This window comes from Acartia tonsa, chromosome 5, assembly GCF_053477335.1.
Source record: "Acartia tonsa isolate MP-2025a chromosome 5, ASM5347733v1, whole genome shotgun sequence".
NCBI classification, from domain to species: Eukaryota; Metazoa; Arthropoda; class Copepoda; order Calanoida; family Acartiidae; genus Acartia; species Acartia tonsa.
Window position 1 is genome coordinate 15059966 of NC_137264.1, and position 72089 is coordinate 15132054.

Here is a 72089-nt window from a genome sequence, read left to right on the forward strand (position 1 = left end):
ATAAATACACTTTATAAAAACATTTTCCTTCCTTAATACTTAATATACTTATATAATTCCGATTGAATATCAAAACCAACCATTTATTCTTAGATTAAAGCAATATAATACTTCGCGTGGGTCTTTTGTTGAGCCTCCACCAGCTCAACCAAATTCGTATTATACTTGTGGGAATAGAGGGATAAGCATTCTAAATAGACGAACCGACGATGAGAATGTCTATGTGTATTGCAGCAAAAATAGGTTTTTAGTAGTACTCATAGAAGAGCTGTCTCCATATCATAATTTTGGACAAACGCCCCATTCGCACTACCATAACTGCCAACCGTCGGTTTGCGGCTGGCAGGTACTGCTGCAACCGCCAAAATTTATGTTTTGAGATTTCTAATATAAAATTTACTTAAAGATAAACATATTTAGAAAAAAAATTGTTCTTTTAGCTTCAATAATAAGAAAATTACAGTCGTTTAAGATAAAAAAGCAGAGATTTTGTTGTAAAATATAAAATATTATATTGCCGGATATCCGGCCGGATAGTTTCAATATCCGGTATCCGGCCGGATATTGAAAATGGCCGGATATCCGGCCCAACCCTAGTACAGATGTTTAGTAAATCATATGTAACACAAAGACAAACATTGAATGTTTTCATTTGTAAAAATGGCTAATGAAACAAAAAAAAGAAATGTTTGAAAACCCCAAAATAAAAGGATTAATTATAGTAATTGTTTATAGTAATAGTTAAAACAATAAATGAACATTCTAAATTATTTTGTCTATTATTGAGAAGTAAAATAAGTACATAACAGATTTTTAGTAGACCAGCTACTCTATAATCATGCATGACTTTGTCCTTCTGTTATCATAAAAGTTAAAATAGAAATAAGAATAAGAAAATGAATTAAGATTGCTATTAAACGGCGGCAACGTGAAATAATAACGTCCCATCTTAAGGGATAAGACAATAGATGATAAATTCATATACATCCCCAATATTGTTACACTAAAGTGCCCTCCCCTTGAGTTAAGATACTACTAGCTTGAAACAAACAATCAAAAAGTTCCCAAAGATTTGGACAACAAATAAGATAACAATTTTGAGATTTAGTGTAATTTACAGTCCAATTGTCCCCTCCCTCCTTAATTATTTTCAATGTATAGAATATAATATAGCATGTTTTTTCTGTACACTACTTATAACAATGATTGTACTTGTGTGACATGAACATGAAACTTATTTTTAATGTCTCATTTGTTTACAGTTAACACTTATTTTTGTTTTTTATCCATTTTCAGTAGGGAGGGGTGGATGATATTTCTACGAAGATGATTGAAGTCCCTCCACAGATTATGACGTCATACGATAGAATAGCAAATAAGAGGCCAGTATATACTGTAATTGACCAATGGTAAAATTTATTATGGAGGGACTTTTCTCTCAAAATAATCATGTAATTAAATTAAACATAGCATGTAGTGTAAAATCCACATTTGGAAAAGTAACGCTTATTGAGATTTTGCTGATTTTTTTGCAACTTTATTGAGGGCTTTAGGGAAGGTTTACTTACTCCCGAGAAACTTAAATCAAAATATATAAACAAAAAAATATGATTCTCTATCTATTTATCTATCTATCTATCTATCTATCTATCTATCTATCTATCTATCTATCTATCTATCTATCTATCTATCTATCTATCTATCTATCTATCTATCTATCTATCTATCTAACTATCTAACAATATCTCATCAAATTAAATCTAATCATTTGTATTTCCTCCTTCCTTTTTAACACCTCAGTACCCTTTCTTAGAGAGAGGAAAACATATTATGAAAACTAAATGGGAGAACATCCAACCTTTTCTATAATCTTGATAGCTCTATTTTGTAAATTTTTGCATGTTAGAATCGTCCTAACGACTTTAAACTTTACTGAATGATTCTTGAAACAGTTAGGTACAATTAATTATGTGTGTCTATTTTAAACATGTTGATTTCTGTACTTTGAATGGAGTTCAGCATCTCTCTAATTAAGACTAGGAACGTCAGTAACGACATATTTCAATAAATTATTGGTTAGAATATAAAATAAAACAACATTTCAATAGAGACTTTTTAGTAAAAAAAGATTAGTATTTACATCTAATTGTTAAGATTTTAAAAATTTGAAACAAGCGACTTGGCTGTGTTAATATTTACGATGCTATTGGCTGATATTCAAAGATACAAAGGAAAGGTGGCACTGGGTCTATGGGATGGGAACATCCATTTATCTAACTCCTAGCCCCTCTATTGTTTTACTATGTCCTATCACTGCATTCCCTGAAATTGTTTAAGAAGAGGTTTGACACACATTCTTCAGGTTCACCTGAAATTACTTACTTCAATATCACTTTAAAATGTAAGCTTAAATAGATGAGCTGCTAGCTATCCTAGCTATCAAACAAGGATGACAACATCCAAAGGTAGGGGAGCACAAAAAAATTATGGATAAACCAACGGTCAATTAGAGTTAAAGAGCAGATGTTGATGTTGAGCAGCCTATTTTAAATAACAACTGAGAAAATCACATTTCCCCCATAGTGTTACGGACGGGTAGTCAAAGTGAATCATCGAGTAGCTTAGCTTATAAGAAATGGGCTGTTATAATTTTGTTACTGTAGGACCTTAAACCCAGTTTGAATTTAACACTTGAGGCGGGTTTTAGTGTGATTAATTCCTCACTGTCACATCATCTATAATACAAAGTAGAACGATGTCTGTCCCTCTATACCTCTGTCTGTCTGTCTGTCTGTTTGTCCTTCCATCCCTCTGTCCGTCTGTCTTTCTGTCTGTATGTTTGTATGTTTGAATGTTTGTATGAATGTATTTTTGTATGTTTGTCTTTTTGTAACTTTGTCTGTTTGTTTGTCTGTCTGTCTATCTGTCTATAATACCGGACAATTGAATGTTAAAAAATTTAGCATGGCTTCAAACCCGATTAAAAACCACTGGATTAAAACCTGTTTTGGGCCATACTGAAAAATCCTGTATTGCATCGTATCATAGACAATTTTCTGCGAATTATACACTAAAAAGCAAGTTTTGTGGGCTTCGAGTGGTAATCTTTTCATCTTACTATCCACGGAAAGCTGTCTATAATACCTCATGGTCAGACAGACATATCCTAATTCTAGAGAAGCTGCGCTACAAATAAGTGATGTAAGTTTTTTTGTTATGGACTTCAGAAATAGAGTTTGCTGTGAATTTAACACAAGATTTGAGGTAAACATTTACAATGGCAATTTCCCTCGTATTAAAAATGGACCACAACATATTTTTGTTGACATTTTACATTTGATTAGGTTAAGCTATGGATTTTATACTGATAGGGCCTTGTAGGGTTAGAACAAAGTTTTTGAACAGTCAAAATAAGTGGGGGTGGGGGGGATTTCTGTGTTCCACTTCTAGGTTATTGAGACCTTTTCAACTTATATAATATTCAGAAATGTAAGGAATATTGAAATACTATCATTAGAGAAAATCAATAGAGGGGGGAGGGGTTTGAATAACTGAATGTCCTCACCCCGTGGACCCTCTGCCGACTAAGACTTTCAATTAGGTCTTTGAAAATCAACCAATAGCGTAGGGAATTTAACTCGGCCAAGTTGCTACAAAAGAGCAGAAAAAGACGAAAAAGGTCCCCAACATTGACTCGAAATAATTGACATAAATCTTTTGAGTTACAGGTCAAATTTTGCATAATGACACTTTCTGATTTTATGTCTGCTACTTTTTAAAAGAAAGATAATGGCTCGGAAGGAAAGTGACATTGGACTGTGATTATTCCAGTACTTAAAGTTTTATAAATTTAAGAGCATAAAAACTTTTATTTAATTTTTGATTGGTTGGTTATAACTTGCATTGCTTGAACTTTTCAACCAATGCATTTATCTACATAATAGGTACATTAGTTAGGCATAACAGACGTGTAAATCAATTCCCTGCCCTTTGTCTTATCACCTAAAATCCCTGAGAAAGATAGAACGATGAAATATTTTTTTTATTACTGAAATGATTTTCATTATATTTAGAACTACTATTTTGAACAAATTTAACTTTATATTTAAAATAGTTACAAATGTGGTGTGATATGACTTCCGCGCCAAAGTGTCATGTTAGCATAGTGACAAAATAGCAAAAATAAATAATGGTGTATAGTTATATGCATGGAGGGAGGGGGCATTGGGCTATTAACCCTTAACAGTCGGGCCCCTTGCCGCACCTTAATCAGTCGGGGGGGGGGGGGGGGGGGGCGTTCAACGCCCCACCTTATTATCTCAGTTCCTATTAGAGATAGAGGGCTAAAATTTTTTGTGCAAGTCCCCTGTGGTATGGTAAATTTCCGACCTTAAGTAAGTCAAGGTCAATTTCCGCTTCCTTCACCCTTTTATTTAACAACCTTTGTTTTTAGGTCCTTTTTTACTTAAAAATGTCAAACGGCTGTAATTTTTTTATTTTTAAATCTAGAAGAAATTTTTTTTTGCAGAAAATGTTTATTTTTATTTAAATTTTATAATTGAAATATCAAAACAGCGGCCGCAGCTGTACTTGGCAGCTGCCAGCCGCCGCAGTCGGCGGTCGGCGGGAAAACGGCGGCAGATCTTTATGAAATTTTAATACATTATGTAGACATGTAAGAAAAGCTTAAGTTTAAAATTTGAAGTCTCTAAGTCAAAATTTGCGGCCACAGGAGCATTTTAAAGATTTCTGGAGACCTGGAGGATCAGGAACTGCAAAATCATACCTGGAACCTGAAATTGACTTGAACACCTGTTTTTGATATGAGGATGTACTACTAGAGGATATTTTAGTATTTTGGTAAGATAAAATGCTCTGTTTAAGTCAAAAACAAATTTTTGTTCTTTACCTGGATGACCCTGCCAGGTTTGCTGGCATCCTGTGCCCGCCAGGATGGAGATATTCAAAAAATTCCAACTCTCAGTTATGTGTCATACCCATACTTAAAAAGTCAAGCAGTTTGGGCTCTTTATCTTTCACACACAGAAAATGAGATAGAAAAAACCGGATGGGGGGGCGTTCAAAGCCCCCCCCCCCCCCCGACCGTTAAGGGTTAATTACATTGGTACTCATCAAAGTTTTATAACAACTTTTTTTATATATTGGCTCAGAATACAAAGTAGAATGATGTATGTCCCTCTGTCTGTCCGTCCATCCATCCGCTCGTCCGTCCGTACATCTGTCTGTCTGTTTGTATGTTTGTCTGTTTGTCACTTTCTCACTTTGTCTGTTCGTCTGTCTGTCTATCTGTCTGTCTGTCTGTCTATCTGTCTGTCTGTCTATCTGGCTGTCTGTCTGTGTTTCTGTGTGTCTGACTGTCTGTCTGTTCGTCTGTATGAAGCTTGTATAAATATAAAGCCTTAACAAGATTTGTCAAGAATAACAACACATTACACACAATAGCGAAGCTTATCATACTGTAAAATTGAATGTTAAAATAATTTAGCATGGCTTCAAAGATAAAACGATGAAATATTTTTTTGTACTGAAACCGTTTTCATTATATTTACAACTACTATTTTGAACAAATTTAACTTTATATTTAAAATAGTTACAAATGTGGTGTGATATGACTTCCGCCAAAGTGTCATGTTAGCATAGTGACAAAATAGCAAAAATATATAATGGTTATTAGTGATGTGTAGGGAGGGAGGGGGCATTGGGCTATTAATTACATTGGTACTCAAACATTGGCTCAGAAACTTTGAGTACTTTTACTGAAATTTGATTGTTTAGTTTAAAACTGGTAGTGTCCAATCGTTTGATGATTTGAATCTACAGATGGAGTAATCTTGTTTATTATCATTGAGGTTGTATATAAATTTTAAAGCGTCCATTGTCTATCTCTTAAGATCCCATGTTTGGTGAAAAGGTAAGTAATAATAAACAAAAGGAAAAAATAAGGATATCAGCATCCAAACGGACAAACGGCAGATGTTCAGTAATCATAAAAAAGTGAACGGTCCACAATAGTATAGTGAATAAAGTTTCTTCTACTAAGTAGGTCGAAGCCCAATCTGCACAACTTTTGTACCATTTTTGATTCCTGTGACGTCCTAAGTAGAAACTGAGAAAATCACGCTCTGACTAAAATGATCTAGACATACAGGCGGACATTTTAATTTATAGAATAGCTTTGTAAATAAAAAGACATTCGGCGTATATGATGTTTCCCCATACAAATGCAAATCAATAAAAAAATAGTTTTAAACTGCATAGTACGCAAATGTACACAATAAATGCATTTTTTAAACGTAAAGTCTTTTTGATTTTTTTTGTGTGTATACAGTCCTGTTAAGATTTAAGTAGTGTTTTTTTTTAAAGCGAAGATTTTCTATTCTCACTGTTTGTCAGTCAGTACTGCCCAACGTCTGTAACGGATAGCTCTTACAGGTTTTCGTTTGTACTACTGTTTCATACCTTAAATTTTATGAATGTTGTCATCTTTGTTTGAAATGTTAATTACGAATTAAATTATTTCTAAATTGTTTTACTTCTACAAATTTTGTAACAAATAAAGTATAAAGGGAAAGTGAATGAGTTTCCCTTAAAAATGTGAAAATGTGAACTTGTTACTAAAGCTGAAAAACAAATTCCAAAACTTTACATTTTTTAATATAACACGGGGCTTCTCTATATGCCGTTATCTGTGGCTCAACAGTAACACGTAGTGCATCCGCTCGTCGTCGGGGAGATGATAGATATGATCTCGGCCCGACACTGCGTCATAACCAAAGACGTTAACAATGGTTACTACTGCTTCTATATCAGGTGCGCGTCATAAATAGTTTGTAGGGGGGGGGGGGAAGGCTTGGCCCATTAACAGGTGCAACTCATTACCATGCACAGTTAGGACTTCTCAGACAAAAGTCTAAATTAAAGGGTTGGTTGTATTTCTCAACCTAATATCCTTGGGAGTTAGAGTATCGCATCCCATTACAAGCGGATGATGCTTTGAATTCTCTAGATAATCACTTAAAAATCGAATGAGAATCTCGCCCTTTCGGGGTAAGTTGTCTTATATGATGTTTACCAAAATATATTTCAAACTAAATGTTATGAAAATAGAAAAAGACTTCTTTACTTCAATAAATTCATCATAATTATTTAAAATTTTATAGTATCAAAACATATGTAGGACATAAAATGTTCAAATGTCTAAACAGTAAATGTATATTTTATTGCTATGTTATTTTTTGTTCTTGTTTTCAGTATATTTACAAATCTCAAATACACACACACCCATACACACATACACACACAAACACACACACACACACACATAAATAATAAGAGTGCCATTTATTTGAATTACTCTAATTTCAGTATTGTGATTCTTTATTTCAAAAAGGAAAACTGTTCTATTTTTAAAATTTTTAAACAACTACCTTGGCTAAACGCGTAGCGTATCCGCTCTTTGTCGAATTTCTTTCCAAAACCTTGTTGCAACTTAGGATATTAAAACGGTTCCTACTGCTGCTATTGTAGCCGACAGACCTATATTTAAGAATGGCTGCGCTCCTTCTAATATATATAATAACATTTTTCCAGTATTACTTCGAAGCCGATTAATATCCGCTGGATTTGACCCGGTTATTAGCCATACTGAAAAAACATGTATAGCATCGTATTACAGACAATTTTCCTCAAATATTAAAATAGAAATGATAAAATTAACACCAGTTTTATTAGGCCGGGCCTTCGATCTCTATAACAAATCTGGAATTAATCCTATAATTTTTCGTTTACTATCCGCGGAAACCTGTCTATAATACGATGCGATAAATAACTAATCTTTATCAATAGAAAGACATACAGACAGACAGCGTCAATTTACAAATAGTAACTAAGCACAAAAGGAAGTGCTTAAAGGTTGTAATCCTTAATTCTATCCTTTATTACATTAATCAAAATTCACTGTGAAGTCATGATATAAACTTTTAGATATACTTTATACAAATACTAGTTGCTTCTCCCTTAGCATCTAGGAAAAGGCGGGGAGGTCAGAAAAATAGCCTAAAGCCACCTAATGACATTTATAAAGCATTCCTAAAAAGTACAATCCATTTGGACCATTAAATTTTGAGATCTTTAGCATCAGAAAAAAATCTTCATTCTTTGATATAAAGTATTAAGCTTTTTTTGTATGTTTCGAACCGATATGGTCCTCTTTTACAGTGAAGTATCTTATAGGTCCTAAGATGGTTTTTAGCTATCTAATTCCTATAAGTAAGTCGTCTGGTTATGTTTTTAGGATATTTTTCTGTCCTTTCATGTCCCTTGTAATATAGAGCCTCTAGATCATAGGGGTTTTCAGCCGCAAGTACTTTATATAATAGGGCTAGCGGCTTCACACCTACAAATCTCTTGGGGCAGTTTCAAATTTAATTCTATAATGATAAAGTGTGATTTTGTTTAGGGAGGCCAGTTTTTTTTCCCAGAGACGTTTTCCCTTAAGAGCGTGTAGGTACCCTCCACCAAATCAGTTATAAAAATTCTCTGGACCTACAAGAAGCTTACGTGAAAATTTCTATAAAGTAAACTAATTGGTGGAAATATTTGGACACTGCGAGTTTGTGCAAACCAATCCAGATCTATTAAAAGTCCAAAAGTTTTCAGCCAACGAATGAGAAATCTTATTTGTAAAACAGTTGGTACCAGCCTAATTTACAATTAAATGTCCCCCCCCCCAGGAATATAAAGGGATAAGACAATGGCCGATAAATTGATGTACATCCCCAATGTTGATACACAAAATTACCCATTTTGTTGCGTAAAATTATTAGTTGAAACTTTAAAAACTTAACTTAATATACCAACCAATCAAAATTTAAATCAAAGTCCCCTAAGTTGTTATGTCAACGAATAAGAAAACGTTATAATTAAACTTTGGGGACTAGTGTAATAAACAGCCCATTGTCCCCATTGTCTCTGCCCCCCTCCACCCCTTATTCCCTGGAAACCAACATATTGGCTGTGTAGAGTAGCATCGCTTCTACTCTCTCGGCGGTGGTCATTTCACGTAATTATTTTACATGAATAGTATAATTTTGCAGGCAAAAATTAGAATAACATATGGGCTTAATGTGGATTACTTTCTTTATTTACAAGGATGGCAACAGTCATAACAGCAAAGCTGACTCTCTTCCTCATACCGCATATGGATCACTAAAGAACTAAAGAAGATTGAAGTATAATTTTAATGCTTATCTTAGGTCAGGTTAAGTAAAGTTTAAAAAAGAAACGTGAGGTAGGGCCCCACAGGGTTACAGCTCAATTTGGCTTGATGTATATATACATAGTATGAAAAATTAATATAAAATAGGTGTAAATGCTCAATCAGACGATCAGATAAGAAATATAAACAATTATAAAGATAATAATATTGAAGAAATTAAATAGTTTAAAATTGGCTAAAAAACTTTAGGATAAGTTTATTAACATATGTATCATCAAGACATCATTATAAAGATTACCATTCAAAAAAAAGGGAAAAAAAGGAGTCACGGTTAGACAAACGGAAAAAAGTAAATTCAAGAGTAGATATTTAGTGGCCATAAAAAAAGAGAAATTTGAAAACAAAGAATTATATACGTATAAGAATAAAAGATTGTAGTATAGAAAACCACGAAACCTTTATAAAATAAATTTACGTGACCTTTGCTTTATGACCGACAGACAAAGTAAGTTATGTACTGGATGCTCTTTAGAAAGTGAAAGTACAACAAAATTTCAGCAATCTATTCTAAATAGAAGCCTAGAAAATCGGAAATAAGAGAAAATTCTAAAATATGAACACAAAAATTTCTACTTTTAAGTCAACATCAAAATCAACAATATCTTGATTTCTGCAATATAATGTATTGTCTAAAGGGATAAGACATTGGCCGATAAATTGATGTACTTCCCCAATTATATTATAGAAAAGTACCTCTTCTGTAGATTACAATTTGTGGTTGAAACGTTTGGTCGCTGAACTTAATGACCCAACAAATGAAAATTCAATAATGTCTCCTCCCTCCACGATTCCGATTATCTATAATACAAAGTAGAACGATGTCTGTCTGTTTGTATGTCTGTTTGTTTGTCTGTCTGTTTGTTTGTTTGTTTGTAGCGAAGGATATCGCTAACCGCTGAACCGATCGGTTTATAACTATTTTCTTGGGGGGTGGGACACCCCAAACCCCCCAAAAAATGAAAAATACCCCCACAAAATTTTTTTTTCTTCTTTTAAAACTAAAATTAAAATAGTGGGATCGAGTACCCCCCTCCCCCCCAAAAAAAAATTCCCCCCCCAAAAAATGTTCTTTTAAATCTAAAAGACATAAAATCGGTTTGATTACACCTCTTGGGGCAAAGCCGCTAGTGACATATAAAATACTAGCGGTTGCGCCCCTAGCATCTGGGGGCTCTATATTCGAAGAGAGTTGGAAGGGTAGAAAATAGCCCAAAACCATTCACAGTCAGTCTTATTTATAAAAATGAAATAGCCTAAAGCCATCTCAGGATCTAAAAGAAGCTTCATTGTAAAGGAGAACTATATCGGTTCCGCATTCAGTAAGATCCTTTGCTACAGACCCAAAATGCTTACTACTTTATATAATACTAGCGGCTACGCCCCTAGAGGCCTCTAGTGGCACTTTAAATGTTTTTGTTTGTTAAAGTTAATTTTTTATGTACGATACCACCTTATTTGACGTTGAAGTCTCCCAGATTTTAAGAAAATTTTCAATTTTTTCGTCATTTCTTTTGAAAGGGTGGTAGTACCCTCCCCCAAAATAGTTAAAAACCTTCCCAGGACATATGAGAATCTACCCTGTTAAGGAGAACCCGATCGGTTCAGCGGTTAGCGAGATCCTTCGGTACACACAGACAGACACACAGACAGACAGACAGACAAACATCCTGTTACTTTAGTATAAGGATTGATAAAAAAGCACAGCTATGGCTAGGTATCAATCTTTCTATATAAATCTATATAATTAGATCTAGTTTAGAATTGATGGTGTGAATTTTTAGTGGTTATTTTGTGCGTCTTTGTGTGTGTGTTGGTGTTTGTGAGTGTGTGTGTGTGTTTGTGAAAATAAACCATATGTAATAGACAAATTACTCGGGATTTTATATATCATTAGACAATGGCCGATACATTGAAGTACATATCAAATGATGATATACAAAATTACTCCTTTTGTAGCGTAAAATTAGTTGTTGAAACGTCCTACCAATCAAAACAATCCTAATGCTAAACTATAAAAATAGAATTGCCTTAAACCATCCTGGAACCTTTTTAAAACATTCCTCAAAAGGAGAACTCAATCGGGTCAACAGTTACCGAAATTTTAAACTTCAGACAAATAAAAACATTACTCCTTTATATAACAGGATACCTGATTTTAGTTTACACGTGCCATAAGAAAAACGATTATGAGATACTCTAAAATCAACTCAATTGTCTAAATGAGTGAAAATTTTAGCGCCACAAGGCGTTTTCACGGAAGAAAAAATCTCGCGTCTTATATGTCGGTTAGGAAAATAGACATACAATATACACAACCTAAAATAACCTATCAAAAGATGCTGTGAAAATACGATAAAATGCCCCTTAAGAGGCGATGTCACGAAACCTACAATCCCCGGAACTTAATCAAACTTTCAAAATATCAGTAGATGACCTCTAAGAGACTTGGTGTCGCTTCAAGTCCTAGACCCCTCCACGCCCCTTGATTCACATGCCGCATCTTAATTGCAGTGTAAAGCTTCAATTCGCCCTATAGACAACCAACCCTTTTAATGCACGACCTTTGTCTTAGAAGTCCTAACTGTGCAGGGTATTAAGTTACCTGACAGCAATAGGAACAATTTTTAACGTTTTTAGTTTAGACGAGGTGTTAACCCAAGATACGAACTTATCATCTTCCTGGCGAGTAACTGTTATTCCTTACAAAAGAATTCTGCCATTGGTTGGCTTAAGATTATATTTATTGGGAGAAAAGGAACAGGAAAGTATAGTAATCTTTTCCATACTTTTACTCAGACAATTTCAAACACAATTAAGAAGAAGAGAGAATTATTTAATTTTTCTTTGTCCTATCACTTTAATGGATGTAGAATACGAGGATATATTGACAGGGCGAAATATTTTGTCAATTGGGGTGCTTATATGGACCTCATATTTTGGCCGTTTAGAGGAGATGGGATGGGGTAAAAGGGGTGAATGGGGGTCAGCTGGGAGTATAACTTTATTAGAGTAAATGAAATTCTAGTGTAACATCCATTTAGTTATATATCGATTATCAATTTAGAACTTACGTGTAGTATGTCTATTAGCTAATATATGTATGTATATATGCAAGAAAATAAAAAGTCTTATGGTCGTTACAACATATGCCACTAATTTGTCATAATTACTATACGGTTTAAAATTACAACAATTAGCTCAAAATAGTCTGCTTAGAAGAGCTTGTCTTAAAAGATTGACATAAAAACTGTTATACTTTTCCGAATTATATAAAAAAGATGTTTGTCTGTCTGTTTGTACCAAAAGATCTTGCTTACTGCACGCCTAGAACCTTATTAGTTCTACTACAGCTTCTCCAGGGAAGGTTTTAATCCATTTTAAAGGGGGGTAGATCAATTTTTCTCCCTTATTGGAAATGTACTTCTTTTTACTTAAAAATAAATCACGTTGTGGTGGTTTAAAGACAACCCAACCCTACCTCCATCATTTAAAAAATTGTCTTAGGGCTGAGTTTTTTAATATTGCCTATAGCGGATACGCCCCTATAGGCCTTTCGGTGCATTTGAAGAAGGAGAACATGAATAATATAACCCATTTTTTCCCCTTGGATGGGTAGTGGTCCCCATCCCCCAAATAAACATAAACCTTTCCCCTACCCTGTAAAGGAGGACCATAACGGTTCAGTGGTTCGGGAGATTACCTGGTGCAGACAGACCAACAGCCATACTGTTACTATATCATTAGGATTAACAGGTATCCAATAATGGATATATAATAATTTAGGTTGCTAATTAAGTCAATAGGTCAGAAGAGAGGATGGGGTATAGTCATAAAAAGGTGGAGAGGGGGGGGGATGTCGTTATAGTAGCCAGCTGGAAGTATCATTTTATTAGTTTAAGCGAAAATATGGTGCACTTTTCAAGTAATTCTATATCTAATTTTGTGACCTTTGGTATGGAATACCTTGTTTATTTCAACCACACAATAATTTGCTTTCGAAACCATGAATACGGTAATAATTGAGATAGATAGATTCAGTGGCGTGCCCAGGATTTGCACCCACCTTAAATCAAAATCAAAAGAAGTGTATTACAGATTACAGACAACAATAGAGGTGTTAGGGGATTTTGACAAGGGATTCTAGACACCCCCCTAGCCTATGCACGTCTTTGGATTAATTTTAGCTTATTCTACAATTCAATGCGATGAATATTATTCATTCTTATTTTTTATAATATTTTGTAATGATAAATAAAAGTAGAATATTGAACAACAATTTTGTTTTTCATTTTTCTCAATAGAAAAAATCTGATGATAAGAAAAAAACATGTCACATCAAAATTTTTGGAATATTCCATTTTTCTTCTCGGATGGAATGAACTCTCCCCCTCTATCTCCCCTATTCACCCTTACTGACCCCTGATGAATTTAGGTGAAATATATATGCGCGATTTTGGTTCCAGGACAAACGCAGGAGTCCCAAACGTGGACAAACGCAGGAGTGTTAAAATATTATTTTACTAAGTATTTCTATACAGATTAGGTTAGGTTAAGATATGAATGAACAAATAAGCCTCCCGCAGGGGTTAGGCATTTAAAAAACATATAAGATGGTCTAAAATAGGTTAAGTTAAGTGTCCACTCCGACGTTTGGGACTCCTGCGTTTGTCGTAGGACTGCGATTTTAATATAAATATCTCTTAGTTATAACATGTTTATAAAACGTTGGGGAGCAGTTTAATTTACAGTTCACTGTCTACTCCCTCCCTGGAATTTTTTTTGAAATATTAACAATGTAACAGGATGTCTTTGAGTAGGAGTATCTATCTGTGTGAACTAAAGTATCTCGCTGACCGCTGATCCGATGGTTCTCCTTTACAATACAGTTTCTCAAAGGTCCTGGTATAGTTAGTGACTTTTTTTTGGGGTGGTTACCACTACCCTCCGAAGAAAAATCGTAGAAAAAAACAACTCCCCTTAATTGTTTTTACTTTTTCTTTTAAAACCAAAATTGAAAACTTGGGGATGGGGTTCGACTTCCCTCCTCCCTACCTTAAGTGCCCCCTAGCAATTCATATTTCAAAAGCATTTTTTTCCAGAAAAAAATAATCAAAAGATGGCGAAGAAGGTACTTTATTTTCTTGAGTATAAAAAGATTTTTCTTTTTATTCTCTTTTTATGGATAGAAAATGAAAAAATGTTATAACAGCATTATAACATTTACAAAATTTTCATGAATTATGCAGTCGTTACAATCTATTCTACTTTTTGGAGAATGATTTTTGGAACAATTTTTTTCCTTGCATTTATCCCTTATGCCTTAAAAGTGGTTTCTTGTTTTTTTGCTATAATTGCAATTTTTGGGTTTCTACTTTAGATTATACTAGTTTTTTTATATTAAATTTTAATCTTATTTCACAAACCATATCTATAATACAAAGTAGCTTGATGTCTGTCCGTCTGTCCCTTAAGATCTCGGTAACCACTGAACCAATTGGATTCTACTCTTCAGGAAATATCTTCAGGTCCTGTGGTGGTTTTAAGCTATTTTCACACCCCCCCCCCTAAAAATGAAAATCCCCCCCCAAATTTTTTTTTACTTTTTAAAATTTTGTTTAATTTTTTTTATGTTTTTATATATTTTTATACATTTTTATATTTTTTTTTTTATATTTTTAAATTTTTTTCTTCTTTTAAACTTTTTTTTATCAAATTCAAGAAATTTGGAAACCTTCCTTCTCCTGTAGGGGCGAAGCCCCAGAAAGGGTAATGACAAGAAATATTTAAAAACATTTAAGAAGAGAAAAACTTTGAAGATTATTAAAAATATAAATCATTTTAAAAAATATAAAAAGATATAAACTCCTGAAACTTTAGGGAAAAAGCCCCTAGAGGCTAGGGGCGAAGCCGCTAGTACCAATATATACGTACAATTCTTATCCCCTTTAAAACCCAGACCAATTCTAATGTTTAATTAAACGTAAAAGGAGCTTTTTATATTGTCTATAAAAAATGACGTCATACAATACAAATGACCAATGATAGGCCAATATATAAAATAAATTACCAATGGCAGGCCAGTATAAATTGAAATTGAGCAATGGTAGGCCAGTATGACGTCATTTATATAGGTACTATAAAAAGCTTATGTAAAAGATTTTAATTAAGTTAAATACAATTATCTTTACTTACTTATTAGATTTGCCTCTGAAATTTTAATGTAAATTCTCTTTTTCCGATTTATTGTTCCTTGTGCTTCCACCATCTATAAATCTATCTATCCATATAGAAAATGTATAAAACAAAACTGTATAAAGAATCAAAAACAATTCAAGAAATGAAAAAGTTTACAAATTTAACCTGAACCCATTTCTAACTTCCTTAATCCTCACCCCCCCCCCCCCCCCCCCCCCCAAGGGATAGGATAATGGAAGGTAAATATACCCCCAACTGTAATAAACAAAATAACCACTTATACAGGGTGTTTCAAATAAAACTGCGTTTTCCGGTTTTAGGAAACAACTAGTAGGAGTATGAAAAAAATAATTATATATTCTTATTCTCTATAAAATTATGGATTAATTTTATAAAAGGTGTTTTTTAATATCTCTTTAAAAAATAGCACTTTTTAGAGCTTCAATAGTTCAAAATGTATGTGTGTTGCTATATTCTTGCAGAATTTAGGGCTATAACATCCAATTAAATTCTTCTTTTTACTTGAAAACGACATTATAGCATGCTCAACCAAATATTCTAATAATTAAATTTAAAATCTAATTCAATAATGCTTTTTTAAAAAGAATAAATAACCAATTTTATTTTTGCTTTAGTTACAATTCAATTATGATCATTCAATTATGATCTCATAACCGTTCCTCCTACCCCTCCCCTTTTAATCTCTTAATCCCTTTTGATTTAGCAGTTGTGACATATTAACCTAATATAATATAATTAGAAGCACTTTTAACGACATTTTCAAACTAAGATAGCTTGCTTATTTTAAAAGATATTGAAATGAATTAAAAAGTGACTTGTTTTATTTATAAATGCGCATCGAATTAAAAAAGATTTTTTGTGAAAAATGCCTTTGCAATAGGGAAATAGAAAAAAACTAAATTCTGAAGAACCTAAAAAGCACTTTGCATGTAGCCAAAAAAAGAAAATATGTAAAAAATCTCAAATGGGGACATTGATTTAACCTTTGATTAATTTGATATTGTACTTTTCAACCTATATGTAGCAAAAAAAATAAGTTAATTGAATTTAATTGTTGTCACAGATTTAGGATCGGGCATTTTTAACCTACATGTACCTATCAGTACAGACACTTTTTTAGAGATATCGAAAAACACCTTAAGTAAATGTTATGTACATTTTTATAGAGAATATGGACCTATAGTTATTTTTTTCATGCTCCTTCTGGTTGATTCCCCAAACTGGAAAACGCAGTTTTTTCTGAAACACATTGTACATTAATTACTGTTACATTGTATATCCCAATCAAATTTTAGCCTTACCAAAGCATTCAAGATAATGAAAGACAGAACAAGTTTTAAATTTCGAGGGGTAGCATTATTCATTCCTTTGTCCCTTCTTTCTATATGCCCCGAGAGGCTCTAACCCATTCTTCTTTACAAGGATAGCACCTACTGTATAAAAATTATTTTGTGTACAACTACACTATTATGTCAAGTCAAATTAAGAAGCAGCCTTTAATTCTTATAAAAAATGGCGTCATACAATACAAATGACCAATGATAGGCCAGTATACATCTTAATTGACCAATGGTTAAATATATACTGGCATATCATTGGTCATCTGTATTCTGTATTGTATAACATCATTTTTTTATAGGCTGCTTCCAAATTAAGCTTGTTAAATTTCTTACTAACATTAGATAGTCAATTCAATTTAAAAATTGTTATGTCGATCATATGTATTAATGTAAGCCATGACCACTTTTAGATTCATCATATTTACTATACTGTTGGGCCTAAACCAGAGCTGGATCTTTAAATCGTTTAATGGTGCGCTGAATCGGGGCGATCCAGTTCACCCCGGTTTGGCGGGGCAATGACACTCGTTGAGTGCCATTGCCGCGCCAGTACCGCGCCACTGGGGCGCGCTGATTCGCCCATTCCATTTTGATTTAATGATTGAAATCTAATATTATCTAGGTGCGCTGAACTGGATCGCCCCGATTCAGCGCACCATTAAACGATTTAAAGATCCAGCTCTACAGTTCCCTAACCATACGAGGCTACCCTTTACCCAATATAACTTAACTTTCAGGGACGTCCAATCTTTTTATTAAGAGGAGGTTAAAATATAGTGTTTCAAAGGTTTAATGGGGGTAATACTTTGTATTCATCAATTCCATAAAACCAGGGAGGGATGGAACATACGACTCTTTATTTCTCTTTTATCAAAGTATTATAATAAAAAAGTACTTTTTATTGAACTAGCAGTGTCCTAACTTCAAGCAATAAATTTAATCTGCAGAAGGGGTAATTTGTTTATCATCATTAGGAATGTATATAAATTTATCATTCATTGTCTTATTCCTTAATCCCTGATAGTTTTTTTCCTAATTTTCCCACCCCCCCAATCTTCTTCATATATACATATATTTTTTTGAGTTTTCACTATATTCTTTCTTTCCATATCTATTTTTTTCTTTATCTACTTTCTCCTCCATCTCTTTCTCTCTCTCTCTCTCTCTCTTTTCCATTCCTTTTTCTTCTATAAAATAAACTTTATAAAGGTTTATAAAGAAAATCTTATAAAAACTTAACAATTCTCAAATAGTTTCTTATTTCTTGATTCTCTTGAGGAATAAAGCTCATCTTCAAGCCGTTTGTGTTGGTTAGTAAGTCGGTCGGTATTACATTTGTTATGATTGAAAGCTTTAAAACATTAGACTTTATAATGCCTTTTTCTACAACTACCATCGTGAAAGGACCCAAAAGCAAACAAATATCTTATTCAACATTGCAATTAGACAGGATCAGAATAATTATTTCTCGCATCGTATTATAAACAGCTTTCCGCGGATATAGAATGTACAATTATAAGATTAAAACCAGTTTTTTTAGCCCCGAGGTGCCAAAGGCACCGGCTAAAAAAACTGGTTTTAATCTCATGATTGTACATTTTTATATTCGTAGAAAGCTGGATATAATTCGATGCTAGACATAGTTTTTTCGTATGAATAAGAACCGGTTCCTATCCACCGGATTCGAATGAATACGAGAAAGTATTTTAAAATAATAAAAAATAGCGGTTCATTATTTACAGAAAGACGGACTGACAGTATTATTTGTAGAGTAGCTTCGCTCCTAAAACATTAATATTAAATGAAATGATAATACATTTATTTTCTTTAATATGATCACAATATGCTTTTCTGATAATGTAATAAAGATAATAAGAATAATATTATAATAAAATTTGGTCTTCAAATATCACAAATTGTTTAAACATAATTTATTTTTTAAGAACTTTTAAAATTTTATTGGGTTAAATAGATTTATTACCCTAGAGGGTTAAGCAGACACAATAATTCGTCTACCTCAAAAAGAAATTTCTAGCAGGCAATAATACCCATAACTGACTTTAATACATACTAAACATATGGTTTTATTTTTAAGCTTTTATGGACGTTCCGATGGAACCTTATTATAAAGAAACTCAAAAGATTGCTATAACTTAATTTTTTTTTAGCACAATAACATTTAATTATAGCTTCTTGGTATAATAAAATTTAATTTACTAAAAGGGATGACAGCATCCATTAAGAGCATAGCTTATATTTTCTTTAAAAAGATAGCTTTATGCCCCTTAATTTCCCCCCTTTTTTCAAGTTGAATTATATTACAACAGATCAATCCCCCCCCCCCCCCCTCCAAATTCAAATTAACTGTAAATAGTTTTAGGTTAGGTAAGGATTAAATAGGCTCAGCAGGTATAGAGCACTGTTAATTAATCATGAGGGTTGCCACTCTAATTATTTCTATATGTTTTAACCAACCCCCCCTCCCCCGAGTCACCATGCCTCTATAAAATAGTCTTAAACATGCCTTAGAAAATAGTCAACTAAGTAAGGATTTTTCTAAAGCATAACCACACACAAACAACCTGCTACTTTATGATCCCATAATAAAAAAGGTAAATTATAGAAAAGCTTTAACAAAGAAGCCATTAAAATCAAAGAAGTGGAAAAATGTAAAAAAGAGTAGAGTAAATTTTCTTAAAATAAAATAAGTTATTTGATGTTTAAAATACAATAGTTTGGTAAAATCATTTTATTGTGAAGAGCCTTTATTCAAGATAAATGTTGAAAGAAATTTTAATTTCTCTTTGAATTTTTCAATAGTATGTCTTTTTTCATAAATATCTTTTTTTAATTTTCATATAGTCTTTTTTAAAGTTTAAAAATATTTCTATATGGATACAAAAACGCAAAATCCCATATTACACCTGTTGGCCATTTGTAACCTTTCAAACTGTTTATTATTTTATATAGATTATTTTATGCTCCCCTAAAGTTTGGTTAGGTTAAGTAGGTAACTTATATAGGGTATTACTCAAATGATAGTAGGCTAAAAGGTAAGGTTAAGATAGTCCACAGGTGATAAATGTGATTCTACTCACTAAATTTCAGTCTCCCCTCCATCCAGTTGGAAAAATACCTTTTCTAACTCTTTACTAATATTTGGCGAGTCAAACTTATCAAGATAATCATCCTTTTTGCGATCAATATCTTTGGAATCACTTTTAGTACGACCTGAAGGGTCATGGTCACTATTTTTATCACCAGAATGACCGTTTAGTTCACTATCTAACTGTTGTTTGGAGGGAGATAACTTTCGTAGAATGTCTTCAACTGTATCACAAACGCCTATAACAAGTCCATCAGCACTGCCTCCCCTGTCAACATGACCTGCCATAGAAGCATCTACTCCACTATCACTTGTATCGCTATTTATTGTCTCATCATGTCTATATTCTTTGGATGTGTGAGTGAAAATTTGTCCAGAGGGAGTAAAATTTTGTCCGTAGGACATGGAGGGGAAAGTTTGTCCACTGGCAGACATTGTGATTGGATGGACCGTTAGAGTATGCGCAGATGACGTCATTATCGAGGAGTTAGCTGTTGATGACGTAACTAGAGTATTGTTTGCACTGGAAACAACTGTTTCGTAATCAGAGTTTCCACGGATATATTGGTGAGGTAAGAAGCCATTTTCTGGCAAAACTTTCGGCGGCAAAATTGCACTATTTTCCATCTCCACGTGGTAGGGTAAACTGGCGCCATTTTCTGTTTGATTATAGTGATGAGTAGAAATAGCGCCCAAGGAGGAGGGCCCAGTATAACTTAGATTATGATGGTGGGCAGATGTGCTTTTGATTGATTCGTAAACCGGTTCTGTAATGCTAAGCATATGGTTAGCTGCTGATGATACTGCAGGATGATTTAGAACAGCATAGTGGTGATTGGTACTCATATTGTGGTCTAGGTAAGGCAGTGAGGTGGACCCAGAGGGATGGGAGGAAAAGTATCCATTTTGATAACTGGAGAATCCTGGATGGACAGCTGTTCCAAGATTACCTATTTAAGTAACACTTAAATGAATATAAAAGTATCATACAGAATTAATACACCTTAAACTCATGATAATACATGTAAAGTAGATCAAAAATCCTAACAATATTATTTCTCATTAAAGAATATTTATACAAGTCAATAAGCTCATTAAAGGGGGAAGGGGTTAAATAACTGTATTTCCCTATCCCAATTACCTTGTGCCGACTCTCAATTGGTGATCAATCAAAGGTGTCCAAGTAGCAGAAAACAATTTGCCAGCAGACGAAAAAGGTAATTGGAAAAAGAGGGGAGGCAGTTATCTGTGTATACAAATATACTATAGATCTGTTATAAGCTCCACCAGTTATGGGACCAAGGCAATGTGCCTATTTCCAAATTCTTAATAGCAAGGATTTTAATTGGCAGTTGTGGGTAGAATTTTAAACATTTTAAACTTATCCCCCACCCCCTAAAATCAGTACATGCAAACAAATATAATTAATCAAAATTATTTAAGTGGTCAATCCTGTATTATTGTGGAAAGCTCTTGCTGAGGGGGGAAGCATGGTCCTGTAGGCAGAACCCCCAGATGTTTCATCACCATCATTAGTAGTATTACCTATTCCATCTTCTAATATGGGAGAGTCAGTAAACCTGGAAATAAAGTCATTTGTACAAAGCCCAAATTGTGCCAAAAATGATCAATGTGACGTAATAAAAATAAGGGATTATCCATCTCATTTTTAGGGGGTTTCTTTCCCACTTCTCCTCTCATCTCTTTCATTTTATTACGTCATGTGGATCATTTTTACCACAATTTTGGCTTTGTAAGTCATTTGCTGTATCATGCTGTAAGTAAGTCATGCTACAGTATCAAAACCCAAAATGAAATTCGACAAGTAAAATTTTATTTTTAAAACAACTATTGTTAATTAATTTATATTACTTTTAATTAATCATCTGTTGCTAAATTTTAATTGGCGGAAAAGTATAAAAAAAAATAAATTTTTTAAAAGCGAAGCTTTTCTATTATTGAGGTCGATCCGTCCAAATTTGTTTAGACTTTAACTTTTATATTCTGCTTATTCAGTTCTGACACTCTACAAGTATTAATGTTCGTTTGTCCTACCATTTCAAATCTGTGCTTTTATGGATGTCATCCTTGTTATAAATATATCAGAATAAGAATTACCTGGACAAATAATCCAGAGCAGAAGAAGCTCTTTGTGAGGAGCCAGCTCTTGCCAAAGTTCCATTAATTGCTCCTCGCATGCTAGCTGAACTAACTGCCAAGCCACCATGGCTAGAACTCACAAATCTTGACCTAAATAGAAATTCAGGTAGAAATCTACGACTCAAAGAATATACTACCAAAACATGTTCTTACTTTCAATAAGATAACATACAGGGAATTATATTTGAGAGGGAAGATGCAAATAAATTGCCTAAAACCCAGCTTAAAATCACGAAACCTATACGTGTTTTTCAGCTGTCGTTGGGGGGCAACACATCGTAAATTTGACGACCTCTCCATTCGCCCCCCAAATATTATTTTAGATTTGTTTTGCTTGTTGGTTATACCTTATTCCTGCCTAAAATCATTCCATGACCTATTTGAAGCTTCCCTAGGATAAGAAACTCTTTTGTTTTAGTGGATAGTGAAATCTTATTAGATTTATGAAATTGATTCATAGGTTTGCAAAATTATCATAGGCAACTTAATAAACTTTAAAATAAAAAGAAAAATGTTATCAGAAACAAATATTTTAATGATTTTATAATTTTATCACATTACATACCTAAGCTCTAGGGCGGACAAAGCCCGGTCATTCTTGATGACCCCACTGGCAGCCGTTGGTATCGGGTACTTCTCATCTGACTTGACCGGCTTGCCCGCAGGCATCAGGAACTGGGCGGAGGTGTGCAGGTAGGGGTTGTTGACCGCCCACGGACTGGAGCTTGAATTGGATGACCGGCCATCCGAGGTCGCGGGATACAGCTCCTAAAAAGACCAATTAAAAAAAAGTGTTGAGGAAAAGATACAAGTGGAAATTAAAATTAGAAAATATTAAAGCAATTGAAAATTTGATTATTTGATTATATGAAATTATAAGAAACCCTGACATGAACCTGCAAAATAGTTTCCTGAAAAGTAAAACAAAATTTGTCAAAAGGGTAGCAAGATTTTTTAGTACAGACATCATACTTTTTTATGTTGGAAAATATCTTTAATTTATAGATTTTACCTGAGGTTTTAATCTGATGGAGTTTTCTGGCAAATTCTTTCCATCCTGCAGACGTCCATCTGCTGGGAGGCTGGACCTCTTGCTGCGATGCTCCAAGGTGCTGGATCCTCCAGCGGTCAATCCTCGTCTTGACCTGGATTTTCTGCCATCAATAGTATTCCGTTCACTGGTCCGTTCCAACTCAGACCTTTCCCCAGATTGGGGGGAATATATGCTTCTTCCGATAATGGGGAGTCCTTTGTCAACATGAGCATAATCTTTGATTATTACTGACACATCAGTGGGATTGTCTTCATCCGTAGCTGCGGTAGAAGCACGTGCCACTGCTTTTTCCATGGCAGCAATTGACAATTGCTGATCTTGCAAACCTGCTGAGATACTGCGAACTGCATGGGTTCCAGTTAGGTTTGAATTACCACCACCAGATGGCAGTGATGAGGGAACAGTAACAATTGCCTGGTGGTCAATGCTGGTCAAGTGACCGCCACTGCTGGCAGCTGTCATGCTGCCCAGGACAAAGCTGTTGACTGGGGTCATCACTGTGTCCATGCTTACACAACTTGAGTCCGGAGTCACCTGCATATAAAAGTATTTATTTACTCATTTAATAATAGTTTTAGAATAGAACTAGTCCCTACAGAAAACCTTAACCCTGAGGGGAACTTCTAACTATAACTTGTTTTAATATAAATATCACAAAAGCGTATTTTAATCTTATGGCATATTAACTGTTTCAGAAAATTGACAAAGCTTTTCAGATCTTGATAAATAGTGAATTTTTATTTTTATTTTTAATTGTTCTAGCAAAATTGATTGCTAAATATACGACATATGATTGATACCTGAAATCTGGCAGTTTCTGGTAGCAGGTCAGGTGGCATTTGATATCCTGGTGGCAACTGGTAGCCTGGAGGAAGGGATAGCGGTACAGTTGAACTTGTGCTTCCTACAATCAATACTTTATGTTTTGTTGTCATTTAATAAACTTCAGAAAAAAATTAAATCATGTATAAAATAATAATTTTTAAATATTGAGAAAATAATTTGATATTGTAAAGGTGAGTGGAAAAATGATGACGCAATCATTTCTTTTCATGAACAAACATTTTATTTCTTTGTTCTCCATTTCCTTTAGATGTGACATAATTTATATGATGAGTTCAAAAAGCTTTACAGTAGGCAGCTTTTTAGTAATGTGTTATATAAAAAATCGGAAAGATTTATATGGTGCATTATTTGCCAAATGTACCACTTTTCTGCACTACCTCTCCGATTTTGTTAATACTCTATATTTTGGTCCGTTGGGTCATTCAAGGATGCTGGATGGTCAAAAAAAAGTTTCAGAGTCCCTGGATGTCTAGATATCTAGCTATCTATGAAGGTAGGTAACAAAAATGTAAAAAACACCCATTTTTTCACAATTTTAAAAATTAATTTTTTCATCAATCTTACATCCAATCTATACATTTTATACACCAAAATGATCGTATATTCATGTAAAAAGCGCACATAATGCTAGTTTGGCCAAAACTCTAATTTTACAGGGTGTCCAACAAAAAGTGTATTTTGGATATCTAGCGTAATACCCAAAATACCTGTCCGAAAAAAATCATTTTTTTTGGCTTAAATCCTGTGTTTTATCTGTGTGCATATGTGGTATATAACGGTTCGGACCACCCGGGACTATAAGGTTGTCAAATTTCACTTTGGGACACCCTGTAAATGTGATTTTTGCATCTGTAGAGCTAAAACTTGGTCCAAATTGGCTATTTTTTTCAAATAACTCTAATATGTGTCTTAGTATGTTTGGCCATAGTGTTTTCTGACCAGATCCATAATTTCATATTTTTTGGACACCCTGTATTTTCAAAAAAAGAGAAAAAAAATTTTTGTTTTTTTTTAAATTTTTTTTCTATTTTTAAGTTACTTAAAACTGTCATATAGATACAGATTTTGACTAATAACAATAATATTTGCCTATTTTACAAATTTTTACACTTTTGGGACACCCTGTGCATGTTTTTGAAAAATGATGGTTTTTGCCCATTTTTGGGGGGAAGGAGTCGTTTTAGGGCCATAGACTATTTCTTCATTTTTGTAGAACTGTTTAAGACACATCATTTGTTATTTATGCAAAAACCGCAAAAACCGAACCGTTTTGCCGTTATTCACCGCCAAAGGCGGAATTTTTTTACGTTTTTGCCGTTCCGGAGGTTGTAATGGGCATTTGTGGTAAGAAAACGTTGATTTATCAAGATCCCTCTTAAATACTTTTATTTAGGTAATTTAATTTACTAAATTTCATATTAAGTAAAATTTTTTGTGCAGCTAACCGTTTTTCGTCGAGATGGATTTCAATTGTTAAAACAAGAAAATGAAGTGAATATAACATAAATAATTGCTATAACATAAGTGATAAAAGAAACATAAATCATGTGCATTTGAAATTCCTTTTGACAAAAATCGGTTGGATATACAAAAAATTTACTTTACATGAAATTTAGTAAATTAAAATGCCTAAATAAAAGTATTTCACAGTTATCTTGATAAATCAACGTCTTCTTACCACAAATGCCCATTAGAACCTCGGGAACGGCAAAAAACGTAAAAAATTCTGCCTTTGGCGGTGATTAACCGCAAAACGGTTCGGTTTTTGCGGTTTTTGCATAAATAACAAATGATGTGTCTTAAAAAGTTCTACAAAAATGAAGAAATAGTCTATGGCCCTAAAACGACTCCTTCCCCCCAAAAATGGGCAAAAACCATCATTTTTCAAAAACATGCACAGGGTGTCCCAAAAGTGTAAAAATTTGTAAAATAGGCAAATATTATTGTTATTAGCCAAAATCTGTATCTATATGACAGTTTTAAGTAACTTAAAAATAGAAGAAAAAAATTTAAAAAAAACAAAATTTTTTTTTCTCTTTTTTTGAAAATACAGGGTGTCCAAAAAATATGAAATTATTGATCTGGTCAGAAAACACTATGGCCAAACATACTAAGACACATATTAGAGTAATTTGAAAAAAAATAGCCAATTTGAACCAAGTTTTAGCTCTACAGACGCAAAAATCACATTTACAGGGTGTCCCAAAGTGAAATTTGACAACCTTATAGTTCCGGGTGGTCCGAACCGTTATATACCACATATGCACACAGATAAAACACAGGATTTAAGCCAAAAAAAATGATTTTTTTCGGACAGGTATTTTGGGTATTACGCTAGATATCCAAAATACACTTTTTGTTGGACACCCTGTAAAATTAGAGTTTTGGCCAAAATAGCATTATGTGCGCTTTTTACATGAATATACGATCATTTTGGTGTATAAAATGTATAGATTGGATGTAAGATTGATGAAAAAATTAATTTTTAAAATTGTGAAAAAATGGGTGTTTTTTACATTTTTGTTACCTACCTTCATAGATAGCTAGATATCTAGACATCCAGGGACTCTGAAACTTTTTTTTGACCATCCAGCATCCTTGAATGACCCAACGGACCAAAATATAGAGTATTAACAAAATCGGAGAGGTAGTGCAGAAAAGTGGTACATTTGGCAAATAATGCACCATATATTCATATTTTTGGACCTTATTTGAGCATTTAAACAGCTACTGATCCAGCTCCGATCTCAAATCAATATTGTTGGCTATTGGATCAAAATTTATCTATCTATCTAATTATCTATCAATCTATCAACCCACCTGAAATTTTTCCCTTGCCCATTTGAATGTATTTTGGCATATTAGTTGAAGCTTGTTGATGTGTTGAATTATTCTCTGTAGATTTCTTTCCTGTTTTTGAAAGAAAACACAAATTATTTAGATAGGTGGCCCTTGGGGATCATTAACTGTGCGGGGCCTATACGTGAGGTGCCCAAAACCTAGCAGGACTACCATGTACCCAATAAAACCTAACCAAAAGTAAAAAACACGAACACAAAAATAACTACCTTCCCCCTTATTTACAAAATATTGAAGTCGTTTACAAAATGGTAATTCATTCAATTTTCCCCCCTTATTAAATAAATGTTATAATTTTAAAGAAGGTATAATTTAGTTTATATAGGTGTCGCTAGATGTCTCTTGATTTTGTGATATTCTCCTGTATGTTTCTTGAATAGATGAACCAATAGTAGAGTGACCACTATTACAAGCAATAATAGAACTATTATTACACAGATACTAGACAAAATATATTAGTTTAAAACAAATATTCTCCTTGTGACCATTTTTCAATCTTGCATAATAACGTTTTTTTTTTGGGGGGGGGGGGGGTGGTGGTGGGGGACGGGTAGGTCATTTGTGGGGGTAGGTCATTTGTTGTCCCACTTCCTATGAAATAAAGACCACGCATGACCAGTATCTATATTCCCTGAGAAGCACAATCCTGCCGGTTCAGCGGTTACCAAGATCTTAAGCTTTAAAAAGACAGACAGGCAGACATCGTACAACTTTACATTATAGATTTAAACTATATATATTCCTGAATATAACCAGGTGATCCAGTCCAATCTCAAGAAATCCAGAAACCTTATCAAAGGAATATTATATTAACACAATAAAACTAATATAAAAAAAATACGATTAATTTCTCTAAAATCGATTGTAATTACAAATAACAAAATGTCTTTATGGTACCCTCAGTTATATATTGGTTGTTCTAAAATATTAGTGTCAAAACTTGTTAGTCAATAATTTTTAATTTACAGAAGGGTAATTGTGTTTAACATTTTTGGTGATGTAAATCAATTCATCGTCTTATCCCTTAAGATCCCTGTAAGTATTAAAGCTTATATAAAAGTTAATCTAATTTTTTGATAAGATTTTAAACTACAAGTAACATGATACATATTTATATTTAATTGACCTGTGCGTCTTTAGCCACAGAAAGACTGAAATTAGTAGTTCCCATTCCTGCTCTGTTCTTAGCTATACAGCTGTAGGATCCATTTTCTCCTAGATAGATAAATAGATAGTAGGAAAGATAGATAAATAGATTAATTAGTAGTACCCATTCCTGCTCTGTTCTTAGCTATACAGCTGTAGGATCCATTTTCTCCTAGATAGATAGATAAGTAGATTAATTAGTAGTGCCCATTACTGCTCTGTTCTTAGCTATACAGCTGTAGGATCCATTTTCTCCTAGATAGATAAATAGATAGTAGGAAAGATAGATTAATAGATTAATAAGTAGTGCCTATTCCTGCTCTGTTCTTAGCTATACAGCTATAAGATCCATTTTCTCCTAGATAGATAAATAGATAGTAGGAAAGATAGAATAATAGATTAATTCGTAGTGCCTATTCCTGCTCTGTTCTTAGCTATACAGCTGTAGGATCCATTTTCTCCTAGATAGATAGGTAGATATTTGGATGGATAATAAATAACATAGATTACAAAATTACATTGTTTGTAGGTTTTTATTTTTAACTTTATAGATAGAAATATAAAATGCTAGTTATATATAAAATACACTGCTATATAGCCAGATAGTAAAATACTAAGCCAGCTAAAAAGATAGATAAATACAAAGCTAGCTAACTATATAGATAGATAAATATAAAGCTAGCTAGCTATAATAAATAAAAGTAAGCAAGCTAAATAGATCGTTAGCTATCTATAAAATTAGGTAGTTAGATAGATATATAACTTACGATAGAGATTATATATAGAGATTAAGCTAACTAATTGGATAGATAGATAATTGAAAGCTAGCTAGCTAGATAAATACAAAGCCAGATAGATAGATAATTTAAAGCTAGCTAGCTAGATAAATACAAAGCTAGATAGATAGATAAATACAAAGCTAGCTAGCTAGATAAATACAAAGCTAGCTAGCTAGATAAATACAAAGCTAGATAGATAGATAATTGAAAGCTAGCTAGCTAGATAAATACAAAGCTAGCTAGATAGATAAATACAAAGCTAGATAGATAGATAAATACAAAGCTAGATAGATAGATAAATACAAAGCTAGCTAGATAGATAAATACAAAGCTAGCTAGCTAGATAAATACAAAGCTAGATAGATAGATAAATACAAAGCTAGATAGATAGATAAATACAAAGCTAGATAAATACAAAGCTAGATAGATAGATAAATACAAAGCTAGATAGATAGATAAATACAAAGCTAGATAAATACAAAGCTAGATAGATAGATAAATACAAAGCCAGATAGATAGATAAATACAAAGCTAGCTAGCTAGATAAATACAAAGCTAGCTAGATAGATAAATACAAAGCTAGATAGATAGATAAATACAAAGCTAGCTAGCTAGATAAATACAAAGCTAGATAGATAGATAAATACAAAGCTAGATAGATAGATAATTGAAAGCTAGCTAGCTAGATAAATACAAAGCTAGATAGATAGATAAATACAAAGCTAGATAGATAGATAAATACAAAGCTAGATAAATACAAAGCCAGATAGATAGATAAATACAAAGCTAGATAGATAGATAAATACAAAGCTAGCTAGATAGATAAATACAAAGCTAGATAGATAGATAAATACAAAGCTAGATAGATAGATAAATACAAAGCTAGATAAATACAAAGCTAGCTAGATAGATAAATACAAAGCTAGATAGATAGATAAATACAAAGCTAGATAGATAGATAAATACAAAGCTAGATAAATACAAAGCCAGATAGATAGATAAATACAAAGCTAGATAGATAGATAAATACAAAGCTAGCTAGATAGATAAATACAAAGCTAGATAGATAGATAAATACAAAGCTAGATAGATAGATAATTGAAAGCTAGCTAGCTAGATAAATACAAAGCTAGATAGATAGATAAATACACAGCTAGATAGATAGATAATTGAAAGCTAGCTAGATAGATAAATACAAAGCTAAAAAGATAGATACACAGTGATGCATATAAAAAAGTAATTTCTGAGGAAGATAAAGAAAAGTTGAGATTAATGCAATCTTTTACCCATAACTCTCACTTTATCTTTCTTTCTTTTCTTCTCTCTTTTACATTTCTCTCTCTCTTTTCTTTTTCTTTCTTTTCTCTTACTTTTTATTTGTCTTTCTTTTTTCTCACTTTTAATATTTTTTCTCTTTATCGTTTACTCATAATTATCATTTTCTATCTTTTTTCTCTTTATTTCTTCTTTTTTTTTCTTTTTTTCTCTCTTTCTTTCTTTTTTCTTACATTCTTAATACTTGTTACTCATAACTCTCACTTTATCTCTCTTTTTCTCTTTCTCTTTGTCTTCTTTTCTTAAATATTTATTACTCATAACTCTCACTTTATCTCTCCTTTTCTCTTTCTCTTTTTCAACTTTTCTCAAATATCCTTTAAACAATACTCTCACTTTATTTCTCCCTTTCTTTTTCTATCTTTTATTTTCCTGTAGTAGGTAGACATACAGATAGACATCCTGTTACAATAGTATATCGAATTATAACCCAATGATTTTACAATCACGAGGACTAATAGTTTTACCACATCCATCATTTTCGTAGACACAATATACGTAAAACTGTTTAAAAGAAAAAGTAACAATATATTGTGGGGGACTTTTTTTGGTGGAGGGCGGATGTTTGGGAGTGTTCGACTCCCAAAGAAAATAGCTTAAAACAACCACAGGACCAGATGGTATATTTCCTGAAGAGTAAGGCCCAATCGGTTCAGTGGTTTGAGATCTAAGCTTCAGACAGACAGACACCGTTCTACTTTAAATTATAGATATGTAGTGTTATGATTTTAGTATTATTAACAGTCTGTAATTTTAAATATTGTCCTGCCCTCACTAATCAACTGGGATCGAAAGTTTCCCCCAAGGTGCCAAGTCGAACACTTACCTCATTTTGAAATAAATGAAAATAAAGGAAGGGCAGTTTTACGTTTGTTTCTTGTTTATTTTAGGTTACGTTAGGTAGTCAGTGCTAGTTGGCTCCAAAGGGTTAGGGTAAGGTGTCAGACAATGACATATGAAAAAAACTAAACTGCACTTATTTTCAAATATTGTTAGTGGGGTTTCAGTGTACGACTGGCACTTTAGGATAAAGCACCAAACATAATTTTACCTGCCGTGACATTTCTAATCATTAGTTCACTCCTATAGCTCAAGTCTCCGTCAAAGAAATGTTCCACTCCGTATTTTTCAGATTCGGCACCCGTGGCTCCTCGTTTTATCTACATAAATATATCCTATATTACATTAAGTATTAAGATTTTTTTCTGAAGCTCAAGATTTCAATAAATTCTTAACTGACGGCGTTCTCCTTTCAAGAGAAGCTTTATATAGGACATGGGATGGTTTTAGGCTATTTTCTTTTTAGAATAAAGCCTTAGGATGATTTTTAGCCAATTTTCTGTCACCTTCTTACCATTTTGAATAGGAGCCCTTATGCTAGAGGTTAAGCCGCTAGTATATAAATACAGTACGACAGAAGGCCATCTTTCTACTTTGCATTATAGATATATTGTTTTTTTAAGTTCACATTTGTAGCTGATATATGAGATATTATGCTGCACATAACTTTTATAATTGCAATCAATCAATCAAATAAAATGACCTGAGAACCGGTGGCGATGTATTGAAATGGCGGGAAATTTCCCGAATCTTCGCCAAGAAGTCGGATCTGGTCCCCTTCGTAGCTCCAGACTATTGTTGGGGCGGGGTCGGATATTACGGAGCATTTTAACCTACAAGAAATTTTATTATTTTAATCTACCAAGGACCAATGTTTAAAATTAAACAGTATCGAAAACGATATTATTTAACATAGAATAATAATACTTGTATGCATTGTAAAGAGTAAGATATATTAATTTTCGTTGTCTTCTACCTCCTTGTAAATATGAAGAATACAAAAATAGGTTTACATTTAAAAGATGTTTGAGTGTACTAATACAAAGTATGTAATGGTTCATTCTAAAAGGGGAATATTGAAAAAGCGGAAAAAGCAGTTGCTACTTAAAATGTACATAAATATACATAATAGCGTTATACAACAGAGAGTGAGTGAGGCAGTGAGGGAAGCAGATACTTATAGAGATGCTAATCATCATTTAAAAATGATATCTAAACGTTATATAGCATTATCCACTTCAGCTATATTTTTAAAATCATTTTTTTTATTTATTAAAGCCACTTAACCTTTACTAAGCTGGTTTTGCGGAAATTTATCTAGAAAAACTTATTAAATTTATTTTATAGTTCAACTATTTTGTCAAAAACCTAATTATCGGGCAAGAGAAGGATATGGAATAGTTATTTTACGTGAATAATAAAATAAAAAATTAAAAGATTACAACTAGTTTTGTTAGACCGAGCGGCCGAAGGCCCGGGCCAACAAAACTGGTTTTAATTTTATGATTTTTATTTTAATATTCGTGGAATATTGTAAAATGCTCTTTTGACCTAAAGTTGTTACAATAAATATTGTTTAGTTACCATTACACAGTCACTTAAGGTTAATAAGTCCATTTTAAAACATGTATTCAAACACCTAACCTTTCAGTTTTAAAGGACTCACTTTAGATATATAATAGATAGATAGTTGTTATATCTGGTAATATTTTTAATAATAGTGTCAAAACTAGGTGTAAGTAAACGCATCTATTAACCCGTTGTATCATTACTGGGCATATTAACCTTATTTTTGTCGCAATTGATATTTATCTCACAGGGAGGGATGGGACATTAGGCTGTTTATCATACTGGTCCCTAAAGTCTTATAATAACATTTTCTTATTAATTGGCTTAACAACCTTGGGGACTTTTATTGAATTTTGATTGGTTGGTTTATTAGATCAATGTCCCAACGTTTAACTACTAATTGTAATCTACAGAAGGGGCAATTTTGTGCTTCATCGTTGGAGATGTACATTAATTTAATGGTCAATGTCTTATCCCTTTAGATCCCTGTATTTGTAATTTAGGTAGATAGAAAGATAATTACCTAACAGTGTCGCCAGACTCAGCAACTAGCGCCACACTTTGCTGGTTCATATCTGGCAGGCAAGCCAGCTCAGGTACACTCAAACTACTCAACTTTGACGAAAATAATCTGGAAACAGTCCAGTTTTATTAGCGGCTTAGCTACTCAGTTTTTAAATAAATGATGATAATCAAACATAATGTTACGATAAACAGTTAGAATGTAAAGATAAAGATTGTTTGATCAAATGGTTGATTAATTTTATCCATGCAATGCAGTTAATTAAGCAAGATAAGATCTAAGAAATAAAAGCATCTGATTAAAGGTTGATTTGAAAACCTGGATTACTTCCAGATGACAACTACCTGGCCAATGCCCTAGAATATTTGATTTTTATGAATTAAATCTTACTTAATAAAGGCCATAATTACGTGACCAATTGTCAAACAGACAAGACCCTATCTCTTATGATTTGTGCCCGTAAATGAATCAAGGCATTTCCCCCACTTTTAGTTAAGATAACCAACGATAACTTCTTTAATATGATTTGATTATGATCCGAACACGAATCAACATATAGTCGTGTTATAAAACTGTTCCTGGGAGGGCTGTGGCACTGTGGTTCCACTCCCAGCGGTACATTACTGGTCTCCAACCATTGTTTAAACATTCTAATTTTTTATGATTGTTCTTATTTGGAAATATATTTTTTTAATGTTAAATTATGCATGTTAGAATTGTCCTATCGATTTCAAACTTTGTATGATGATTTCTGTAACAGTTCATTTCAATTTAGAAAGCACAATAGCACAATTGTACATACGTCTATTTTAAACAATGATACCTAGGACAACTACCAAAATAAATATGCTCCAAATAACTGTAAATATTACCATTTATCTGCTATTGACTTTTTATAAGAACCATTCCTGAGTTTACAATCACAATGCCAGGGATTATCCTGGATGGAGAGCCCATGTAGGCTGGCGGGTAGACCTCCGGGCAGGCTAGCAAGCTTGTTAGAGTTCAGCTTTAGTCTCTCTAAAAAAAATAATTATCATAGAACGTTTTTAGCACATCAAAAAATTTAAAGTCACCATGTCATTCTTTTAAAAACCTAAAAAATAATTTTGAGATGGGTGTAACTGTAGGGGTGTGTGACCTTTAAGACTCGGTGGTTTAATAAAAACGTTAAAAATACATGATCATCAGATATTTTAAGTTGACACTTCTTGATTAAATTGATAGGGCGACTAAAGGGGTTTGTGAAGTGTAGACTTAAAGGTTGTAAACTTAACACCCTACTGATTTCTGTTAGAGGTATGTTGAACCCCACCCCCTGCCATCTACGCATTTATGACCGTTTGCGTTCTTGTTGTTATAAAACTAGCCCCCATAATATAAACTACTTGGACTCAATAAAATTAACCAATATTCAGTCTTAATATTTTTATTGGATATTTTATCATCTTTTTATAATAACACAATATTCGGTGGGGCATTTGAATAGTATTCTTGTTACTCTTACTGGAATAGGTCAACCAAATGGTCGTCTCCCAATGACCTTGAAATCGGCCAATAAATTTATTCTACTTATATTAGTTGCAATTCTAAAATTTTTTAACACAATTCGTAATAGAACAGGACACTTTTGTTTAGTCCAAAAAGAATGATATTACTGTAAAAAATGGCCAAGATGACATTTGATTGTAAAGTTTTAAAGCACCCAAAGTTTTAAACCATGTTATCATATGTGTTGGCTCAAAAAAAAATTTGGAAACTTTCATTGATTTTTATTGAGTGTTTCTCATTTAGTAGTTTCCAAACTTTTACCCAATAATCTCAATCTACAGAAGTGATGATTTATTTATCATCATTTAGAATGTTCATAAATTTTTATTTTAAAGTTAGTATGTTTTTCAACCTATTTTAAAAAAAATTACACTATTCTAAGACATGAAGATATATTTCGATTTTAGCAATCATTTTCAATTCATTTTGTCTAAAAAAATATAGGCATGAGACATTAGATAACAGCAAATATGATCATAGATATTAAACATACATTTATATAGAACAATGTCACAAATTATTTTGAATCTTAGGTATCACCATAGAATACAGATGACTACTGAAAAAGTTTGAAATAAAAGATTAAAACATTAGTTTTTTGAAAAGGAGGAGTAAGGATTAATTCTTGGCCTTGTTTGAGTTATGGGGCGGGGCATAGTTTTTATTAAAGGAATTTTTTTGATGGTTAGGAAATAGGCGGAGTTTTGGATGGTGAGTTTGGTTGAAGGCGGAGACAGAAAAAAACTGGGAGGAGACAAAAAAGTGGGAGGAGTGAGGGGGTTATGAAAATGTGTGGATTTATCTTTGTCCTTGGTTGTTTATGGGTGGAGATTTAGATTTTGAAATCTGTTAAAAAATGGGTGGAGTTATTCCTGAGATGGGAAAAATTTTAATCTTTATGATATCCTGCTTTGTTTAGGTTTTAGGATGGAGGAAGAATTGGTGTTCTTTTGAATTAACCAAAAAAGTGAAAAAATGTGTACATTTTTTTGATGAAACATGAAATGAAAACTACATGGTATAAAATGTTGACTTATTTGAGAATTTTGGAAGTATAATTTGATGATGCAAACAATTGATTTGAGTTAAAAGATAACCTGAATATCAAAGAAGCTTAATCCTTTGAAATGTTAACTGTGTTTTAAAAGTTTTTTTATAAAAATTTTGCAAATGCACACAGTTAATTTGAGTTTAAAGAAATGTTCAGAAATAAAATATTTTTTACAAACTAAATGATGAGGGTTTTTTAGTAGATCTCTGAAACTGCAAACAAATGTTATGTGTTGAAAAAGAAATTTGTTGGAAAGATGGGTCTTGTTTTTATTTTATTTATCATTGATTGTCTTATCCCCTAAGATTACTGTATTAAACCCATATCCTCACTAGTTTACCTGGATAATTTATCAGCAAAATATATAAAGATAGAAAATGTACTTTATCGGGTGTACATTCAGTTCAGCTTAGTATCACATCCGCAAGAGAATATTTCCTTTAGCGGGTGTGAATTCATTTCCACTTATTATCATATCTGTATAGTGTTTAATATTTACAAAGTAATTTGACAATAACAAATAAGTAAGAGATCATATTTCTTGATAAAAGTGCAGAAAAGAAAAGGGACAGTATGTGTTGCATGTAATAAAGTTTAAAATGAATGAGTAATAAAACTTACCTATACTATTTGTCTATTAATAAGAATGTATATAGACAACGTGGATATCCTGATAAAATATTTCTCCAAGATGACTAATATGACGATACCCCCTATCCTACCCCCTTATAATTTTGTATTGAACAATATCTAAGGATATTAGTAGCAACCTAATTTGACCACAAAAATTCCCCCGTCGCAATGTTAACCTACATTATCCTATACACATAAGCAAAAGTATTCTTGGATACATCATAAATTTTTTACATGACTTTGCACGCAAACACACACAACAGTAAGAAAAATGCAGCTTATACCAACAACGAAAATAATTCGAAAAAAATCATGAAACCTATAGGTGTTTTTCAGCTGTCGGTGGTCAACACATAGTAGAATTGATGACCTTTTCATCTGCCCCCCAAATATTATTTTAGATTTATTTCGCTTATTGGATAAACCTATTCCTGAGAAAAATGCTAGTAAGCCCATCAAAGCCATTCTTGTCTATGGCATGAATCATGAACATAAACACACGCAAAGCAGTAATAAAACTTACCTATGCTAGTAAGTCCATCGAAAGCATTCTTGTGAATGGCATGAATTTCACAGCTTGATAAATCTAACCTCACAAGGTTTCTTAGATCCTAAAAAATATAAATCATTATAGTTAATTTATTTCTACAAAATTAGCATAAAACTGTTCGTTTGTCACTCAATCAGTGGCGTTTACAGGGTTTTGACATAGGAGTGCGCGATGCGCAATAAAAAATTTTTACACCTGCTTTTTATGAAATTTATTTTTTAAGTGGAAAACTTTTCAATTTAAGGACGATATCACTGTTAACCTTTTATAGTACAATATTTTTAATATATTAGATATAATAACATCCAAAAAAGGCTCATAAAAAATATTCAGACATTACACAATGTCTAAAAATACCAAAACTCCTAATGTCAAACTCTAAGTAATGTACAGACCGTAATTATAGAAAAAAAATGCTTTTATATAATTAAGTTATTAACACATATAATGAAAAAATAACTGACTAAATGTTTCATGTCAATAATAATTTACTTTTTCATTACATAAAATGAGAAAATAAGAATTCATCTAAAATGTTTCTTTTCTCTTATTAAAAACAAGAACAACTATGTTTATTAGCAACAGTATTCTAATATTAATATTTGTTTTCATATTAACCATAAAAAATTAATGCTAGTTATTATTCATATTTTCTTAATATTGATCATGCTGGAATGGGTATTCCAAATATTCTGGCAACATGAGATTACATGGCAAACCTAAGGAGTTGAATTTGAGTTGCCGATTCATACATTATACATTCAAAATTTTAATTTTTCAAAATTTTTTTAAAAGTAAATATTGAGTTGCTCTCTCTCCTTCATGGATGAAAAAGGTAGAAATTATATAATTCGCCATGTGATCACTACATATATTGGTAGAATAATTTGGAAACCTATTCTCGTATGTGCTATTCATAATTTTATTTGGATTTTAAGCGAAATAGTATTAATTACAGTATACAATAGTTATACTGGAATACATACATTATCATTTTAAATACGATAAAAGAATAGTTATTTCTCGCATCGTATTATAAACGGCTTTCCGCGGATATAGAATGTACAATTAAAAGATTAAAACTAGTTTTTTTAGTCCCGAGGTGCTGGAGGCACCGGCTAAAAGAACTTGTTTTAATCTTTTGATTGTACATTTTTATATTCGTAGAAAGCTGGATATAATACGATGCTAGACATAGTTTTTTCGTATGGATGAGAACCGGTTCCTTTCCACCGGATTCGAATGAATACGAGAAATATTTTTTATCTGTTAAATACTCATGACTATACCAAAATTAGATACTATATTTAAATTGTAATAGCTGAATTTTTAGGTAGATTTGTTATGTTAAACTAACTTTTATCCCAGTATCATATTCTTCATTAATATTTTCATTTAATAAAACTTACTAAAAAGATTTTTTGACTATTACCTTCGTTTTTTAATCTACCGTGCTTAGTATATCCTTATAATAAAGTAAAAGGATCTTTGTCTGTGTGTCTGTTTATTTGTACTGAAGGATCTCGGTAACCGCTGAACCGATCAGGTTCTCCTTAACAGGGTAGCTTCTCATAGGTCCCGGTAAGACTATTTTTGGGGAGGGTACCACCACCCTCCCAAGAGAAATCGAACCTAAAAAAATTACCCCTCACAAAAATTTGTAAAATTTTTTTTAAAACTAAAATTAAAACGCATACTACTTTATACAATAGGATATAGGAATATAGAAAATTTTGTAATGACCAAAATCTGTTGTAGTTTTGGTCTAAAGTTAGAATAAAGTCAGTTGATAATATGTCAGACATGATCTTTTTATCAAATATCGATATCATTATTGTTCGTATAATAATTTCAGTTGATAACATGTCAGTCATAGTCACATTTTTTTTATAATAAACAAAAGATGTTTTATGTAAAAAACATTTTAAATTTCTATTTAAAAAAAGTATGCGCAAATAACAATTTTGAGATAAAATAATCAATGATGCAGAAGAACGACTCTCAGATGAAAAAAAAGGTTTATTTTCTAACCACCCAAAATTTGAGATTGTCCATTTGAAAATTGTTTTGCAATTGACAGTTTTAGCTAAAATAAGCAGTGTCAAAAAGACAACTCTTACAAGAATTATAGTTGCTTATTTTCCAATCATCCAAAAGTAGATTTTGTCAATTTATGTGTAAAATTGATATGTAAATGACAATTTTAGCTAAAGTAAGCAGTGTTAAAAGGACAGCTTTTACAAATATAGGAGTTGTTCATATTCCAACCACCTAAAAGTTGATTATGCCTATTTTGTAAAGTTTACATCAACCCTTTTAACATTTTATATTGAAAGACAACAGAGAAATTCTTACTAGAGAAAAATTTAAAATCACTATTAAGACAAAATATATATCTTTTTTAACCTTATTATACAATAAAGTGCCAAAAATGAAAAGCATAAATTAAATTTATTTTTTTCCCGTCTTTGTTTAATCTGTAAAAATATAGCATAAAACTTGCTCTGTATGGATACTAAAATTCAATAAAGCCATTTACTAGATCCTAGTAAACATACTCACAACTTACTATCATATCAGAAATGTATCCTGAACCTAGTAAAAGTGTCTTACTCTGATTATGACGTAAAAAAAATTATCCAATGAGAGGCCAGTATACACTGTAATTTACCAATGGTAAAATTTATAGTGGCCTCTCGTTGGCTATTTTTTTTCACGTCATAATCAAGAGTCAGACACTTTTACTAGGTTCATGTATCCTCCATAAAATACTATTTCTATTGCAAGAATTATCTATATAACATATGTTAAATTATTTAATATAAACCGTTCTCTGGATTATGAGTTTGAAATCAGTGAAATACTCTGAGTAAATTTTGTTATTACAGCTGTAGCCATAACAAATATTTCTTTAAGTTTGAACTAAATTTCATGTTATATCTTTCTTTTTTATTTCAAGTAAAAAGTTATTTTACAACTAGGGTTCTTTTATAGGTTTTCAAAATCAAGTTCAAAGGAGATGTGTATGTGTAAAGTTTACAAGTTTATCATAAAGGTATCAAAGTGTAAAATAAATGAAAAAATTTGCACTTTTGTTCATCTATCTATCTATTTAAAAATCTATCTATCTATCTATCTCAAGTATACCTGAAATGAATTTTTCTGTAGTACTTGAATAGGATTGGTGGCAAGGTTGATGGATACAAGAGAAGTTGTCTGTTGAAACATACCAGTTGGTACCTGGGTTAACCTGAACACACCAAATATTAATCAACCCGCAGCATAGAATGCCTGCCCGAGTCGGGTTTGTGTCTTCACCACACCACTTCATACTCGAGACGTTAAAAATGGTACCCACTTTTTTTATGTCAGGCGTTTGACACTAATAGTAAGAGTGGGAATGCCTTGTCCTGTAAACAGGTGCAACTCATTACTTTGCACAGTTAGGACTTCCAGATAAAGGTAGGATAAGGATTGGTTGTCTGTTGGATGTTACTCATCCTAATATTCAATGTTAGGCGTTAGAGTAACGCATCCCATCACAAGCGAATGATGCTATTGGGTTCCCTATATGAAGTAAACATAAAACAATGTTACAGGTAAAAACTATACAGTAGCTTTGCAACTAAAAACTTGGACAAAGTTATGTAAACTATTTAAAAGCCCTTAACACCATAACCCATTGTTATTTTAAAACTATTATTAAATAGGTGTTTATCTAAGACTAACATATTTTCGCCCTTTCAAAACTTTTTGAGATTTAGAATGACATACAAAAGCAAGACTTCTCAGGGGTAGCTATTCTAACAATCAATTCTAAAAAAAATCACGAAACCTTTTAAGTATGGTGGAAGTCTATTTTGTTAGTGAAGAGGGGTGGGTAAGAAAGGGATGAAAAGGGGAAGGGGGTTGTAGGGAAATTTTCCTTTATAATTGTTTGTCAGAATATCATTCCCTTTTCCCTAAAGACTTCTAATCTACAAAGTAACTAAAGTAAGTAAGTTTTCGGACCTATTTGTAAAATTTCTAGCATTTTTACAATACTTAACACCATGTAAAGCCTACTAGTAAGTTTTTTTTGCTTAATTCAAATTACAAGTAAGTCGCCCTCCAAATTTTTAAATTTAGGTTTAAAAGACAAAAATTTAAGGGGGTCTTTTTTGTCTACGGTCAATTTATCTTGGGAGGGTGTTGGTACTCTCCCCCAGAATATGTAGTTATAAATCTTTCCAGGACATGTACAAAGTTACAATATAAAGGAGAGCCATATCGGTTCAGCGTTTAGCAAGATCCTGCGGTACTGACATACAGGCACACATCATTAACATTATCATTTATTAATGTTGATATTAAATGTATATGTTTTGTCCCAATAGAAATAAAATTTTAAATTTGATTCGACACAGACATCTTGTTACATTAGTATAAAGATTAAGCAGTAATGTAATCTATATATATTGTTTAAATATTAATGTTAAACTAGGTTCTTATAGTCGATTAGTAACAATAATTTGACAGCAATATATTATCTCATTATAGGCTGAAAATTTACTGTTTTATCCAATAAAATTCATTTCTAAAATCCGCTTAAGAAGCTTCTTAACACCAAATCAGTGCAGTCAACCCCCCCCCCCCTAAATGACCTTAAACCTGCCCTGAACCAATAATAAAGTTTCCTAAAAAATGGTCGATTTGTTAATAGGATCTTACTGGACATACACAATAAACATGCATACAACTTTACTGAATAGCAATCCAATTAAGTAAAGTACATAAGGAAAAAGGATAAGAGGATGAATACTCACCCCTTTTTCATGGTAAAATACTACTTCCCCATCCCTAAATTTAGAAGCAGACGAAAATCAAAAGCCGCCCAGGGCTTTTTGTAAGTCAATCATAAATAGTAATGTGAATAAAAAGAAAAGCGATATTTAGCAAACAGCCGTGGGCGGTCAGAATCAGCTAAATGTTCATTATGAAAAAAATTTCCCCCTTTTTAGAAATAGAAGGATTCATCTTTCATGAACAAATTTTTTTAAACAAAAATAAAATTCTATGTAATTTTTAATTAAAACATTAAAACGAAAATATCTAATCTAATATTCTTGCCCTAAATATGGAAATAGTAAAAAGTAAAAAAATGTTTTTTAAAATAATTTTTAATCCTCCCATTTGAAAAGTAGTGGAATAGCAATAAATTTTAGCGCGGCAACAGCGCTGATTAGGCCTCTAGGCCCACTGCCTATTTTCGTCTTCTAGCTGCTTTGATTCCTCTCTTTTATTTTTTTCTCTATGGTATAGTAAGTTTTTGTCAGTAGCATGAGATTTATGTAACTAAAGAACCGATTGAGTTCTACCTTTTATGTAAGCTTCACATAGGTCCTGGCATGAATTTAGGCTATTTTATTTTTTAGATTTATTTCTTGGGATGGTTTTAGAATTTTTTTTAACTGCCCTTCCCTACCCCATATATAGGGGCGCAGCCAATTGTCTATCTTTAATATAATTATAAAGTAGTAAGTTCGTTTTTGGTTTTCAGCAAAAGTTCTTGAGCATTGCTGGTCCTAATTGGTTTTACTTTCAGGGAAACTTAAACAATGTCTTGGAGTAGGTTTTAGCCTTTTTTCTGACCTCCTCTAACCCTCTCCTATTTGCTAGGGGTGCAGCCGCTAGTTTAATGTATATTAATCCTGTTCAAATAAACCTATCTATCTATAATATATAGTTTATCTATCTATTTGACGCAGTACAAATCTTAAATTGATAATTGATTATTAAATAGTTTCTGAATATGCAAACTTTGGTGTGCATTCAATTCCGCAAATTATCAAAATATTACATCTGCATATTAACTTTAACTATCCACTACCCCGCTAGATGCCTCTAGGGTAAGGGAAAGGGGGGGTTATATGTAAGTTCAACTCCCACTTCTAATTTTAGTTTTAAAGAAAAGTAATTTTTTGTGTTTATTTTCATGGGAGGGTGGAATTCCCCTCCCCCAAAATATATATTCACTGGAGAAACATATCAGTTATATCTTCTGTTAAACACACAAATATACAAACATATAAAAAAGATATTAATTTTCCTTGAGAATTATCATAAGATATTCTAAACTAATTATGATATATTATAATTTTTGTGTAATAAACTTTTTTGTCTTGATGTAGTAATTACTTCTACAAGATTAGTAATTATAACTTTTATTATTTAATTTTCATATGCACTGTTTACATTATTACAATTTTTAATCTTGTCCAAAACACCATGAAGAAAGATTTCGTGTAAAAGTTTTATGCATCTACATATTATCATATATAAGTTAGAAAGGTTAAACAATTTTAAACCCACAAATACGAATTTTGGTAAATAAAGCACACACAAAAAACAAAGGTATCATCTTATGCAAATAAAAAGTTATAACGATTTTTCTGATTTATAAAAAAGGTAGAGATTATAGAATAGGTCGATGTTTAAAAATAATTTAATATAAACATGAAAATACTGTATTTCGCAAGATTTCATGCATATAAATTCAATTTACTTCTATCTCAAAGCTTGTATTCCTAAAAATGGTTGACTTTAAAAGCCCCTCTACTGTACCACCTAAACGGAGCTTCTCTGTAAAGAGATGTCCGTTGGTTTCAATTTCAAAGAAAGACAGACAGCCCCACAGACAGACATACACCGTACAACTTTTATCCTGAAAACTCTCTTGTAAACATTAATTTGTTCTTAAAGTTGATAAATTGTCTAACTTTGGACTGGATAACAAATTTTATTACAACAAGATATTATCTATATTTTTTTCACAACGGCTTAACCTGTAGCCTCTAATCCTGTAGTTCACTATCCTTAGAAATAGCCTAAAACCCAGTCACAAGCTTCCCTAAAGAACTAAACATAAAATCAAAATGTCTACATAACTACCTATATCTATATCTGTTCATATGTTTTATTAGTACATGTACAGTTATCCTTAAATGAAAGTAATAGAATGTCTGTTTGTATGTCTGTACAGAAGGATCTCGCTAACCGCTTAACCTATATGGTGTTCTTTCACTATGAAGCTTTTCATAGGTCTAGCGAAGGTTTCTATTTTGGAGAGGGCATGACCACCCTGCAAAGAGAAATCACCCCTCAACAAAAATTCGTTTTACCCTTTTTCCAATCAATAAATCTTACCTATTTGAAGACAAGTCCAAATCAACAAGGTTAAAAAGGCCTAAAATGTGAAGAATATTTATTTAAAAGATAAACATACAAAAATTTATATTTGTTGATAAAGATAACTAACTTTAAGTGTAAATAGACAACAATATTAAAAACCTTAAGTAAAGCACAACTCACTAATCAAACTCTAAAGGTTAAAAATTATAAGAATCACACTACGCTACCTGAAAAGGCGTTATTTCTGATTGTATGTAGATCACACCCCGCTAAACTAATTCGTTGTAGGTTAATCAACCCGAAATCATGAAACATCTAAAATAAAACAAGTTTTAGATCATTAGCCAGGTGTCTAAAGGATAAGACACTTGACATTAAATACATATTTACCTCTAATAGTAATAAAAAAATACCCCTTCTGCATATTTTGGTGGACACCGGTAGTTTACATTAAGTTTCTGCAGCGCGTTGAATCAATTAATGAAAGAACGCGTTTGTTAAACTTTGGGGACCAGTATAAGTTACAGTCCAATGACCTCTGCCTCCCTTGCCAATAGAAGACATTTTAGTTGAAAATAATTAAGAAGTTTTAGGTTGAAAGACATTTTTACTCAAATTATTGAGTAACTCAGCTACAAATGTATATATTGTATTTAATAAAATAAGAAGTTATTTAACCCGAACGAGCATACATATATTACAGAGTAGCTACGCTTATAAAAATATTGCTTACCCCATTTGGTAGAATTGTAAAATTATTCTGATTCAGTGAAAGAACCTAATCAATCAATCAATATTACTATTCACAAATTTATCTATCTATTCATCTTTATGTATATAGGTATATCTATTTATCTAATTCTTTCCCAATTTTTATTAATTATCTTATTTTCTATCTATTTATTAATCCTTCCATCCATCCATCCATCCTGTCTGTTTGTTTGTCTGTTGGTCTGTCTGTTTGTGATCGTCTGTTAGTCTGTCTGTTTGTTTGTCTGTTGGTCTGTCTGTTTGTTTGTCTGTTGGTCTGTCTGTTTGTTTGTCTGTTGGTCTGTCTGTTTGTTTGTCTGTTGGTCTGTCTGTTTGTTTGTCTGTTGGTCTGTCTGTTTGTTTGTCTGTTGGTCTGTCTGTTTGTTTGTCTGTTGGTCTGTCTGTTTGTTTGTCTGTTGGTCTGTCTGTTTGTTTGTCTGTTGGTCTGTCTGTTTGTTTGTCTGTTGGTCTGTCTGTTTGTGATCGTCTGTTGGTCTGTCTGTTTGTTTGTCTGTTTGTCTGTCTGTTTGTTTGTCTGTTGGTCTGTCTGTTTGTTTGTCTGTTGGTCTGTCTGTTTGTTCGTCTGTCTGGTTATTTGTCTGTCTTTCTGTCTGCCTTTCTATCTGTTTGTCTTTTTGTCTGTCTTTCTGTATGTCTGTTTGTCAGCCCGTCTGTCTATCTTTCTATCATTATATCTATCTATCTATCCTTACAGAATAGTATATATTCCTGTGTGCTAGTATCAATATCTGCAGGTAGAGCTGTGAGCCCCATATCAACACATTCTACAGTAATCTTACTAGACCTACAAATAATGATAATATATGAAAAGTAAAAGCTTAACTGAAAAGCATTGACCACCAGCCATTCAAAATGAAGCTTTTTATAGTGCCTTTAAAGAATAACGTCATATTGGCCTAACATTGGTCAATTAAAATGTATACTGTAATATGTATGTTTGTAATTTCGTCTGTGTATTGGCCTATCATTTGTCATTTGTAATGTATGACGTAATTTTGTTAAAGGCACTATAAACAGTTTCATTCAAAATACTTAATATTACCGCTACCACGGTTGAGTCACATTATTTTTATACAAGCTACAGTCGCAGCCGTCAATGTTTTTAGAACATCTTTTCTAGTATGGGTTTTATGATCCGCAGGATTAGAACCGGTTCTCAGCCTTACTGAAAAATCATGTATAGCATTGTATTATAGACATTTTTCCAAGAAAACAAAATAATACATATTTTGTTAGCCCGAGCCTTCGGTACCTCGGGGTTAACATAACTGGTTTTGATTTAATAATTTTTTAAAATTGATATCCGCGGGAAGCTGTCTATAATACAATGCGATAAACAACTATCATTGTCCCTCAGCCAACGGCAATCTACTTCTTATTTAATCCGTTGTCGCGCAGCTAAGCCGCCATAAAAATGCATCTTTATTGCAGTTTGTAAGATCTTCATTCAAAACAGTCTCAAATTAAGACAAAGGTTGTTATTATACAATCTTTTAATAAGCCATTTTGGATATCTTAATGAACAACGGCCATTTATAGACAGCTGATTTACAGATGCATTTATCTAGGCCTATTTTTTTCATATTTATTTTGTAATTTTATAAGATTATACTTATATGCTTTAAATATACCTCATATTCTTTCATATATTACTATTTATCCCTTATTTTATCTATGTATATTTCTAACTTAACATCCTACATAATGCTGTTAACATCTTTGAGCTAAACTTTTTTAGATACCATCTTTTTGTTAAACTTAATCTCGTAAAATTTCCTTCTTGATTTAAATTGAGCCCTGTTTACAGTTTCTATTTGAAAAAATTATAAAACAGGGTTTTCTACATTTAGGGTAGGTCTGTCCTTACGTCCCTTCGTACATCCGCTCATATCAATGATTCAGTCAAAATTGTCTTATCAAATGTAATCTTGTCATGATAATTCCTGTTACAATTTGGTACAATTAAGGAATAAGCGTAGAAACTCAAAAACAATTATATCTCATTTTCATTTAATTTTTCAAATTATAACTACTAGGACAATAAGGCACAATATATAAAGCAAAGCATTTCCAGGCTATTTAAGAATTAGAGGGGAGGGGGCATTTAATCCCATACAGCTAATATAGAAGGAAACTGCTAATTTACCAGAGCAAGAAAGTTAAGAAAAGTTTTAACTTTAATTTTACTTAAAATGTTTACCCTTACCATTTCTTTTCTCTTCTTTTTTTTAAGTAAGTACAGACAAATAAATAGTGAAACATCATTCTTTATTTATAAACTAGCGGCTTCGCCCCTAGCCTCTAGGGGCTTTCCCTTAAGAGGTCTAATCAAACCAATTTTTCGTATTTTAGATTTAAAAGAAAAATTTAAAAAAAAATTTTTTGAGGGGAGGGAGGGGGCTAGTCGACCCCACTATTTTAATTTTAGTTTTAAAAAGAAAATTTTTTTTTTTTTTGGGGGGGGGGTATTTTTCATTTTTTGGGGGGGTTGGGGGTGTCCCATCCCCCAAGAAAATAGTGTTAAACCTTCCCAGGACCTATGAGAAGCTATCCTGTAAAGGAGAACCGGATCGGTTCAGCGATTAGCGAGATCCTTCGCTACAAACAAACAGACAGACAGACAAACAAACAGACAAACAGACAGACATCATTCTACTTTGTAATATAGATTATAAGCTTTTTTGTTTGTCGGGAAGGATATCGCTTACTGCGGAACCGATATAGTTCTCCTTTACATGGAAGCTTCTTATAGGTCCAAGAAGTTTTTAAACTATTTTGGCGGAGGGCATCCTCCCCCTCCCGATAAGGGATGACCCAGCCCCCCCAGTTTTTTTCACCACTCCTCCCACCTTAAGTGCCACTTGAAGATTCTAAAGTAGTAAGGTTTTTTGTCTGTAGCTCATGATCTCGATTTCTATTGAACCTAATAAGATCTCCATTTTGTGGAAGATCCATTTTGGTCCTGTGAATGTTTTCCCTTTGGGCTTTTTGGTCTTTAAGCTATTTTTTGGCTTTCCCTACTCATTTTTATAAAGATTTTCTTGCTGTTGGGGGCACAGCCCGTAATAAATGATAAAAACTTAATTCAAATAAAAAACTTACAACCATTACTTGTGATTATTTGGGGTTAGGTAAGGTTAATTAAAAGTAAGAGATGCTCTGCAGGGGATTACCCAGTTTGTACATGGCCACTCAGGTTGGGAGAGTGAGAGAAGCAAGGAGGGGGGGGGGGGGAAGTTAAGAAAAAAGGTTTAAGTGAAAGCACCGAAAATATTCCTGTCATAACATGCTATTAAACTAGTTTAGGAGAATCTCACAAGTTTGATTAAGTTAATTTGATAAATTAACAACAATTATAACTCTTGATGTCTCTCTATTTACTGGGTATCTTCCTATCAAATTTAGAAAGTCAATATTTTCTTGCTGTCTGTCTATCTACTAGGAGAACCTTATCAGTTTAGCGGTAAGCGTAATCCTTCGCTACAGACAAAAAAGCTTACTACTTTATATAATAGGAGGATATTTCTATACATATATCTAAGTATTAGTTATTTTGTTATCTGAAAACTTTCGGGCTTTTTCTCAAACTGCCTCTCGAGCATTAAAACAAACCTCCTTAATTTGTGTAAAATAAACTCGAAATAAGGAAGGGGATTGTGGGTTAAGTTTTTTTTCTATGCCTAAACACTGCAGGCCTTCGAAAAGGGCCCTATATAACCTAACCTATTAAAGGAGATTCCTGATTAGAATCTTACCTCCAAATACATTTACAGTACTGTGGACATTTGGAAGTTTGGATTAGGCCAGGTAGTAATAGGACTAGGGAGGCAAGCAGGGCTTGCCATCTTAGGCCACCCTCAAACATTGTAAAACCTAAATAGATAGATTAATTAAGAGATAGATAGATACAAGATTACATAGATAGATAGAACAACATAACTATGGAGGCAAGCAGGGCCTGCCATCTTAGGCCACTCTCCAACATTGTAAAACCTAGATAGATAGATATAAAATTAGGTAAACAAAGATTACATAGATAGATAGAGCAACAGAACTATTGAAGCAAGAAGAGTATGCCATCTTAGGCCACCCTCAAACATTTTAAAACCTAGGTAGAGAGATATAATAATAGCTGGATATATATACTAGAGAAATAGGTAAAGTTAAAAAAAACCAGCAAAATATTTAGATAGATGACTGATAAACGAATTAAGATCATAAGGAAGTTAAAGAATACAAATAAAGAAATCTAAGGTTGTAGGAACTCTACAGTTAACTATTATATTACCTATCAGGTACGATTAGCAAACAGTGGAGTAGCTATCCTCATTCAGATATTTCTAATCTGAACATTTTAAACATCTACATGGTAACACTTACTGGATTACATGATCATTTCCTTCTGAAAATAATAGAACATTTCAAACTTTGCATGATGATTTATATAACAGTTAGGTACGATTTAGCAAGCGTAGCAACTCTTTAATCGTCACCAGAAAGTCCCTACGTCCATTTAAAACATGTTGCTTTTTAACCTTTTAATTACCTGTAGGATTTTACTAATCACAATTATATAAAAGTACCCAAGGTTACTAAGTCAGCATATAAGATAACATGTTTATTAAACTTTGGGTACGAATATAAGTTGCAGTCCATTGTCCCATCCCTTCCTGATAATTTCGCATTTAAAAACATCAATTTATTTATACTATTGACAATATAAATTGGTTTTGCCTTGCAATTTTAAATTGCAATCAACAATTATGTTGCAAATCTTATGAAACCTATCACAACAAGAATGACAATTTCCGAATAACAAGCTAAAAAATATCAGAAGAATAAACCAACATTGACAAACATATAGTAACACCTGCACTACATTATGTTGAAATTTGAGCAAAATCTTATGCAAAATTTCGTTAAAGAAGGGATGCCATTGAACAAATAAACTTATAACTTTTCTTTTATTACTGGGGCGGGATTCTCCTTCGATTTCAAGTTATTTTCTAGAAACCCAAGGACATCATCCGCTTGTAATAGGATACTATACTCTAACGCACCCTGGTGGATAGTAGGTTAAGTGATATCCAACAGACAACCAACCTTTTGATAGCTTTGTCTGAGACGTTCTTACTTGGTAATTAGTTTATGGGCCAAGGCAATCCCTATACTCTAACTATTTATGTTACGCACCTGCCACGGCAACAGTATTTAGTCATATAACGTTATAAAATGTAAATTGATACTTTAAGGAAAAAAAATATTATTCTATACCTATATGAGCAACAACTTTTTATATTTTAACCTTATGTAAATTTTCGACAGGTTTTTAATTTTTTTTGTATTAAGGGTATTAAATCTACGCATCTATAATATGAACCTATGTAAAATCTGTATGTTTATGCCAGTAAAATAAAACTAACACATATATTAAGTTTTTTTAAATACAACCAATTTAATCAAATAGCTAACAAGAATAAAGTCTACATAAGAGTAAAATTTTAAAATAAAGTAACTTTCGAAATGTACAAATCTCCAACTACAACATCGTCCATTTAAAGGACAGCTTTAATCAAAGTTTATTTTGAGTCCGCACTAGTCCTTTAGTTGGTTTAAACGCACACCCCATACATATCCCTACTTCTGAACTATATTTCAAAACTTTTGAAAACTAGAATATGTACATTTTATGCATTGAAAGATACAAATACACAGTGGGATCTTTTGAAAAAAATCGGGACATCCAAAAAATCTAAAATCGACTTTTATCTGTCCTAGGACCTAATAATGGCTGTAAGTAGACAGCTAGAAAAGAAATTTTTAAAAAATATTCATTTTTGGCGGATTTATGCCATTTTTAAAAAAGGTAGTGAAAAATTTCTTTTCAGTTTTGATGATTTTCCAGATTTTTTTACACAATTTTTTCAAAGCAACAAAAAATACATTTATGTTCATCTTATGAAAAAAAAATTTATTGAGGTACTTTTCAGATACCTGTACCAATGTCTAATTAAAGAAAAAATTTAAAAAAATATTTTTTTGATGGTGTAAATTGACATTTTGTGAGAGAATTTCACCAAAAATATTAAGATTTTTAACCCCAAAAAATCAGTTTTCTCCATTTTACCCAAAAACGGACAGGAGGCCCCGGGTTTTGCAATAATAATATCAATATACAACATGTATTGTGTATAAAACAGTTTTCACAACCTGGGGCCTCTTGTCCGTTTTTGAGTAATTGAGCATTTTACATTGCATGGTTTGAACAATTTCGTTCTTGTTAATTTCAAATTTTCCCCCGTTAGAGGGGGAAGGAGTCATTTTAGAGCCCAAAGTCATCTCTGCAATGTTTTCAAACTTTTTGAGGCGGAACTTTCTTTACTTATGCATTATTTGCCTCCGGCCAACCGTTTCGCCGTTATTTGCCGCCGTAGGCGTTATTTTTAACGATTTTTGCCGTTCTCGCGGTTTTAATGGACATTTAAGGGAACAAGGAGTCCTTAAAAAAAGATGACTTATAAATACTTTTATTTTAGCAATTAAATTTGCTAAATTTCATGTGTTCTAAAAAAATTTGTATTTCTAACTGGTTTTGGTCCAGCAGAAATTCAAATTTGCGAATTAATTATAATATTGCAAAAATATTATATACGCATCAGAGAGAGAGAGAGAAATATACATTTGAGAGAGAATATAATATTAGTAATTATGTTTATATTCTTATACAAACTTTAAATGAAGATAGCTAGACTTAGAATAAAGGTATTAACACAAAATCAAAAGTGTTTTGAAAATTATGTTATTGTTGTTTATATCTGTAAAAAAAAACATTAGAAAACATGCCTTATTAGTGTCCTATTTTACTTATACTGGACCTACCTAAAAATGCCGGGACTCGAACTGGGTGCACCTGACGCTATATTCATGTTCACAAACATTGTTTGCATTGAAGAAATATTTACATAGACGTTGATTTTGTTAAAATATTCCTATCCTAACTAAAGTTATGAAGGTTTATAGGTTTTTTAAAAATAGGGTAGCTTCGCTCCTCCAAAACAGCAAGACGTGCATACCAAATGCGCAATAGAAGTTAACAGGAGCAAAATTTATGTTATTTTTGAGTTAAAGCAAAAGAAATCACATCATTTCGTCAAATACAAGCTTTTTTATTGATGTTTACTTTTGTCTACCCTTAATGTCCCGTTTTTTGGCAAAAGATCCCACTGTGAAATATTATGAAATAAAACAAATTTTCCAACAATTTATAATCGTTTTGGCCACGATTGTTTTAAAAATCGGATGAAAAAGACAGACTAAAAGAAAACCTTCAATAGATCAACGTTTTAAAGGATTTGATAACTTAAAGCCTCGTACATTTAGGGTCAGAACGTCCATCTATCAGTAACATACATAAATGAATATAAAACACATGAATATAAAATGTTTCTCCCAGTTGGCTAATATACACGTCGTCCATTATTATGATTTACACTCCCCCCCCCCCTCTTTTAAAATGTATACTAACCATTCCAATATGTGAGGACTATATTAGCAACCTACATTGAAAGAAAAAATTCCCCAGGCACAATATCTACATATTCTATTTCCATATTTCACAGATAGCCCTTATCGTTGATTTAGTTATGTTGAAATAGGAACCCAGTAATAGTTTCTGACTGATTATGACGTAAGAAAAAAATTAGCCAATGAGAGGTCATTATTGACCAATGGTAAAATTTATAGTGGCCTCTCATTGGCTAATTTTTTTTCTTACGTCATAATCAGTCAGACACTATTACTAGGTTCCTATAATCATTTTAAGAAAGTACGTATGCCCATTTTATTTATAAATTTAAAAGTAGCAAAGTAAAATTTTCAGACTAAGTTTAATTTACCAGAAATTTGTTGTAAGATGGATGGATATATATAGAAATACCATACATACATATTATCAGATTTTGCCCATATATGCAAACATAAAACATAATACAATTCAGGGTTAAAAATAAGATTGGTAAATTTCAGGGATCTTAAGGGATAAGACAATGGAAGCAAAATTGATATGCATCTCCAATTATGATAAAATTATCCCTTTTGTAAATTAATATTATTGGTTGAAACGTTTCCTCACTTCAAGTTTGGAACCAACCAATCAAAATTCAATAAAAGTTTTTGGGCCAGCGAGTAGGATTTCGTGGTTATAAAAGTTCGGGTACCAGTGTAAATTATACTCTGTTGTCCCCTCCCTCTCTGGGTAAGTTTGTATTATAAACATATAATCCTGATATAAAAGAAGTGGGATGTCTGCAGGATGTCTGACTGTCTATCTAATAAGTTCTTACTGATAAATCAAACAAATAGGATCGTTTTAACAGAGAATCTTCGTATTGATCCGGTCAAGATTTTATATATTTTGGGAAAGGTAGGTTTCCAAAATTATTTTATTTTGAAACAAAACAATGATGACAACATTCATGAAAGCAAAGCTTAAAAGTCAGACAAATGAACATTAACTAAGATTATCTAAGAGAAAGATATCATTTAATTCATAAATTGATTATGGAAATACTTTCAATTTAGGACTTTTATATAGAGATGCTTCGCTTAAAATATCATACTTAATGGTACTAGGAATCCATGTCCCATAAATCAAGTTCATAGAATCATAACATTATACAATATATTTTTTTTTAAAAACGCCAAAACTCATCATATTTACAATATAGTGGAAATACAGACTTGTTGTAATTCTTATAGAGTTGGTATTCTTACTAAAAATACACCTAACTATTACAGGAATCACATTCAAACAAGACATTTAATGAAGAAAAGCTCCGCAATAAAAAAAGAAAATGAAAATGTGAAAATGAAATCTAAGCCACAAACAAATATTATGCGGTCAAGAAATTAACGTATTTACAAATGTATGACTAAACAAGGAAACTCATGTCCATAAAAAAAAACAAGTTTTACGCCAACTTTACGCCAATAAAATATCAGATTTTCAGCCATTTCAAATGGAAATAATTGACTGTTTAATATAAAAAATCACTGTCCTATCGTCTACAGACATACAAACCCCATAGAATTATTATCTAATACTTTTAGCAAAAAATATAGGCATTATTTTGTAACCGTAGAGTAAAACACTGGAGGGAGAAAGGGTTAAATAACTTTATTTCCCTGTCACAATTACCTTGTGCCGACTCTCAATTGGGTCTTTGTAAATCAACCAATCGAGAATATTATCACAGTAGCAAAAAACAGAAAACAATTTGGTAGAAGACGAAAAAGGTCATTGGAAAAGTGGGGGAGGTAGTTATCTGTAAATACATCTATTCTATAGATCTGTTACCGTAGCAGAATAAGTAATGGAGTTCCACTTTATAATTGTTACTGTTCGTTTGTCTTATGCATTGAGCTTTCTTTATTAATATTGTAATCCTTGTTTAGAAAAATTAATTGTCAAGGAAAAGAACTAAGTATAAAAACCCACAATAAATAAAATATTTAATATAAATGTAATTTATTAAACAAAATATAATTTGACCAATACTAAAAAGAGTTGGCCAACATTTCATTAGTTATATCATTATAATTTATAATGTCCTTTTGTAGTAGCAAAGCTACTTTATGATTCACTTTGTCTGTATATCCATAAGCCTGTTATTAGAGGAAAAGTAATAAATGATGTGCTATCGCTCCGTCCTTTATTCCCTTGGGCAAAAAATAATTCATTTTTTGCCAGGGATGTGATTAGAAATATCATTCATAAAAACAAGAACAGGTTTTAAGTTTTCTTTTCTTTCCTGTAGTGGCCATTTCGTATGGGTACAAAGTGACAAATAATCCATGTGACGTCATAAAAATGAGGGAGATGTGATGAGAAGTGGAAAAGAAAACCCCTAAAAAATTTTTTTTACTTTACATTGATCATTTTTGACACAATTTTAACACACTTTGGGCTTTGTACAAATGACTTTATTTCCAGGTTTACTGACTGATATGATGAGACGTATAGACCATAATAAGAGCAAATCTTCGCCTTTCATTAATTTTAAATACTAAAATCATAATAATATTTGCTTCCTATATCAAAATATAAATGAAATAATATTTCCTATTAAGGTATAATGAATCTGAAATAATTTTAAGCCATGATGATTCTTGCAACAATAACGTACAAGCATGAAGCAACTGTTTAATCATGCTAAGAAAGAAATTTTACCTAATTTCAAAATAACAATAAACAATAAAAAATAAGTCGATTAGGAAAACTTTAAAGCACCTCTACAATAAAGTCATAAAAATGAAATCAGTTGTTATTCTGTAATTGTATTCAAGTAAATTTATGACACATCTTTAGTAACATTCAAATTCTTAATGTCCGTTTGTCTGACTTGTCTGAATAAATTGAGCTTAACATTATTATTGGTATTGTTATCCCTATGAACCCTGTGCTCTCTGAAATCCAATTTTATTTGAAATTAATTTGTGCAGTATTGAAAATGAATTGGGGGAAATCAAAATTTCAGGCAATGTGAATTAATATATTGGTAATATCCAATATTACTGTATTTTGAACCCCTATATCCCCCATGATTTTGACTTGGTAAGTCTCTTGGGACTTTAATCTTTTCCTAACCCAGCAGAGCCTAATGTTAAAATAGAAATAGTAAATCTATCTATCTATCTATCTATCTATCTATATATCTATCTATCTATCTATCTATCTATCTATCTATCTATCTATCTATCTATCTATCTATCTATCCATCTATCTATCTATCTATCTATCTATCTATCTATCTATCTATCTATCTATCTATCTATCTATCTATCTATCTATCTATCTATCTATCTATCTATCTATCTATCTATCTATCTATCTATCTCATAACCTTACTGCAGTTGAAATCTAATTATGTAAAACTGGTGAAAACTGATTTAATTTCAATAATTCATGATTAAAATTTCCATTCAGATTTCATTTTCTAAATATGTAATTGCTCATTTAATTAAACAAGTGCTAAGGACAGTTACAAATAGATATATATATATATATATATTATATACATATATAGGTGACATTGATAGATGGATAGATAGACGATCACTTAGATAAAAAAAATTATGGAAGCTAACTGCTCACGCTTGGTTTTTTATTAAATGAATAAGTTAGGGTACAATGTTTGGCACTTTCGATATAAGTAAATGATAATAAAAAACCCATAGAATGCGATAATAACTTCAGAAAAATCGAAGAAAATAGTTTTAATACTTAATTAACGTTTTTAAGTTTTTCTTCAAAAAGTTTAGATAAGATGCCTTTAAAAGTCGTCTATGATTTTGTCAGGGATAAAAATGTAACTTTAAAATAAGAATTACAACATATTTTTTCAATTAGTACAAAGTAAAATTTTGAACATTTTATTGATCAGTATATTTTTTAAAATGTGAAGTAGAAACCTGAATATTTTATCATGAAAATTGTGTTATGATTTGATTGTCTGCTAGATTACAAGAAAAAAGATACTGACAGTACTTGTTGGTTCTTTAAAAATAATTAGGTAGATTACTTTCAGAACCCCTCTTTTTGCAACGTTATTTCAATAGAACAGAGCCGTAGTCTTAGTGTACTCAATATTTAGACAGCCAACCATTGTTTTAGAATTGTTCAATTTTTTTAACTTCTGATAAAAACAGAATTAATGGTATTTTTGTAAATATTATACCTCCAAGAAATGTCTATACTTCCCAATCATATGTTGTGTGATATTTAAGAGGAATTATTTTGATATAATGTCATTAAAATATTCGTTAAAAAAAGTGCTATTCTAGCTTATACTTTACATTTTAATGTGTATGATAATTCAAATAAAAGATAATGAAGATTTATATTATATTTAATTGTTATAATTATAAAGAAAAACCTGGAAACAGTAAAAAACTGACTTTATTTTATTGACGTAGGGAAAATTTTGTCAAATATTTGAATAAAAAAACACTATAAAACAAAATAAATTATTTTTAATATAGTCACAAAAAGGCTTAATGAGTTTAGGAAATATTTCATTCACTAATCATGTCATTTAAACTCTATTACACAGAATACATTGTAAAAAGATGTTCTCGTTTTAATTTTAAGTAATTTGAAATGCATTTTAATACCTTTTAATGATTTATTTTTTGAAACATCTTTTTATAAAATGTTATTGATTTTTGAAGTTATATGTTAAAATGTTTTTAAATTTTGTTAACATTTTGTTTTAAATGTAGAAAATTGGTAATTCTAAACATTCAAAAAATGATTTTATTAAATTTTCATCACTTAAATTGCATGTTTGATGAAATTTTCAACTGATAATTCAAGAAAAATCGTTTAAGTTTTATTATATTTTACTTTGAAATGTTAAAAAAATATAATTATTGTCAAAAATGTGGAAGTTATACTTTCCTCAAAAAAAGACCTAAAACATGCAAATTAACACGTGTAATGAGATTTTTTTTCTTTCAGGTTTAATTTTAAGTAATTATTGATATTTTTTGTAAAAAGGATTTTATATAAAAAGTTTTAAAACTCAAGTTATGTAGTGGTTCTAAAAAAGGTTGCGAATTTATGCAATTTTCTTGCAAAAAAAATTTTCTAGGATTTTGAAAATAGCAAAGGGTGTTATTAGACGTACTTACAGATACAATTGCAAAGTCATTTTGGCCAAACACTAAAATAAAGTTTTGACATCTGAGGGTCCAACCTCGTGCTAGTTTGAATCAGTTTTTCTTACAAGTACTACCTTGGTCTTTAAAAATCCCACCCCCCCCCAAAAAAAAATTTTTTTTTTTGAAAATAGAGGGAAAAAGGATATTTTGTCCCCTCCAAATGTCCAATGTTTAGATAACTTGTTGTACAGATTTTAAAGGCTAGATACAAAGCCAATATTTTATCTCTACATATATATGGATAAAAAATATTGTATTTTTTATGATACAACCAACATAAATCTTTGGGTTTTGTTGCAATTCTTCAATTATTCATAGCTTTGTATTGGAAAATATATAGATAGATAGTTAGGTAAGTAGATAGATAGTTAGGTAAGTAGATAGATAGTTAGGTAAGTAGATAGATGGTTGGATAAGTAGAAAAGTAGTTAGGTAAGTAAATATTTAGATAAGTAATACACAGATAAATACATTAATAGCTATAGATAGATAAATAGATACATAGATAAATAGATAGATAGATAGTTCGATGAATAGAGAGATAGATAGTTTGATGAACAGATAGATAGATAAGTAAATTATAAACTAGCTAGGTAAATAAATTGATAGATAGTTGGCGGAATAGACAGATATTTAGATTACTTAGTTTTCTATAGCTGAGATTCATGATAATACTATAAAATGAAAAAAAAAATTCATTCTAATAAAACCATTAAAACACTGTTGATTTTAGGTTTTGTCTGGCCACTATCTGACCACATAATTTTTTAGAAACGTTTCGCTTGTTTGTTAAACCTTATTCCTTGTTCAAAATATTTTTTGTACAGCGCGGAATCAACCTCTAAAAACTCCCCCCCCCCCCCTCCTCGTCCATATCTCCTCCTTAAACCAACAACACCCCCTTCTCAACCTTACCATTGAACTCTACGTATGTACAGAAAGGCAAAAAATCCAATAAGTATATAGCACAGCAGTGATAAAATATATAATTTACAACAAAAGCAGGCAAATTATCCATAAATCATTAAATATGACATTTTGGTTGGATACTTTAATTAATATGAATCAATTGGGGGGAGGTACTGTCACCCCCCCCCCCCATTCTCCCTTAATGAATTTTTATCTCGAATGTTATTCCTTCGCTATCATTTGACAAATTTTCTTAGTTCGGCTAATAAAAACTTTTGCTGAATTGTGAAAACACTGACGAACTTCCGGGGCAACTTTGTCCAGGAATTTGCTGGCTGCCAGGATGGATAGATGGATGGATGGACAGGAACATACCTGTAAAAAGTTTTATATCATTTAAATCTGTAGTGCTATTAGATATACTTTAGAATAAACAAGAAATACCAAATAGTAACGAGCCTTTTTGAAAACAAAGTAAACAAAGACAATAATTGAAAAAAAGCGAAATAAGTTTTTAGGCAATGTTGAAATATAATAATTGAATATAACATACAATTAAGATCGGTTTAAGCTAATATTAATTGTTTTAAGTTTTTCTAAAATCTAAAAAATTACAATCTAAATTTATAAAATCTATTAAATCTACTTTGAACTACATATGCAATATAGTACATGTTATGTAGGCATGTTTTAATAACAAGTTGAGTAATCTAATTCCATAATTTACCAAAACTTTAAATTTTGATCTCATTTTAATTAGCACAGGACACCAAAAACCTAGTATGTCTGTAAGAGAAGATTATGACAATGCATACTGTGATTTTCTTGTTAATTTGTAAATTTTGTTCTTGACAATTCCTTCAAAATTTCGTAAAATTGTATTTGCACTAAGTTTCAGCCACCCTCAGCCTCAGCCACTTACATCAAAATAAACCTTAGTCACATAAGTCGCAGCCTTAGATAAAGATTAAGCTGCAGCCGCTGCTGATAGCGCGGCTGCCGAACCCTGATTATAGGATTAACCTCATTTTATCGTAAAATCGTCAGATTCCTCAAGATCTTAAAAACAACAGGACCAATAGAATAAAGAATAGAAGCAAAAAGGCGCAGTTGTATAATTTGAAATGTAATTTCTTTGTATGATCAAACGTTTTGTTATAGTCAAACTGATCGGTATTATAAAAAAATAAATCATAAACAAAATATAAAGGGTAAGGTACCTTACGCAGGATTCCGTAAATGTGTTAGTTTTAAGACTTTAAAATAGGAGTAGAACTCTAAAATTTGACAGTTGCTATAATTGGATATAACGTGGATATGTGAAAAATGGCGGCCGAAAAAAAATAAGAGAATAAATGCTGTCGGAAAAAAGTACTTAGAAAGAAGCTACGCTTTTAAAGGTAAGTATTCTCTTAAATTGTATTAAATTTATTCCCACAAGTATTTCATTTCTACCCTAAGAAATTGTAAGATTTCACACATAAAAGAATAAGTAATGCTTTGCTTTACCTCAAAGTGTCTACTGAGCACTGTTAATCCCCCCCTCCCTCCTTTTATTTGAAATAATTTAAGACTAAGGAGGGGAGTAGCATTTTTCCTATGCCCCTAACCCTACGGGGCCTATACCTGCAGTGCCCTAACCCTGCAAGGCCGCCTAGTACCCAACATTACATACCCTAACCTTACCTAAAGTAATAAAAAAACCTCCTTTCTTTTCAAATTTTCCTCAAACTATATTTTTTACAGTTAATATCAATAAATCACCAAATATGACATCCTTTGATCAAACAAAGTTTTTCGTATCTTAGATTTAAAAGAAAAATAAATAAAAAATTCTTTTGGGGGGGGGGGGGAGAAGCTAGTAGACCCCACTATTTTAATTCTAGTTTTAAAAAGAAATTTTTTTTTTTGGGGGGGGGGGGGTTTACTTTTCATTTTTTTGGGGGTTGGGGGTGTCGCAAAAAAATCGTTATAAACCTTCCCGGGACCTATGAGAAGCTACCCTGTAAAGGAGAACCCGATCGGTTCAGCGGTTAGCGAGAACCTACGCTACAAACAAACAGACAGACATCGTTCTACTTTGTATTATAAATTATAAGTACATACTTGTGTTGCCATACAAATATAAATAAATTCTGTAAAAATAACTCTTCCTTTCTCTATTAGTAACATAATAGGAGGGAAAGTTGTAATTCAACTCAAGTAAAGAAAAGTCCCTTGGGGAGGGCAGGATAGGTAGATAATTAAACAAAAAATATAGATAGATAGACAGATAGATAGATAGACTTAAAAATAGATAGATAGACTTAAAAATAGATATATATTTGAAGTAAAGAAAGGTCCCTTTAGGAGGACGGGATAGATATATAGTTATAATTAGATAGATAGATAAAAACATAGATATACAGACATATAGATAGATCAACTTAGAAATAGATAGATAACTCAAGTAATGAAAATTCCCTTGGGGATGGCAGGATAGGTAGATAATTAGAAAGATAAGTATATTGAAGAGGATTAAATAGTTAGATATTAAGCTAGGCAGGCTTTATAGCATATATAGATTCATATTTATATAGACAGGCAAATCGAAAGATGAATTCATATATATACAGATAGATAAAAAAAAATAGATTTTAAATGTTCTTTAAATATGGATATTTATATCAATGAATAACTTTAGGATTTTAGAGATATTTAAATAAATACATACAAGAAAATTTATTTTAGTTGAACATTATTTCTATTGATATATTAATAAACGAAATAGAAAGATACCAAAAGATTTGGAAATTCACATGCAAATATAGATAAATTAATAAGCAGATATATAGATATAAGTAAAGATACCTAGATAGATAGATACATATAAGTAAAGATATCTAGATTGAGTTGTAATTCAGGCAAAGAAAGAAAAAAAGTCTCAAGGGACGTTTTCTTCCAAAATTGGCGCAAATTAAAGCGTTTTCACAAACGAACAAAATTGCAAAAGCTGTTTACGTTTGTTTCCATATTCTCTAAAGTGGCTTTTTAGGAATGCTTTGTATTAGTGTCTCTGCCAAATTTACATCCTTTTTTATGATTTAAAAAATAGTTCCTCTAGCTTCAATAGCAAACATACTCAATAAGGAAAATAGGCGTAATCATATTCCAAAAAAATTTCATATAATATAAGAGTTAATTCCTATAAAAAATAAGCTTCCATTGACCAATAAGGTCTTTTTTTCAGTGGCTTGCATTTTTAAAATACTACAAAAAAAAAGCTTACAGTTCCTATAAAAAAAATTAAAAAACAATACAAACTACCAATGATAGGCCAATAAACAATATAACATTTGTCAATTAAAATGTATTGAATCATTAGTCATTTGTATTGTATTACGTCATTTGGCCAACCAGTACCCAAAAAAGCCTAACCTAACCTGATCCTAAGTAAAAAAACAAACAAATAAACCCATCCTCTATTTCGTTTTATTAAAATAAGAGGGGGGATTGGCCAATGCTCAATAAGGTACTTTGTGTGAAAGCGCTAAAAAACTGTCATCATGTTTACATTGCAAAAACACCCAAATTATAACTGTAAAAGAAGAAGGGACGGGGGGATAGGTTCAGAAACTTATTTTATGTAATAATTGTCAGAGATAGGACAACAGACTTAATTTACATTTTGCGTGATTTTACGCAGAGAGGGAGGGAACATTAGACTGTTTATTACAATTTTCTCAATAGTCTTATGATAACGTTTTATTATTCGTAAGCTTAACTACCGTGGGGACTGTTATAGGATAGTTGAGTGTCCAAACGTTTCAACCACTAATTGTAATATACAGAATGGGTAATTTTAAGTATCATCATTGGAGATAAACATCAATTTATCGGCCATTGTGTTATCCTTTTATATCCCTTGGGATAGGTTGAAAAACCCATTTTATGTAATAATTGTCAGAGATAGGACAATAGACTATTTAATTTTGTGTGGAAGCAGCTTGTAGTGCTTAATAAAAAAATAACGTCATACAATACAAATGACCAATGATAGGCCAGTATACATTGTAATTGACCAATGTTTAAATGTATACTGACCTATCATTAGTAATTTGTATTGTATGACGTCAATTTTTTATTACGCACTTTAAGCTTCTTCTTTTGTGTGATTTTATCATTTTATGACCATAATTAGGTAAAAAAAAAAATTCTGAGGGGGAAAAGGTGGTGTCCTGGGAGGTGTTGAAGTGTTTTCAAACGAAAAACTGAACATGAGAAAAATCTGTAATTCAAGTCATTTAAATATATTGTATCAAACTCTATTCACAAGGAAGGGAGGGGACATTGGAGTGTAAATTAAACAGCTACCCAAAGTTTCAAAACGTTGACTAAAAACTTTGGGTTCTTTTAATAAATTGAATTGATTGGTTCCAAATCAGTAGTATCCAAACACTTCAAACAATTATTTAATCGACAGAAAGACTTTATTTAGGAGTAGAAACGATGGTAAACTGTAAAGTAAATTTGGGATAACACAACATCAATTCAAACATTAACCTAGATTTTATATTAAAATGTAAAGTTATAAAATAAAATATACATCCTATACATGTCATAAATATCTGTATGTATGTGCGTTTGTTTTTGTGTCATAAAGATCTCAGAAACCTTAGGTTCTATATTTTAGGATTATATTCGAAGAAAAAGAATTGATATACAAATCTATTAAGCAGTGGGGATAAGGACAATGGCAGATAAAGTATCCAGCAGAAGGGGGGGGGGGCCCGGGGGGGGGGGGTAAGGGTTCCTTGTAGGCCTTTACCTTCTGTTCCTTAACCCTGAAAATGAGGGGGGGGGGGTGATATTTTAGAAAAATCAAATAACTTTCCATTGTCCTATCCAAGGGTTCCTGGTTTTAATTAGACTTAATTGTTGGATTAATGTATAATCTTAAGCACCGTTTTATTGCCCAAATTTCACATTACAAAAATTATTTCAACATAATTTCTTATTTAGAATGGAATTTAGGAATATTTTTTTGGAAGAGCAACCAATAGAATAAGGCCAAATAAAAATGAGTCACATTTTTGGCCAAAGGCTGGTTTAAAGCATTCGGACTGTTTTTATACTTAAATGTGCCTTGGCCGTAAAGATTGGGATGTTGAAAAAAATAAGAGATATAGCTTTCATAGTTGCAGAGTAAATCCCATTTTCCCCATAGCGTTACGGATTGCCGGACTGACGGACAGACAAGGTGATTTATGGATAAATGGAGAAAGTCCATAAAAAATCAGACATGTGACGTCTCTTTTTTAAGGGTTTTCTTTCCCACTTCTCCTCTCATCTCTCTCATTTTTATGACGTCACATGTCTGATTCTCTCTCAATTTACATATATAATTTTTTCCTGTCTGTATCAAATATAAATATCTGCCGAGAAATTCACAATTTCTCCATAGGGCTACGGACGGACAAACAAGGTGGATAATAGAGTAGCTTCGCAACCAAAAATTAAATCATGTATAAATCAATTGTATAGAATTCTGAATTTATTAATATTTAGTAGATAGATACATACCTAATATAATGATTAATATGCGTTAATGAATAAGACCAATAATTGTTAATGATTTATTTAATGTATTTCTTAACATTAAATAATCATTTATTATTATATTATTACCATGGTGATTGTGTGGTATCCGCCGAGGATAAATGGCAGACACCGGAGTTCAATTAGATTACGGCAGTGTAACAGACGTGGACACCTTACTATAGAGAAGCTACGCTTCTCTAGCATTCACTAGATAATGATCAACATCTATTTCAGTTGTCACTTTATTGAAGGTTTAAAAGATACTGAAGTTATATACAACAAACAATAATTACATGGATAGGAATAAATAATCATAACATAAAAGCATCATAATACATATACAATGGTCAGTTTGGGCAATAATGATCCCCCATCCCTGAAAAGGGTGGGGGAGAATTAAGAATACAGTTAACCATAATAAACATGACAGATTCAATCATTAATTTTAAGCATAGGGAGGGGGTCACTAGACCCCTTCCCCAGGACTCGGGGGAGGGCCATTGACCCTCCACCGAACCCTAGATCAGGGGTGCCATAGGCATGGCTCACGGTTGCCGAATACCACAACTCTCCCCTCGGAAGGCTGGGAGATGATTTCCCTACCAGACTTCCGACAGTGGTTGAGGCCTTCGGTCCGCTCCTTAGGGCTAAGATATATATACAAACGATAATGATTCAATGGAATCCTAGTGGTGAGTGTCTTCTTAGGGTTGATGGGCTCCCAATGTGGGGTAGAAGGCAGAGGCTGGCTTAGGTTGGACACGTTGGTCAGCGCCGGCAGGTATCAGGTTTGCTGGTGGCACAGTTGTTGCTGGAACGGTCAGCAGTGGGGCCTGCTGGTTGTTGTTGGCAGCGGCTGGGGCGCTGGCTGCCAGGTTAATCGTCTGAGCAGCGGCCTGTCCTCCTGAGGGGCCGCGGGGTCGGCCAGAGGGCGGTCCTGGCCTACCTGGGCGGTCATGCCCGCTGTCAGTTGATTTCATAGACACCATTTCCTCGGCTGCTTCCCTGCCGATGGGAATGGCATCCCAGTCCACTGAAAAGTCCCGGGACTTGGCATGGTTGAGCCTGGCTCTAGCCAGCGCTTTCCTATACAAAGCTGGATGGTACAGGAACACTTGTGATATCGCATTCAGGGCTGCCCGGACTCCTCCTTGTGCTGCTGCCAGGGAAATGATGGTTAGGTCCCCCAGCAGTTTGAGGATCAACAACAGCAAACACAGTATGGCTGCGCCATCTCCCCACTCGTGGATGGCTTGTCTAAATCCAGCCCAGACATCCAGGGCTGCCTCTCCTTCCTCCGCCAGTCGGTCAATGTTGTAGGACACTATCCCATGGTCTCCTGTGGCCGAACAGCTGCCTTGCTGAACGCAGGAGCCATAGGATAGGCCGGTCAGCATGGCACTCTTGTATGCTGGGAACGCCAGCAGTTGTTGCCAGTCGTTCAACTCAGCCTGCGAATACAAGCCACCTGAACTGAAGTCATCTAAGGGTTCTGTCAACAATTGCTTAGGCGTATCCAGCGGGGGTGGCCTTTTCTTGGGAGCGGGGGTTAACTCTATCCAGCCTTCCTCCGCGTGCACAGTCAGGGGGTAGGTGGAGGAGCAGGGAATCTTGGTGGCGTGTTCACTATATACCCGTGTCACAGCGTCTACAAAACCTGTGGGCTCCACTGGCACTTTGTCCCAACACTCCTTGTGTTCGCGGACAACGTATTTATGACGTTGGCAGGTCAGCTGCAGCAGGATGTCTCCCCTCAGTACCGAGAACGTGCTCCCCTGGACACGCACCGGGTGGGCCGGGTCTAGTTGCTGGAGCTTCCAGCAGTTGGCCGCTACTTCTTCTGCTGCGGTGCTTTTCATGCGCGTTTCCAGGGTAAATCCAATATAACCTGCATGTATTTGTGCTTGAAGGGGAACGTCAACATCCCTGGCCGACACTCTGGGCAGCGCAGCCGCGGCTGGGTCAGCTGCCACGAACAACGCTGGATGGTTTGTGGCATGGGCCTCGAAGTCGCAGTTCACAATCGAGGTGGGGTTGGTCATGTTGATGAAAAACTGGGCCTGATGGTCAACCAGATATGCATCCATCACCAGGCTGGGCTGGAGGCTGCGGATCAGCCTCAAGGGGCAATCTCTTCCCAGGTGGTCCCACACGTAGGTTGCTTCCCCAGTGATGCAGGACAGCTCAGAATGGGGACACTCTAGGGTCAGATGGTCAGACTGGGACTCCACCCGTCCATCCTCCACCACATAGGTCTCCTCCTTGACCAGCAGCCATCGCTCCTGGAGCACTAATTCGTTGCGGTATAGCTGGCCCTCGAAGTGGACGTCCTCCCCTTCACAACCCACCCCCTCGGGGCTGTTGACGAGGGCGCCCACCATATCGATGGTGAAGAACAGTGGATGGTTCAGCTGGAACGTCAGTGGCTGGGTCTTGCCTGGCAACGTGTAGACTCGGTTCCTGGCCAGGTCTCGGCACGCTTCTGGGTCTATCTTGGTTGGCCTCATGAGGGTGGGGACCGAGGTCACCTTGAGGTGACCCCATACTCCACACCTGAATGTCCACTGGGACACGGTGAGCTGACAACTGTACCCGGTGGTTTCCCTCACCTTAACTTGCTGCAGGACGTGTACTTCATGGCCCAGGGGCACCTCCTGGTGTAGGGGCTCCGTGTTACACATCTTTTCTTTATTGTAGGATGTGACATGGGTGGGGTTGGCACAGTCCCATCCCACCAGGACGTAGCTGGTTGTAGGCCACACGGCTGCCAGCAGGAGGCCCCACAGGACCATCCACCAATGGGAGAGGCTTCCAGGCAACCATCTTCCTCGTACACGCGGCTGGGGATCTTCAGCTCTGGTCACGGCTGCTTCTTGGGACGGGACACGGCTGGGCTGCTCCTGGCTAGATACAAGTTTCCATTGAGCGTTATCTGTATGCGGCCGAGGCACCCCGATACCCTCCCCAATGACAGACTGGCAAGCGACTGGCACTTGCCTGGGTGTCGGCTCCCCTAGCCCCAAGTGCTCCCTTCCCTTGTCCAAAGCATGCCCAGTGGCATGGGGCTGAAGTGCATGTGGCACAGGCTCGCCCTTACTCACTTCCCTCCCCTGCCCTAGGAACTCAGGTGCATGTGGCACAGGCAAGTCCTTATTTTCCCAAATTTAAATCTCCCCAGCCTCTGGTGCAGGGGGCACAGGCAAGGCTGGGTTTTTACAATATCTTGGATACAACACATTTAACAAATTCAACTTATCCTGATGTTGAGCAGCTGGGTTCTCCTGGCTGGCAGGGGGCTCTGGATGGCGTGTAGCTGGGCTCTCCCTGCAGGCTGGTGGCGCTGGCTGACTGGGGGTGACGGGTGTCACCCCTTCCTCTGGGACCGCTGGCTCGTTCCAGGACTCAGGTCTCTCGGTGGCGGCGACGGTTGTCGCCCCAGACATCAGGTTGGAGGCTGGCTCGTTCCAGGATCCAGATATCTCGGTGGCGGCGACGGTTGTCGCCCCAGGCACCAGGTGGGAGGCGCTGGATAGCACCCCCCCATCATCCCAGGTGGCGACGCCGGGTGGCGTCCCATACATCGATGCAGAGGCGCTGGCTAGCACCTCCTGCCTCTCTCGTTCAGCGGCTGCCAGGGCCTCCCCATACACCGTCTCAGGGACGCTGGGCAGCGCCCCTCCACTCTTGCTGGGTAGGCTCAGTCGGGCAGGTTCCATCATGTTGAGGCTAAAAGGCTGGGGCCTCAGTACCTCTGGCTCGGCTATGTTGTTGGATTGTATCAGCTCTGGCCCCAGATGGTTAAGACTGAAGCCTAGGCCAACCCGGTTGGGTTCAGCCGCGCCGCCCAGTACGTTGATCCTAGCTGGGACAGTCCCAAACTGCGGCATCCCATCGGCTCGGTCCGCAGCTCTGGGGGCGGCTGCTTGCTGTTGTGGTGCTGGGGGCGCGCTCCCTTCCATGTGGGCCACTCTGCTGGGCTTCCCTGGAGGGGCACCCTTATCGGCGGTGCGCCTGCGGCTGGCTACCTGGGCCCAGTCAGCTCTACATTCGGCCGCCGTGTGACCGTCATAGTGGCAACGCTCACACTTGGCAGAACGGTCACGGCGTGGCTGGGTGCGTCTCTCCTCTAGGCTAACTTCCACAGGCGTTGGGCAGTCTCGAGCTCGGTGGCCTCTCCCCTGGCAGCGGAAGCAGCGACCTGGGACCTTGTCATCTGGAGCGACCTTCCCCATCTGGTGGAGACCCGGAGCCAAGGAGCCAATCTCCATTGGCTCCGACTCGTCATATTGGGGCAACTGGATGCAAGCAGATCCAGTCAGCCCTTTGGTCGAGTCCACTAAGCACACACCTTCCTTCAGTTGCTTAGTAACCATGGTGACGGTAAACATGGCCTTACGAGTGTACTCAGGTACACTCGTAATTTCATGGTTCATCATGAGGCGTTTTACATTGGCGTTACGAATTCCACGATTTAATTCGTCCACCAACAACTCAAGATCCTCATGGTTGTAGGCGTCCCTATACAAGGCGCACTTAGTTGATATGTACGCTTGTATAGGTTCTGTCGAGTGTTGCTTGTAATCCCTAAACGCTTGTTTAAGCGTTTGGGATTCAAAAGCAGGGCGAAATAACAATTCACACTCGGCCTTGACCTGTTCGTAGGTCAAGGCTTGGCCTGCCTCGCCAAACAGATGGGACGCCATTTCCGCCGCTTGCCCTACCAGTGACAGTAAGAGGGCGTTGCGGCGGTTGAGGGAATCATGAGGTGGCACGCGGTAAGCCGCCCATGACATCTCGAGTCTGCGGATATGTGCCGACCAGGATTGCTTGGGCGGCCCTCTATACTCCGGCAGATTGCTCAGCATCAGCTTGCGGTACTCGGCTGGGGCCGGCTGAGGGTCATCCTGGAGCCATCCTGGGGCTTGGTCACCTCCTGGGGCTTGCTGCTGGTCCATTGGGTCAACGGTTCAACGGCGGGCACAAAGTTATACAGTACTAAACTGAATGGTTTGTCACTTGAGGCTTTCTAGCCTAACAGCCAACACTGTTTGTATCACTAGGTTGGTAGTTTAGTTGCAAAGATATAACTTAGCTGTACTTATCACTAGTTAGGTGCTGAGGTTGTAGGGTAGGCTGGTAGGGGTAGATAGATGTTGAGGGTCTGAACTGCTGTCAGGAACTGATTGGGTTTTCCTTTATCACACTAGAGCTAGAAGGAGAGAAGCTTGTAATTCTTTATTTGCTAAAAATACCCCTGTTAAATGCTATGGAGTAGCTCCGCTCCGGTGTGTGTGTGTGTGTGTGTGTGTGCGTATGTGTGCGTGAAATCTCCTGTCCTTGCAACGCGCGTCCGCACCGTCAAATCCGCGCACACGGGGAAAACGCGCTCTCACCCCTCAACTCGCTCTCTCATTGGTCCGCTTCGTCCGTTGGATTTATGATATTTTCCGCACTCTGTTGCGCTACCCGTGAATGGCGCTCTGTGTGTCCGATCGCTAGCCCCACACTACAGACGGACTTAGTCTAGTGTGGGTAGGAAGGGGGAAGCGCGTGAGGGGACGGGGGTAACTCCGTCCGTTTCCCCTGTGAGGGAGGGAGGTAACTGGGTGCTGGTGTAATAGTGCCTTTTCTTCTTAATCCTAGGCTTATCTATTATATCACCCTGATTGTATTTGCCTTCAATGGAGAGGGGCTCCTCCCTTTCCCTTGGAATAAGGGGTGTATTGTTGTTGTGCTGTGGGCTTGAGATGTTTTGATTGTATATCAGGGTCTTTATTATATTACATCTAGCTTCTATTTTTGTCCTTATCACAATTGCATAACAGATTTGTTTACCAACTCTGTTCTATTTTTAGCTGTTATCACAATACACAATAAATCCAAGCCTGTTCTATTCTTAGATTTATCACAACACAACAATTTGTTTGCCAAGCTTTGCTCATAAATCTATTGTTTAGCCATCACACCAGGGTGGTAATCCCTGCAATGTAACATAATATCTGTTTTTCTAGATGGGTGGCTGCGTTGTAGCCTCTCAGGATACTTGGAGTTGACGTAGTTTTTCTCTGTTCTGGTGCACTACACTCGTATGTTAGCTCGCAGCTTGCAGCTATGTGGCATGTTTCAGCCTATCGGCGGCAGGGAATGTCCCGTCCTGCTAGCGCCGCTGATCCAAATCCGGCTGATGGCGGCAGGGAATGTCCCGTCCTGCTAGCGCCACTGGTTCGGATCCTGCTATTTCTTGCAGTAAAGTTGGCCTATTTCCAGCCGTTTACACTTATTTGGCTTGTTTCAGCCGGTCCGCAGGCCTGTTTCAGCCCTTTGAGCGCTCAATTCTCCGTTAGATATCAGCGCTGCTCGCGGTTATTCGTCAAATTTCGCTGTCTCGCTTCCACAACTGCCGGATGCAGAGTTAAACTTACTTGTCCAGGGTGGGTAATTCAGGTTGCTTGCGTCAGTTTTGCCAGATTCACTGCTGGGAGTACCTTAGCCTCAGATGTGCGTCTGCTCTACACTTGTGGTTCGCCGTAATCTCACACAGCTGTCACCAAAGTTGTGGTATCCGCCGAGGATAAATGGCAGACACCGGAGTTCAATTAGATTACGGCAGTGTAACAGACGTGGACACCTTACTATAGAGAAGCTACGCTTCTCTAGCATTCACTAGATAATGATCAACATCTATTTCAGTTGTCACTTTATTGAAGGTTTAAAAGATACTGAAGTTATATACAACAAACAATAATTACATGGATAGGAATAAATAATCATAACATAAAAGCATCATAATACATATACAATGGTCAGTTTGGGCAATAATGATCCCCCATCCCTGAAAAGGGTGGGGGAGAATTAAGAATACAGTTAACCATAATAAACATGACAGATTCAATCATTAATTTTAAGCATAGGGAGGGGGTCACTAGACCCCTTCCCCAGGACTCGGGGGAGGGCCATTGACCCTCCACCGAACCCTAGATCAGGGGTGCCATAGGCATGGCTCACGGTTGCCGAATACCACAATTGTATAATTAGATTTCAATATGAAAATACAATGATACAAAGTAGAATGATGTCTGTCTGTCCGTAATCACTGAACCGATCGGATTCTACTTTTCAGGGAATATACCTACTGGTCCTGTGGTGGTTTTAGGCTATTTTCTTGGGGGGTGGGACACCCCCAACCCCCCAAAAAACAAAAAAATCTCCTCCCAATTTTTAAAAAAGATTTCCTTTGTCCTTTTTTTATTTTTTTTTGTTGTTGAAGATTTCCTTGGCTTTTTTTTCAATTTTTTTTATTTTTGTTAAAGATTTCCTTGGTCCTTTTACGAATTTCGCCTTAATTTTTTTGATCACCTCTTGGGGCAAAGCCCCTAGAGGCTAGGGGCGAAGCCGCAAGTAATATATAAATAGTTAAAAATATGGATGACAATAAGCACAATATCACAAATATCCTACATTTTAATCATAGTGTTCATTCACTTATAACATTTAGCCTAATAGTCCTAGAAATAAGCATTAAAAAATAAAGTTTAAAGAACCATTATATCGCTTAAAATATTCTGGCAAACGACTAAAAACTTTCATGTTTGAAAGGGCCTACTCACTTACTACTTTTAATAGTTGCTAAGATTTCTAATTTGACAGAAATCAGCATACAAAGTTTGAAATCGGTACGGCGATTCTAGCACGCTATAATAATCAATTTAGTGCCATCCGTTACGTACGGATCAAGATGTCATATATGAAAATGAATAAAGATATTTAGATTTTTAAAATGTAAAAATTAAGCATTAATAAAGAAAAGTTATGCACAGCTGTTGCTCAGTTTGACGACCGGACATTTGGGAGAGAATAATTAATATTCCGTTGTTCCATCTCTCTATTCCTGAAATGCATCCCATAGATTTAAAACTTTTTCTAATTGTTATAAACTTTTTCATAGATAGTTGGATATAGCTAGGTGGATAGATGGACTTATATAGGTAGATATAATGATAGATGGATGGATAGATAGATAGAAAGTTAGGTTGTTGGATCGGTATATAGATTATAAAGATAGATAGTTTGATAGATAAATATT

At 33.9% G+C, this 72089-nt stretch overlaps 2 protein-coding genes across 2 annotated transcripts; both read right to left on the reverse strand.

Annotated features, from left to right (window-relative positions):
• Positions 1-18656: 18656 nt before the first annotated feature.
• Positions 18657-26983, reverse strand: LOC145318837 (uncharacterized). Its single transcript, XM_080160482.1, has 7 exons — positions 26841-26983; positions 23975-24078; positions 23133-23708; positions 22686-22888; positions 22079-22210; positions 21412-21540; positions 18657-20909 (listed from the first exon to the last, which is right to left on the reverse strand). Exons 1-7 carry the CDS (start codon positions 26878-26880, stop codon positions 19952-19954), a joined length of 2142 nt encoding a protein of 713 aa, XP_080016608.1. The 5' UTR covers positions 26881-26983; the 3' UTR covers positions 18657-19951.
• A 1441-nt stretch (positions 26984-28424) lies between these two features.
• LOC145319947 (uncharacterized) lies at positions 28425-49201 on the reverse strand. The gene is made up of 14 exons (XM_080162347.1): positions 49086-49201; positions 48553-48670; positions 45505-45581; positions 44760-44803; positions 44254-44341; positions 44042-44081; positions 40004-40106; positions 36830-36917; positions 33980-34091; positions 33578-33721; positions 33072-33179; positions 31683-31812; positions 31191-31299; positions 28425-28486 (listed from the first exon to the last, which is right to left on the reverse strand). Exons 2-14 carry the CDS (start codon positions 48660-48662, stop codon positions 28425-28427), a joined length of 1215 nt encoding a protein of 404 aa, XP_080018473.1. The 5' UTR covers positions 48663-48670; positions 49086-49201.
• Positions 49202-72089: the final 22888 nt, after the last annotated feature.

What these genes read in the sequence shown, in the direction of transcription:
- LOC145318837 (XM_080160482.1), bottom strand. Translation starts at nt 26,880, where the DNA reads ATGCCAAAATACATTCAAATGGGCAAGGGAAAAATTTCAG. An exon ending in CAGAAACTGCCAGATTTCAG is followed by an intron (nt 23,709 to 23,974) that starts GTATCAATCATA and finishes TTTTATATGCAG; the next exon opens with GTGACTCCGGACTCAAGTTG. An exon ending in CCATCAGATTAAAACCTCAG is followed by an intron (nt 22,889 to 23,132) that starts GTAAAATCTATA and finishes TGGTCTTTTTAG; the next exon opens with GAGCTGTATCCCGCGACCTC.
- LOC145319947 (XM_080162347.1), bottom strand. Translation starts at nt 48,662, where the DNA reads ATGTTTGAGGGTGGCCTAAGATGGCAAGCCCTGCTTGCCTCCCTAGTC. An exon ending in TATTGATACTAGCACACAGG is followed by an intron (nt 44,804 to 45,504) that starts AATATATACTAT and finishes TGATTGATTAGG; the next exon opens with TTCTTTCACTGAATCAGAAT. An exon ending in TTACAATTCTACCAAATGGG is followed by an intron (nt 44,342 to 44,759) that starts GTAAGCAATATT and finishes GTTTTATTTTAG; the next exon opens with ATGTTTCATGATTTCGGGTT.